The sequence below is a fragment of the Mercurialis annua genome, linkage group LG1-X (genome assembly GCF_937616625.2).
Source record: "Mercurialis annua linkage group LG1-X, ddMerAnnu1.2, whole genome shotgun sequence".
In the NCBI taxonomy this organism is placed as follows: Eukaryota; Viridiplantae; Streptophyta; class Magnoliopsida; order Malpighiales; family Euphorbiaceae; genus Mercurialis; species Mercurialis annua.
Genome location: NC_065570.1, coordinates 50,371,110 through 50,443,198, shown reverse-complemented (window position 1 = coordinate 50,443,198; position 72,089 = coordinate 50,371,110). Strand labels below are relative to the sequence as shown.

At 36.2% G+C, this 72,089-nt stretch overlaps 4 protein-coding genes and 1 non-coding gene across 23 annotated transcripts; 2 read left to right on the top strand and 3 right to left on the bottom strand.

The window, feature by feature from the left end:
• Positions 1 to 14,822: 14,822 nt before the first annotated feature.
• Positions 14,823 to 14,929, top strand: LOC126666363 (small nucleolar RNA R71). The gene has a single exon (XR_007637867.1). It is a non-coding gene; the product is annotated as a small nucleolar RNA R71 (small nucleolar RNA).
• Positions 14,930 to 23,410: 8,481 nt separating this feature from the next.
• Positions 23,411 to 35,856, bottom strand: LOC126665690 (DNA repair protein RAD51 homolog 2). Of its 13 annotated transcripts, XR_007637683.2 has the most exons (14): positions 35,700 to 35,856; positions 35,475 to 35,588; positions 35,203 to 35,355; positions 33,951 to 34,054; positions 33,761 to 33,824; positions 33,617 to 33,672; positions 31,427 to 31,507; positions 30,721 to 30,780; positions 30,536 to 30,627; positions 30,348 to 30,467; positions 29,625 to 29,828; positions 29,301 to 29,360; positions 25,378 to 25,447; positions 23,411 to 23,531 (listed from the first exon to the last, which is right to left on the bottom strand). XR_007637683.2 is itself a non-coding variant. In XM_050358560.2 (13 exons), the coding sequence occupies exons 1-12, from the start codon at positions 35,781 to 35,783 to the stop codon at positions 29,323 to 29,325; spliced, it is 1,170 nt and encodes a 389-aa protein (XP_050214517.1). In that variant the 5' UTR covers positions 35,784 to 35,856; the 3' UTR covers positions 25,320 to 25,471; positions 29,301 to 29,322. The 13 variants fall into 13 exon arrangements, 10 of the variants coding, with proteins under 10 accessions (XP_050214517.1, XP_050214514.1, XP_050214523.1 ...); XR_007637684.2 differs by lacking the exon at positions 23,411 to 23,531 and having other exon boundaries at positions 25,320 to 25,447; positions 29,615 to 29,828; XM_050358560.2 differs by lacking the exon at positions 23,411 to 23,531 and having other exon boundaries at positions 25,320 to 25,471.
• Positions 35,857 to 36,499: 643 nt separating this feature from the next.
• Positions 36,500 to 39,746, top strand: LOC126669307 (probable protein phosphatase 2C 55). Of its 7 annotated transcripts, none has more exons than XR_007638457.2 (8): positions 36,501 to 36,667; positions 36,892 to 37,197; positions 37,604 to 37,961; positions 38,064 to 38,213; positions 38,657 to 38,980; positions 39,308 to 39,367; positions 39,446 to 39,502; positions 39,587 to 39,746. XR_007638457.2 is itself a non-coding variant. In XM_050362781.2 (8 exons), exons 2-7 carry the CDS (start codon positions 36,917 to 36,919, stop codon positions 39,449 to 39,451), a joined length of 1,179 nt encoding a protein of 392 aa, XP_050218738.1. In that variant the 5' UTR covers positions 36,501 to 36,667; positions 36,892 to 36,916; the 3' UTR covers positions 39,452 to 39,485; positions 39,587 to 39,746. The 7 variants fall into 7 exon arrangements, 6 of the variants coding, with proteins under 6 accessions (XP_050218745.1, XP_050218738.1, XP_050218724.1 ...); XM_050362781.2 differs by having other exon boundaries at positions 39,446 to 39,485; XM_050362788.2 differs by having other exon boundaries at positions 36,500 to 36,667; positions 37,634 to 37,961; positions 39,446 to 39,746.
• Positions 39,747 to 43,129: 3,383 nt separating this feature from the next.
• On the bottom strand, positions 43,130 to 43,820 carry LOC126665798 (uncharacterized). Its single transcript, XM_050358716.2, has 2 exons — positions 43,736 to 43,820; positions 43,130 to 43,603 (listed from the first exon to the last, which is right to left on the bottom strand). The coding sequence occupies exon 2, from the start codon at positions 43,601 to 43,603 to the stop codon at positions 43,274 to 43,276; it is 330 nt and encodes a 109-aa protein (XP_050214673.1). The 5' UTR covers positions 43,736 to 43,820; the 3' UTR covers positions 43,130 to 43,273.
• Positions 43,821 to 59,417: 15,597 nt separating this feature from the next.
• On the bottom strand, positions 59,418 to 61,090 carry LOC126677871 (uncharacterized). The gene is made up of 2 exons (XM_050372689.2): positions 60,305 to 61,090; positions 59,418 to 60,226 (listed from the first exon to the last, which is right to left on the bottom strand). The coding sequence occupies exons 1-2, from the start codon at positions 61,085 to 61,087 to the stop codon at positions 59,570 to 59,572; spliced, it is 1,440 nt and encodes a 479-aa protein (XP_050228646.1). The 5' UTR covers positions 61,088 to 61,090; the 3' UTR covers positions 59,418 to 59,569.
• Positions 61,091 to 72,089: the final 10,999 nt, after the last annotated feature.

Genomic DNA, 72,089 nt, shown 5'->3' with positions numbered 1-72,089 from the left:
TGCTCTAAATTAGTTTAGTTACAAACGAGTAAATTTTTTATTGTGTTTGAAACATAAGATAAAATATAAAATTTATATGAATAAATCTTTATTATCTTTTAAGTTAAAGAGAAAGAAAAAAAATATACAAAACAGAACAATGCATCCAGTTTTTTGTTTAACTTGATAATAAAATTATTAAAATTTATATTATTTTTAGAAAATTAAAAAAGCAGATAATAAAAAATAAATAAAACTTGATTTGGTTCGATTTGGTTCGATTTACTTTTTAATTTAATTAAAATTTAAAAATATTTTTACTTTTATAAAATTTTTAAGATGAAAAAGTTAAGAATTAAATTTCAAAATTAGATTCAAGCTAAAGAATAATATAATTCATATTTTAATTATTTTGAAACATATAATTTATATTTTAGTAATTTAAAAATATCGTAATAAATAAATTAAACCGAATCAATCTTGGTTCGATTAGTTTAAATCAGCGTACACCCTAATGGTGGGTATCTTGTCGGCAAGTCCGTACGAGGTTTACACATAGGGAGACGTGGATGCTTTAAGTCCATTCATGGAAAGTTTTAATATTAATATTTTAATCTTGTCTTTTAGTTAAATTTTCTATTTTTATATTGAATTCTACTTTTCTATAACAATTTTTATTAGTATTATCATTAATTACAAAAGATATTAAATTATTAGATGATCTTTTATTTTTTTTATAATTTTTTTCTGCTTCTTCAACTGCAGCAATTATTGATTAGTTTGAAATGATAGAAAAAAGGCTTCTTCTTATATGAAAATAATAATTGTTTATAATATGTTCTTAAGTGACAAAAATGCCCTCTAATCCCATGATGGATTTGGGATTGGCTTCTTTGCCTTTTCTATATTTATAAATATTTCTATATGATAGGCTAAGGTGTGGTCTATATCAATCTATCAATTATAAATTCGAGAATTTCTTATCTAAAGTCGATCGATATATACATACATATATCCGACGAATTAAATATTATAAAATTTTATACATTTATTTTCACTTTTATTTATGATATTTGATTGTTTGAGTTTATGCATTTTTTCATTTATGGATTCGGTTTAGATAAAAAAATTTAAATAAATAAATTTACTTTTTTATTTAATTTTAGAAATTATAAGTCATATGTTTCAGTTTCATTCTTATTACATACAAACTGTAATCAGTTTAATTGTAGTATTGTAGAGATTTGAGCTTAAAAATTTGATAGAAATAGATCATTAATACAAACTTTGGTCTCTCTTAGAGGCCTTGATTGGAAAAATATTTACTTTTTTAGCACTTGTTGGTGCCAATAGCAAGAAACTAGAGATGTCGAAGGGAAGGAGATTCCATTTTTTATGCGGACCCGCCCCTAATGGGACGGAAAATCCCCATTAATTATCTCCATGGAGACGGAGATGGGAGAAATTCATTTCCTATTCACGGGAATGAAGAGGGGACGGGGAGTATAGTTCCGCCATGGAAATTCCCATCTCAGTTCCCATGGGGCTCGGTGTTTATACATATAAAATTATTAAATTTTAAATGTAATTTGTATTTTTATTCAATTTACTATTTATTAGTATTAATTAATTAATAAAAATATAATATCGTATATATTTACATAGTTATCAAAAGACTAAAAAATATAAATATGCATGTTAATTTAGTTTTAGTTGTTGATTTTTTAAATTTGAAGGAAAAAAATTGCATTTCATGTATTAAAATAAGAAAACAATATTTTTTTATAAGTAACAATACGCTATTTGTTTTCAGATAGTTAGGGTCGTATTTATTATCAAAACACTCTAAATTTTTAACTTAAAAACAAAAAAACATCATCATATTTAAAAATTAAACGGGGATGGGGATCCCCGTAAATCAGAAGAACCTATGGAGTGGGGACGGGGATGGATCCATCCCCATCAATTAAATAGGAAAGGGGACGAGGATGGGAATGCATATTTCCCATTAGCTATCCCCATCCTCATCTCGGCCTATTGCCATCTTTATATGATACATATCCAAAAAAGGCTAGTCTTTATTGTTATTGTTACTAGATTTATTATGATGATTAACATTGGAAAGATAAAAATCAATCACAAAGATGGAATATGTTAAGTAGGAGAAACATAAACTGTTAGATAATACCGATGACCTCGTAAGTCAATTGGTTAGGAGGAAGGTCTAAGACCTAGAGGTCTTGATACCTATCCACAATGAAGACACATATTTATGAAGATTTATGGTGAAGTCTTCAAATTTGTAAGAGAAGGCTACAAGCGTCAGAAGCGTCGGCTACAGCACCGTATCATCATGATGACGAGATTATATGTGATACATTCAAGGCTTAAATGCTCCTAAAATTACGAACTATCGCGTGTTTTTGGTGTTTTTGGTAATGTCCCGAATGAGGCGGACCGTGATAGCCTTGAGTCCCTTATTTCTAATGAGGAAATCAAAGCTGGTATTTTCTTTATCAAGGAAGACAAGCCCCTGGTCCAAATGACTATAACATTGTGTTTTTTTTAGAAAAACTGAAGTATTATGGGTCATTGACATCTCCCAAACCATCTCAGATTTCTTTAAAACTAGTCTTGTTTTGAAGCAGACTACTGCCACAACTATTATCTTGATCCCTGAAAGAATACAAAAAAAGGATAAATCTCTATAAAGCCTTAATGGCATTGTCTTTTTTCCTAAATTCAATGGTGATTATAGGCATATTGCTTACTACAGTGTGATCTATAAAGAGATCTAAAAATTCTCAGCTCCCCCGGCGCAGGCCTACCACGCTTCGCGCCTGTTGAGACACCAATAGAAGGTTCAAAGAAGGAGACATTCATAAGGATTTTCTCGCTCCATTTTTTCACGAATTACTGAAAATAAAAAGGTTTTCTTTTTTATTTCATTTCAAATAAAAACCGTAAATAGTGGGGGATTATGGGACAAAAAATAAATTCACTCACTAATAGGCTAAAATATGTTGTCAACAATCTAGTCAACCCTTGTTAGTTTGCTTTCATTCCAGGTAGGAGCATTGCTGATAACATTTAATTAGCTAATACGATGGTCAGGAATTATCACAAAGTAAAGAACAACTTTTGTGTTATTACGATTGACATCCAAAAAGCTTATGACTTAGTGAATTTGGATTTTATTGAAGAGGTGCTTTTCGGGCTCAGTCTGCCTAGAAAAACTATTTTGCTAATTATGAATTGCATTTGATCTGTTAGATTTTCCATCATGATCAATGGTAAATCAACATGATATTTTCTTGGTGGAAAACGTTTGAGACAAAAGGACCCTATATCCCTTAATCTTTATATTGTGTACAAAATACATCTCACGACTCATATCTCATAACACAGATTTGGCTCAAGTTTTATAAATCACAGAGGTTGTAATAAGTTGAAGATAAACCAATTTTCCTTTGTAAATGATCTATTTTTTTGTTTTTGCAATTGCAATAAAATTTATGTCATTATTCTTAAAAACACCTTCTCCACTTTTTTAAAGTTTTATCTCATTAGTGAAGTCTTCTTTAACAACTCCTCCCAAGTTGATAATATTGAGATTTAGATATCTTGGTTTTCAAGGAGGGAATTCTGCCTATCAAATACTTAGACTTTCTTATGGTTTCTTTAAATCTATTAAAGGAGAAATGCAATAGCCTTAATCAGAGAATTAATGCCAAAATGTCTCATCGGACCTCAAGGAGTTGGTCATATGCAATAAAACTGCAATTGATCTATTTAGTGATCTTAAGTATGCACATATAATAGTGTTCTATTTTCATGCTCCCTAAATTAGTGATTAAAGAATTGGAATCTAGTTGCAGAACTTTTCTCTGGCATGATTTTAACAGTATTAAAACAGGTGGCCTTATAAGTTGGGATAAAGTTTGTAACGGCAAGAGCTTTGGTGGTTTGGGGATTAAGTCAATCTATTTATGGAATATTGTTGCTCTTAGTAAACATGTTTGGAGCATAGTTACTTGCAAGCCCTCCTTATGGGCAAGATGGATCAATAGTAATAAGGTGACAAAGCTTAGCTTACATGGGATCACTGAACCCATGACTGTTGTTCGAGCGTCGGAAAAACTATTTCTCCCTCCTTTGAAACATTTTGGGGAATGACAGTAAAGTTTCCTTCTGGTTTGACCTTTGATCAGATGGAAAAGCTCCGATTGACATATTTCTAGAGATTATGAACATCTCTAACTCATAATTTCTTTAGAATTGCTAGGTCAAGGATGTTTGGAGGAACAACATATAAGATTATGCCTGATCCTGTGGATGATTACTCTCTCCAAGCCTGGGATTATATTAGAAGTAACTTTTTTGTCAACAAGTTCTTGGATGATAAAGTAAACTTGAAAGCTAACAGGAACAGTGTGTTTGCTGTAAACAGCATTTGAAAAAATTTGTACCCAAACAAAGCCAAAGTGTCTTGGACTTCTCTAATCTGGTCCCCAGTAACATCCATAGACATTCCTTCATTTATTGGCTATCTTTGAGGAATAGGCTTTGTTGGGAAAAAATCCCAACTTGTAATAGAGTGGACCTAAGTCCGAGTTATCGATCCCACAAGGAGTGAATTCAAGAGTGATTATCGATGAGAATGAACTTAGTTGCGATTCAATTCGTTTAGCAAGAGAATAAGTGTTTTTGCTTAATAACTAATCAACCAACTACTAACAACTTACGCTAGTCTAGGAATTAACAATTTACTAATTTAAAGAAACGAATAAACACTATAATAATTAACGAAATTCAAGTGATAAAGAGGTTTGGGAGCTAATAATCCTCTTAGGTCATGCAATCAAGGGTATCGGGTTTAGGGTTCTAAACGAGGACCGAGTGTTCTAGACCGCAACTCCCGCTCTCTCGAGCCTCAAGGAGCTACAAAACCGCAACTAATCGAGCTTAACCTACTCTCGTAGCACCAAACGCAAATAGAGGCAATTAACAAATAAATCACAACTCATAGGCCACCTAATTACTAACCCACTCTCATGGTGTTATTAATTAAGTCTCTAATTAATCAAATCCAACTAATAAACCCTCTCTCAAGGTGAGAATTAATTTAAGAACAATACTTAGGTAGCTAATCTAAGCAAGCTTTAGGTTCCTTAATTAGAACAATCAACACAACCCCAAAACCCTAACCCAATCATACACAACTAAGATTCAAATTAACCCCCAAACATGGGGTTTAGCCAACCATGGCTAAAACAACAAACATCAAGCAAATAGAATAATAAATCATTGAGAGATAGATCTAGTTACCTTTGTAGAAACCCAAGCCAATAACATTCAAGAAGATAATACTTCAATAATAAAATGAGAATAAATCTTCAATAGAAAAAGCTTAAGTATTCAACAATGGAGGGAAATATGAAAATCTGGAAATTCTATTGAAGAAGGTAAGGACTACAATTGGGGATTTCTAAAATTAGGAGAAGATTCAAAAGTACAAAATAGAATAATGTCTAGCAAAATCTTCTATACCTAAAATAAAGATAAGGCCCCATATATATAGTACTTACAAAAGAAGGAAAAAGACAAACATTCAATTACACATGTGTTGGGCCCAAAATAGCAAATTAATAAAGCCTTAATGCATCTTGAATTAAGATTTCCCCATTCCAGCAAGCCCAAGTTCGAATAGAGCTCCTTGGGCTAAATGAGAAGCCCGATTCGAGCTGCCATTTTCTGCTCCAAATCTCGATCTTCAAACCTTCGTAACTCGGTGTAGAAATGTCCGATTCAGTCGATTCTTGAACCGTTGGAAAGCTCAGGACGTCTACTTTAACTTTCATGAAGATCACGAGTTCATTTGAGGCTTCGAGCTAGTCCAAATTGGTCAATTAGTGCCCCGGGGTCAGCTTTTCAGATTTGCAAATGAGCTTCCGCATCGCTTTTGTCGTCTTTTCCAACTTTTGCACTAAAATGCTTCCGCAATGCTCCTAAGTACCTGAAATACTAAAACACGTAATAAGGCATACGAAATATCATAAAACCGTGATAAAACGTTAATAAAGCATGCGGAAACGACGCTAAAGATAGGAGTAAAAATACTCCTATCAAACCTCCTCACACTAAAGCTTTGCTTGTCCCCAAGCAAGAAATGAACTTAGGCAAATCAATCGGAAACTAACCATGGCGATCTTGAACAAGCATCAACAAATGAACTCCTATTCAACAATGGCTCAAATGATCTCGCCTAAAGTCAATAACCGCTAATGATGCACACAAGAGATGAATGCACTTTTAATGACAAAATGAGATGACAATTAGACTACACTTGCATTGGCTTAAGGTTTTTGTTGAACAAATCAAGTCATTAAGGTCATCTAAGGGACATGCATTACTTGGTCAAGTGATAAGAAGGCAATCAAGGCATAGCAAACATAGGCATCAATTTAAAAGCATATTAATTCTCACAAGATTCACTCTAACACACAAGTGTTTGGGGGTGCACACAATTAAGCTCAAGAAAAATGCTAATTCACCATAGGCTTGCTTTTAGTCCGATTCTCCCCTACTTAGTTCGGTAATCAATTGCTATCATATGGTCTTTTGATTGGGTTGTAACTTGGCTAGGGGTTAGGGGGTAGGTAAAGAAGGATAATTTTGGCTACAAAAAATTTGACTTGACAACTAGATATTTATTCACAATTATTTGTCTCACTTGGAATTTTCTTGCACATTTGAACTTCAATTTGATTTTCATGCCTTTTATTCAACTTTTCTTTTTACTCTCTTTTTTTTTTTTTTTTAATTTTATTTTATTTATTTTTCTTGATCTTTCTTTATTCTTTCTTTCTTTTGCTTTTCTTTCTTTTCTTTAGGCACATAATTACTTCTTTGCTCATGCCTTTCCTATTCTTCAAGTTAGACAAACTTCTTAATAGTTAAAAGTCATTCAAGTCAATTTTTAGGGTATTTTCAAAGGGTAATTTGTTGAAGGGATGGTGTGTTAACATGTGTTGCAATTTGAAAGAAATGGCTTAAGGCTCAAAGGGGTGACCTAGTGGTAAGGGTAGGCTTTTTAAGTGGTTTTAAACAAAATGGTGATCCTAATGCCATAATCATTTAGCAATTGACACTCAACTATATAGTCTTAAATGGACACTAAGCAAGTTCTAGGAATATAGCTACACAACACACAAGAATTATAATCAAGGCTCAACATTTTAGAAAAGAATGTGGTGTTATGCACTAATTTAATTCCTATGTTCTCATGCCAATCATGCCCAATTTTATTCACAAATGACCCAAGATTTTCAAAAATTTGCACATCATGCATCCATATCCCAAAACAACTATCATGCTCACAATTGTTTTCACCAAAGAACATTTTTCACCCAATTTCCATCACAATTTGTCACATAAAGGTATTTTCATCAATCAATCATCCTTGGAAATTGCTCAAATTAGACAAAAATACATTCATGCCATTAAAGATCGGGAGATGTCATAAGTTGATAAATTTCCAAATTCCGCCACAATCACAATGTACAAAGCATTCAATATCATGCTTAGAGCAAAGATTTAGTGGAGGTGACTCAATAACTAGACTACTAACACAAACTAAAACAACAAAGTAAAATAAAACACAATAAAGCATAAAACAAGATAAATTTCAACTAACGACATACAATTGACTAACCCTCCTCACACTATTTCGAACTTAGTCCCTAAGTAAGAAATATAAAGCAAAATTGTATGAGTTGAGTTAGAGAAATGCAAATCTCGTTTTAGTCGAATTCCGGTGGTTCGGGCGATGGAGTTGGAGATGGATAGGCCGGCCCTCCTTGGGCATTGAAATAGTCACGTAATTTCTCTTCGTGACGCCTTTGTCGATCATGAAGCCTCTTTTGGCGATATTCCATACGTGCCCACATCTTGCGTTGATCCTCCATGAATCGGAGTTGGGCGGCTTCAAAGTCATTCCTTGTATCCACATTAGGAGCGGGAGGCTCCCATTGCACGCCCTCCGGTATTGCTCCTCCTTCGGCGCTTGTTCCGGCCGCATATTTGTCTTTCCGTCGCACCGGCTCTACTTCTTGTCTTGGTGATGCGCGCAAACCACGCGGAATTGGCATGCCGGGATGTGTTTCCACCCAATTATCGTGTAAGTATTTCCCCACTATTTTCTCCTTCCTCACATATCCTCCTATACCCAAATGATCCATATCAATCATTCGTGGTGATTGAATCCGATATTTGCTTTCATCAAAATCCGGGTCTTGTCTTGCCAAGAACAACACTAACCATCCGAATCCTAGCTTCTTTGGAACTTTTGGAATCTCCCGGAGCAATGCCATCAAACGATACCCCATACTTAATTGCAATTCTTTTTCCGTTGGATGGTCTAAAGCTCGCAAAAGGAACAAATCCGACTTTGATACTTTGTTATGCTCATGGCGACCATGGAAAGTGTGACCATACCACTTAAGCAAGATTATGGTGACAAAATCCCGAACCTCTTTCAATTTGGCGATGTGTGAGTTGTAACTCGGCTTCCCCGATGCTTTATTCCAAATCACGTTTGCCTCCATATCGTCTAAACCCGGCAACTCTTTAAATCCGAACTCATTCAATTCAAGGCCTTGGATCAAACTTTCCATGGAGTATTCCCGCTCTTTGCCATCTAACCGAAATGTAATAGAAGTGTTGTCGGATGACGCAAGAGTGGTGAAGAATTCAAATGTGAGTTCCTCACATTGATCATGTGGTATCTTAGTTATTTTATCAAGGTAGAGGAAGTGAAGACTTTCTTCTAGCGCGTCATCAACTTTCAACTTCTTCATGGTTTCCCAACATATGGCATAAGCATCGGTGATACCCCATTTCTTAAGCTTCTCGTAGCGTTCACCCTCACTATCCGAGCGGATTTCGAAGGGTGCCTTGTATTTCCGTGAAAGAGCCCCGAAATTGGTTGTCTTTCTTGAAGAACGGATAGGTTGTGGTGGTAGCTCCTCTTGAAATTCTTGCTCATTAGGAGGTATGGATTTTTTCTTGGAGGCTCGGCTTGCTCTTGTATTCCGAGACATTGTAGAGGAAGGAAAAGGGTGTTTGAAAGTGTATTTAATTTTGAGTTTGGCTTAAAAATGGTGGAGATAGAGCTTGGAGAATTTTGCTAGAAGAAAGAGAATGGAGGTCTTGGCTATGGAGTTTTTGATAAATGGGGAAAAGAATTTGGAGAAGAAGAAGTGTTGGAGTTCTTTTTGGGGTAAGATTTGAAAAATAGGAGAAGAGGGGTGGAGATCTTGCCATGTCATGAATCTTTGTGAAATGCTTTTCTAATTTGAAGGCCAAGATTAAAACACCTCATCAATCCAACTCCCCTCAACACCAACCAATAGGAACATTCCAAAAATTCAACCAATAGGAGCAATTTTAAAAAAAAATCACCCCCCCCCCCTTTAAATGAGGTGAGCTCGAATCGAGCTCACCTCTTTGAAAGCCAAGCTCGATTCGAGCTTGGCAATCTGGTTGCCCAGATTGCCAAGCTCGAATCGAGCTTCCCTTTTAAAAGGCCAAGCTCGATTCGAGCTTGGCAATCTGGTTGCCCAGATTGCCTAGCTCGAATCGAGCTTCCCTTTTACAAGGGGAAGCTCGATTCGAGCTTGACAATCTGGGTAACCAGATTGTCAAGCTCGAATCGAGCTCTCCTTTTTCATGGGGAGCTCGATTCGAGCTCCCTATTAAGAAGGGAAGACTTGATTCGTTTCTTGGTCTCTTCTTCTTTTTTTTTTTTTTTTTCATTTTTCGCCACACCTACGCACCAAAACCAAACACACCGGCGTTATCTTGAACAAAAAGACATAAAACTAACAAAAAAAAAACAACATCTAAACAATCTAAAGAAGGTAAAACAACAACAAAAACATTAAATCGAACCTCTTGGGAATGCCTCCCAAGTGCGCTTGTTTAGAGTCGAAAGCTCGACCGTCTCACGGTGGACTCATGTAGGATTTGTGAAAGATATCTCATCTTCCACCCGATTCGTCAAGGGTCCAAGATATGGTTTGCACCGGTGGCCATTAACCTTGAAAGTTTCACCCTTGGAATTCTCCAATTCCACCGCACCGTGATTCGCCACATTCCGGATTTTGAATGGGCCACTCCAACGAGATTTCAATTTTCCCGGAAACAACCGCAAGCGTGAATTGTAAAGAAGTACAAACGAACCAACCTCTAAGACCTTTGGGGAGATGTGAGCATCATGCCATTGCTTCGTTTTCTCTTTATAGAGCTTGGCATTCTCATATGCCATGAATCGGAATTCATCTAACTCATTCAATTGAAGCAATCTCTTTTCCCCCGCCTTCTTGAAGTCAAAGTTCAACTTCTTAATAGCCCAATACGCTCTATGCTCAAGCTCTAGAGGAAGATGACACGCCTTCCCATAAACAATACGGAATGGTGACATACCAAGTGGAGTTTTGTAGGCCGTCCTATACGCCCACAATGCATCATCCAATTTCAAAGACCAATCTTTCCGGGATCCATTCACCGTCTTCTCGAGAATTCTTTTCAATTCACGGTTCGAAACCTCAACTTGGCCACTCGTTTGGGGGTGATAAGGTGTGGCGACCCGGTGATGCACATTATACTTCCTCATAAGAGCTTGAAATTGCCGATTGCAAAAATGCGAACCACCATCACTAATAACCACTCTAGGAGTCCCAAACCGATTCACTAGCCGCTTAAGAAAACTCAACACCACTTTAGCATCATTAGTGGGCAAAGCCTCCGCTTCTACCCATTTCGAAACATAATCCACACATACCAAAATGTATTGGTTTTTGAATGAAACCGGGAAAGGCCCCATGAAATCTATACCCCATACATCAAATATTTCCACTTCTTGAACCGAAGTCAAAGGCATCTCATCTCTCTTCGAGATGTTGCCTACACGTTGGCACCGATCACAATGGCCAACAAACTCTTTGGCATCACGAAACAAAGTTGGCCAAAAGAACCCGCTCTCAAGCACTCTAGCGGCGGTTCTAGCCGAACCATAATGTCCGGTCTCATGACATGAACTCAAAATGGGCATCATTTCTCCCAAGGACACACATCGTCTCAACATTCCATCACCACATATTTTAAACAAGAAAGGTTCGTCCCACAAGTACCTTTTAACATCGGATAAGAACTTCTTCCTTTTGTGGGATGTCGAGTCCGGAGGCATGACTCCCGATGAGAGGTAATTTGCAAAATCGGCATACCATGGTGTCTCCACTTCCCGAATCATCATAAGCGTTTCGTCCGGAAACCGCTCATTAATCTCCTCACCAATAGGAATTGGTTCCGGATTCTCAAATCTCGAAAGGTGATCCGCCACCACATTCTCCGTACCCTTCTTATCTCGGATTTCTACATCGAACTCTTGCATGAGAAGAATCCACCGAATAAACCTAGGCTTTGCATCTTGCTTAGTGAATAGATACCGTAAAGCGGCATGATCGGTGTATATGATGCATTTCGACCCAAGCAAGTATTGTCTAAACTTATCGAGAGCAAAGACAACCGCCAACATCTCCTTTTCGGTAGTGGTATAGTTGAGTTGTGCTCCCGCCATAGTTCTACTAGCGTAATAGATCACATGCACCCGCTTGTCCTTTCTTTGCCCCAACACGCAACCCAATGCTTGGTCACTAGCATCACACATTAACTCAAAAGGCAAACTCCAATCCGGAGATGAAATAATGGGAGCGGTCACAAGTGCCGACTTTAGCTTCTCAAAAGCATCTTGACAATCCCTTGTGAAGTCAAACGACGCATCTTTTACTAGCAAACTTGTCAAAGGTCGAGCAATCGACGAAAAATCTTTAATGAAGCGCCGGTAAAAACCCGCGTGGCCCAAAAATGCCCGAACTCCTTTGACCGTAGTTGGAGCGACTAATTTTTCAATAACCGCCGTTTTTGCCCTATCCACTTCAATTCCCGCCTCCGATATCCTATGCCCGAGTACAATGCCTTCATCCACCATGAAGTGGCACTTTTCCCAATTTAGCACTAAATTTGTCTCCACACATCGTGCTAAAACCCGCCTTAGATTCGCTAAACAACCATCGAACGAATCGCCAAACACGGAGAAGTCATCCATGAACACCTCCATAATATCTTCAATCATATCGTTGAAGATTGAGGTCATACACCTTTGAAATGTGGCGGGTGCGTTGCATAGTCCGAAGGGCATTCGCCGGTATGCAAAGGTACCGTAGGGGCATGTGAAGGTCGTCTTCTCTTGATCTTCCGGGAGGATTAAGATTTGATTGTAATCCGAGTACCCATCAAGGAAACAATAAAACTTGTGTCCCGCTACCCTTTCTAACATTTGATCGATAAATGGTAGCGGAAAGTGATCTTTTCGGGTTACCTCATTGAGCTTCCGATAATCGATGCATACACGCCAACCGGTTACCGTCCTCGTGGAGATTTGCTCTCCTTTTTCACTCTCCACCATCGTCATACCGCCCTTTTTAGGAACACATTGAATGGGACTAACCCACTCACTATCCGAAATCGGGTAGATTATTCCGGCGTCAAGGAGCTTGACGATCTCTTTGTGCACTACCTCCTTCATATTCGGATTCAATCTTCGTTGCCTTTGAGCCGACTTCTTTGACTCGTCTTCGAGATTAATCTTATGCATCACAATTTGAGGACTTATTCCTCGAATGTCTGAGATTTGCCAACCCATTGCTAACATGTGCTCTTTCACCACTTGCACAACCTTCCTTTCTTGATCCTTAGAGAGCTTGTTCGAGATGATTATCGGCAAGGTTTCATTCTCCCCAACAAAAGTATACCGAAGGTGTGGCGGAAGCGGCTTCATTTCAACTTTCGGGGGCAACTCCGAAGATGGTGGAGTCACACCATTGCTCTTATCTAAACTTTCCGGCTTCGGTTCATCCTTTCTAGTATACTCATCATCCCCCGACTCGGAATGAAACGAAACTTGAGATATTTGTTGAGGACAAATTTCTACCCTCTTTGCTTCATTCAACAATTGCACATTCTCCCGGAGTTGCTCTTCCACAATCTCATCAATCACATCAATTCTCATGCAATCCTCCTCCTCGATGGCATTCCGCATCACTCTCTTCATATCAAATTCCACACTTTCCTCATCAATTCTCAAGGTGAGCTTGCCGGCATGAACATCAATGAGAGCACGCCCGGTGTTCATAAAAGGGCGACCAAGAATCATAGGACATTCTTTATCTACCGCATAGTCTAGGATCACAAAATCCACCGGAAAGATGAATTTATCCACTTTAACGAGCACGTCTTCCACTATCCCATATGGCTTTTTGAGAGAGTGATCGGCAAGTTGCAATACCATCGAGGTGCGCTTTACCGGTTGATCACCAAACAAAGACCTAAAAAGAAACAATGGCATCAAGTTAATACTTGCCCCAAGATCACACAAGCAATTTATAGCATTCATATTTCCTATAGTACAAGGTATAGAAAAACTCCCTGGATCCTTAAGCTTTATTGGTAAGTTGCTTTGGATTATGGAACTACAATGCTCCGTGAGCGGTATTGTCCCATCTTGCTCCCAACTACGTTTGTTCATAATTATGTCTTTCAAGAACTTTGCATATTGGGGCATCTCCCGAAGTGCATCCGCCAAGCTTAGATTGATTTGCAATTTCTTGAAAATCTCAAGGAACTTGTGAAATTTTTCGTTCCCTTGAGCTTTCCTTAACCGGCTTGGGAATGGAACCGGTGGCACAAACGGTGGCGGCGGTGGTGGCCTCACATAGGGCTCTTCAACCTCGATAACCACTTCCTCACATTCCTTTGGTAGTTCTTGGCTTGAGCTTGCTACATCAACAACCACTTGAGGCTCATCCTCCTCAACAACATGCTTCTTCCCATTGGCTTTCTCAAGGTTTCTCCCGCTTCGGAGCTCTACCGCCTTAACTTGCTCTCTAGGGTTGTTTTCCGTAGTGGATGGCAACCCTCCTTGAGGTCTTCCTTGAAGCGAAATTGCCATTTGAGAAATTTGAGTTTCCAAATGATGGATAGTAGAAGCTTGATTCTTCTCCCTTTGCTCCATTTTTTCTAACTTCTCTAGCACTTTGGAAAGCACATTTCCCTCATCCGTATTCTTTTGTGGTTGGAATCCCGGAGGGTGTTGAGGTCTACCACCATAGTTGTTTCCTTGCCCTTGATGGTTATGATAAGGGCCTTGATAAGGACCTTGTTGTTGGGGCCTATTTCCTCCTTGGAAACTAGGACCCGCTTGTTGATTTGCTTGCACATTGCCTTGGCCCTCTTGATTCCTCCATCCGAAGTTAGGATGGTTTCTCCACCCCGGATTATAGGTATTCGAGTAAGGATCATTCCCTTGACGTTGACCTCCCACATAATTCACTTGTTCGCTCCAAGTTTGACCCATGGCATAGCACTCATTACTTCCATGATTGAAATCTCCGCAATGCTCACAACCTACTTGGACATATGCAACCGGAGCATTCCGTGGACCCACTTGCTTCTTCAAGGCATCAACTTGACTTTGTAAAGAGGCATTCATGGCTTTCATCGCTTCAAACTCCTTGGATTGGTCAAGTGTCATTAATGCCTTTTGAGCCGGTGGTCTTCTCCTTTCCGAGGACCAAGTGCTACTCACCATAGCCAATTTTTCAATCAACTCATTAGCCTCATCAAGCGTCTTTTGCATCAAAGAACCTCCCGCGGCCGAATCAATGGTAGATCTTGTGATCTCACCCAAACCATTATAGAATATTTGAAGCACATGTTCCCTTACAAGCCGATGATGAGGTACGTGCCTTTGGAGATCCTTGAACCTCTCCCAAGTTTCATAGAGAGATTCCCCCTCATATTGGTAATAATCAATGATGTCCTTTGTCAACTTCGCGGTTCTCCCCATCGGAAAGTACTTGTGAAGGAAAGCTTGAGCAAGATCCCGCCAATTGTGGATAGATGCATTAGGAAGTGATCGAAGCCACAAGCTAGCCTTGTCTCTTAGTGAGAACGGAAACATTCGAAGCTTGATTTGATCGGAGGTGACATTATGGAGCTTGAATGTGTCCAACACTCCCAAGAACTTGGCTATGTGTTCATTCGGATCCTCACTTGGTAACCCAAAGAATTGGCACCGATTCTCTAGGAGTTGAATCGTGCTAGGCTTGATCTCAAAAGTAGCCGCGGTGACCGGCCTTGCAAAACACCCATAGGTAGCATTATCCACATCCGGGAGGAAGAAATCCCCCAAAGTTTGTCTTTGTGCTTGATGGCCTTGAACTTGAGGGTGATTGTCCCCTTGTTGCTCTTCCTCATAGTTATCATCCCCACGTTCCATGATAACGGGTATACAATTTTCCCTTCTCACACTTCTTTCAAATCTCCCGAGGTTGTCTTGAAACGGTTCTAGTGGAAGATTGGCCCTTCGTGTATTGTGCATACACTATAGTTGATCTCCTACACAAACAACAACAAGCAAACCACGCGTAAATCCGGAAAGAAGCAAAAACAATAAAAGTGATAAAAAACAGAAAATAAAGCTAACTCGACCGAACAATAACTAATTTCAATCAATCAATAAACACTCGTCACTCCCCGGCAACGGCGCCAAAAACTTGTTGGGAAAAAACCCCAACTTGTAATAGAGTGGACCTAAGTCCGAGTTATCGATCCCACAAGGAGTGAATTCAAGAGTGATTATCGATGAGAATGAACTTAGTTGCGATTCAATTCGTTTAGCAAGAGAATAAGTGTTTTTGCTTAATAACTAATCAACCAACTACTAACAACTTACGCTAGTCTAGGAATTAACAATTTACTAATTTAAAGAAACGAATAAACACTATAATAATTAACGAAATTCAAGTGATAAAGAGGTTTGGGAGCTAATAATCCTCTTAGGTCATGCAATCAAGGGTATCGGGTTTAGGGTTCTAAACGAGGACCGAGTGTTCTAGACCGCAACTCCCGCTCTCTCGAGCCTCAAGGAGCTACAAAACCGCAACTAATCGAGCTTAACCTACTCTCGTAGCACCAAACGCAAATAGAGGCAATTAACAAATAAATCACAACTCATAGGCCACCTAATTACTAACCCACTCTCATGGTGTTATTAATTAAGTCTCTAATTAATCAAATCCAACTAATAAACCCTCTCTCAAGGTGAGAATTAATTTAAGAACAATACTTAGGTAGCTAATCTAAGCAAGCTTTAGGTTCCTTAATTAGAACAATCAACACAACCCCAAAACCCTAACCCAATCATACACAACTAAGATTCAAATTAACCCCCAAACATGGGGTTTAGCCAACCATGGCTAAAACAACAAACATCAAGCAAATAGAATAATAAATCATTGAGAGATAGATCTAGTTACCTTTGTAGAAACCCAAGCCAATAACATTCAAGAAGATAATACTTCAATAATAAAATGAGAATAAATCTTCAATAGAAAAAGCTTAAGTATTCAACAATGGAGGGAAATATGAAAATCTGGAAATTCTATTGAAGAAGGTAAGGACTACACTTGGGGATTTCTAAAATTAGGAGAAGATTCAAAAGTACAAAATAGAATAATGTCTAGCAAAATCTTCTATACCTAAAATAAAGATAAGGCCCCATATATATAGTACTTACAAAAGAAGGAAAAAGACAAACATTCAATTACACATGTGTTGGGCCCAAAATAGCAAATTAATAAAGCCTTAATGCATCTTGAATTAAGATTTCCCCATTCCAGCAAGCCCAAGTTCGAATAGAGCTCCTTGGGCTAAATGAGAAGCCCGATTCGAGCTGCCATTTTCTGCTCCAAATCTCGATCTTCAAACCTTCGTAACTCGGTGTAGAAATGTCCGATTCAGTCGATTCTTGAACCGTTGGAAAGCTCAGGACGTCTACTTTAACTTTCATGAAGATCACGAGTTCATTTGAGGCTTCGAGCTAGTCCAAATTGGTCAATTAGTGCCCCGGGGTCAGCTTTTCAGATTTGCAAATGAGCTTCCGCATCGCTTTTGTCGTCTTTTCCAACTTTTGCACTAAAATGCTTCTGCAATGCTCCTAAGTACCTGAAATACTAAAACACGTAATAAGGCATACGAAATACCATAAAACCGTGATAAAACGTTAATAAAGCATGCGGAAACGACGCTAAAGATAGGAGTAAAAATACTCCTATCAGGCTTCTAACCAGGAACAATATATTCAAGTGGGAAGTTATTCCAACAAATGATTGTTGTTTTGCAATTGCAATATTAAGTTGTGAATCATTTGTTCTTTGATTGCCTTTACTCTCAGGCTACCTAGAACACATTATTAACTTTTCTAAACATTAACAAACACGGTTGAGTTGGAGAAGAGAAATGAGCTTCTTTATAAAAAGAGCAAAAGGAAAATTCATATTAGCTCGAATGAGAAAGCTTGCTTTTATGTGCCTCTATTTACTATATCTTGCTGTCTATAAATGATGTGATGTTCAATCAGAAGAAGATAGAAGAGAAGTATATTGTCTACAAGATTAAATTTTGTTAGTTTGTGTGGAGTTAGGATGTCTTTCATTTGTATATACAATAGTTTTGACCTTCTTCAAGTTTAGGATGTATCTCAATTCTTTGACAATAAATTTGCTCTCTTTTGGTGATTGACAAAAAAAATTAAAAGTTATAATTGACATCAATATATATGTTTTATATTTACTTAATGTACCAAATTCATGTTGAGTTTAATTTTATTAACAATAAAGGTTTTCATATATTACATCTACTTTTAAATAACCTTTCACTTAAAAATATCATCTTATTCATTCTAAAAATTGTTCAAAAAAAATTCTTTTTTAGAGTTAGTTATTTTGGACTGAAAAATTTACTTCTTCCTCCGCCATCTCTATATATAAATCTAAATCTAAATTTTTATTTTATTGTTTCACCAATAAAAAATTTGCTATCAAATTTTTTTATATATTTTTGGTACAAATGTTTTTATTTGTTTGTTGATTTATCGATTAACATGTATTGATCCATAGTTCAATCAAGAAAATAAAATTATTTTGCGAACTTACATATTATAGAATATTAGTTGGTCAAAATTTTTACAGTTTAATTGAAAATCGAATATGTTAAAAATCAACGAAAATTGTGGTTGATTGTCAGATAAATAATGTGTTCTATGTCTAGTAACGTGTTCCTGACAATATTTATATTGCGTTTAAGCTTGATCTAACATAATATTAGGATTGATAATCTGTTTCACTGTGTCATAAACGTATTGTGTATCCATGTAATATATAGATATTTTCCTAACTCAATTCCGTCAAGTAACTAATAGTGTCAAAATTTAAACGTAATACATTTATTTAACAGGTTAACATATGTCACATTGTCTAATTTATTTTCTTAAAAAAAATTATAATACATCGCTATATACACAAAAGAAGGCCTAATCACTCAAAAATCCCTCACCTTTAAACTTTTTTTCAATTCCACCCCGACGTTGAAAATTTGTCAATTTTACCCACTTTTGAATTTTCCGTTTTCAATTGTACCCTAATATTTTAATTTTTGTTAATTTTTTTACTTAAATGATGAAATCATTCAATTAATTAAGTTTAAACATGAAATTAATTTTTTTTTTATTAAAAAAAGTACAAATAAGTCCTTTATTTTTAAAAACTAACTAAAAACCATAATCAAATTAACACTAATTTAAATTCTTAATTAATTTAACTAAATTTAAATAAATTTTAAAAATATACAGTTAATATATGCGAGACATGAAGAATGTTTTAAACAAATTTCCAAACGCAAAAGACGTTAATTTAATTTTTTAAGGTACAATTGAAACACAAAAATGCAAAATAGGGTAAAATTGACAAAATTTCAACGTCAGGGTATGATTGAAAAGGGGCTAAAAGGTCGGGGTTTTTTAAGACATTAAGCTCACAAAAGAAATCCATTTAATCTATTTAGTAATAAAAATATATTTAACATGTTTATTCATAACATGTTTAACATATTTTTTTAATAAAATAAATATAATCAAACAACAAAACCTCCTAAAAATCACATACCTTCATACGACATACAATAAACTATAAATCCGTCAATTAATAAATAATTTTCACTATTCTAAAATTTAATAATAAATATTAAATAAATAAAAATGCAGTCTAATTATAAAATTTCCATTATCTAAACAACTACATTCATTATATGTTAGGGTTAAATGTTTTTTGATAATTTGAGGAGGGGAAAGCTCTTGTGGAAGGAATCGAACACACGACCTAGTAGTTTATTGCTCAGTGCTTATACTATTTGAGATATAGCTCATTGATATATTAGGGTTAATTATTATTATCCCATGAATTTAGATTCGAATTTCCTCTCAGTTTTAAAAAATCACTATTCCCCCTCTTTTTTATTTTTTAGTTTGCTAAAACCTCCTTTAAACCTCAAATGTGAGAGAGGGAGTAGCATTTTTTAAAAACTCATAAAGAAACCAATATTTAATATGCTATTTAATTGTGCCATAAATATGTTGACTTGCTCATGATCGAACATTATATAAATTCAACTCGAATCCGCTTAATTTCATATCGTATATGATAACAAATTGTGTGAGAAATTATCAGCCCTCTATTATAGGCTTAATACATAGTTTGACCCCTGAACTTGTACCCTTTTACCCATCTAACCTCTAAACTTAACGTCTCACCTATCGAACCTCTGAACTTGTTAAATAATCCGATTTGACCTCTGAACTTGATAAATATGTAAATATTGAACCCTTCGTGTCCACCTGTCACTTGAAACATTACAGAAGAAATTGTGTACGGAGGGGTTCAATGTTTACGTATTTATCAAGTTCGGACGTCAAATCGGGTTATTTAACAAGTTCAGGGGTTCGATAGGTGAGACGTTAAGTTTGGGGGTTAGATGGGTAAAAGGGTACAAGTTTAGGGGTCAAACTATGTATTAAGCACTCTATAATATATCTATTTAAAGAAACAATAATAACTTTCTAAATCATTAAACTAATTAATAATTTATTATAATATGATAACAATGGAAGTAAAAAAAAATACAAGTTTCATATCAATTATGCAGTTGGACTATAATCGGAATACAATCGTTCAAATCAGACTAAACTTAAAAAAAGTTAAAAAATCTTAAAAAAATTAATTTTTTAAGAATCATCAAGTCTTCTAGTTGATGTCGAGAAACATATGCTGATAAATTATTTACTCGTAAATCGCACCAAAAACGTTAACATCGAAAGAAATGCATACGACCACACATAGGTGACCCCACTGCAAAGTATTTTAACATAAAAAATCACAATCATTATGTATCAAAGAAGAAATCCACACATGAAAATATCTTCAGGTTCAAAGATATATGTATCCAAGGGGAAATCAAAATTATTAAACGTTTTATTTTCCTTTATACAATGACAAGTAACAACTCAATTTGCCAAAAATCAAATTATTCTAAACGTGCTTTAGATAATTAACTAATGTCACCTCCCTTATGGCCTTTTTATACAGTTAGGAATGAAAAACCTAAGATATGCTATATCCTAATGTTAATTACTATAAAATTTTAATTTTTTTGCTAATCTTTATGTTTTAATATTACATTTAAACCTTCATGATGTTTGCAAAAATTAATTATTGTCTCCCACTGCTAAATAAATGAATTAGGATTTGATTAAAAAAGAATTTGTAACTTCATCATTACCGGTGATTTTTAGTAAAATTAACTAATTTTATTTCTAAAACGATACTAATAGAAAGTATTATTTTCTTATGTTAAAATATAAGCCTGCTTCAAAAAAATCCAAATACTTTCACTTTTTTTGCAAATCTAACTAGAACTTTTAGTTTCAACAATTTTAGTTTGATTTCAAAAAAAATTAAATTAATTTAGCTGATTTCAGTAACTGTTCAATTTAACGTGAATTTTTAATAATTTAAATGATGAATTAAAGAAATTCATGAATATATTAATTTAGCGTTATTTTTACATATGTAACATCTAATAATTAATTTTCAAAATCTAATGTAACATGTTAAATGTTTAAAACAGGGCTACAATTGCTGTCAATTTTTAGAAGCTGGACTAAAATTATCAAAATTAAAATTCTGGTTAAATTTAAAAGGCTGAAGGTACAAAAAAATCCCTGAAATTTTTCAGAAAGTATAAAACAGCCCTTCAACTATTTTTGGTACAAAACGACCCTCAAACTTTTAAAATTGAACAAAAAAACCCTTCCGTCCAAAATTTCAGTTAACTGACCAATTTTATATTTATGATTTTTTTAACTATTCCCACCCTCTTCTTCATTTAAATATCAATAATTAAATAATATTTAAAATAAAATATTTATTAAAATAAATCGAAATACAATTAAACGAATCGAAACCTAATTAAACACTTCGAAACCCGATTAAATCAACCGAAATCTAATTAAACACTTAGAAAAATATTGAAATCCAATCGAAATTATTATTTTTTAATTTTTTTTTAAATCTCAGCCGGAGGAGAAATCTCTGGTCGCCTGCCGGAGAAATCTCCTCCGGCGGTCTGTTCCTCAAGAACAGACGAGATTTCTTTTACTTGATGTCTGCTCTGAGTTATGTAAGTTGGGAATTTGCTTCAAAATTGAAAGAGTCGAAATCAAGATTTGATGCTGCTGGTGTAAAACTTATTGCAATTGGCGTTGGTACTCCTAATAAAGCTCAAATCCTGGCTGACAGGGTAATTCTTAATTCATTCATCAATGTTTGCTTCCTTTTGATTTTATGTGTTCTCTTGTTTAGTTATTTAATGAAGCTAAAAAATTCCGCTTCCTACTCGCAAGATTATATTTTATTTGGAAAATATTAGAAATTGTAGGTGTATTCAGTTTAATTCGATGTGTCTTTTTCTCCGACCGGCTACCAGAGATTTCTCCTCCGGGTGTGGTTTTAGAAAAAAAATTAAAAAATAATAATTTAATTTTGATTTATGTTTGATGTATTTAATTAGATTTTGATTTGTTTAATTGTGTTTCGATATGTTTAATTATTTTAAACACATCGAATTCCAATTAAACTAATACAAATTTAATTTTTTTAATTGTGTTTCGAAGTGTTTAATTAGGTTTTGATTGATTTAATCGGATTTCGATTGTTTTAATTTAATTTTAATTGGTTTAAATTTATAAATTTATTTAATAATAGATATTTAAATGAAGAAGATGGTGGGAATGGTTAAAAAAATTCATAAATATAAAATTGGTAAGTATTTTAAATATTAAGACTGATTTTTAACTTTTTCCCTACGTGCCACGTCATCGGCTAACTGAGATTTTGGACGGAAGGGTTTTTTTGTTCAATTTTAAAAGTTTGAGGGTCGATTTGTGCCAAAAATAAGTTAAAGGGCTGTCTTGTACTTTCTGAAAAAGTTCAAGGGTTTTTTTGTACCTTCGGCCAATTTAAAAGATTTGAATTTGTCCATGCATTAAGCCATAAATATATTAATATGAATGTTCAATGTGTTAAATTATGATAAACGTTTATTATGTAATTAAATGTTTAATTTTATTATAAAATATAATTAATCAAAACTAAATTCATAAGAGTAAAACACAATTACAAGTAAAGAACAAAAGTTTAAAACTTACATTTTTTAAAGTATTGAAAAATGGCATCCCATTCCAAATTTGAAGTGTGTTGGAGGTGCTCTTTCTAAGTTAAGGTACTAGTTTCAAACTTTCAATTAATTAGAATTTAAAAGTTTCAGGTTGAGCTTTATAATCATAATTGTAGAGGTTGACATTTGAGAATATTAGTTTAATGCATTTCACATATAAATTAGTAACAATTGAAATGATGCTAAGCCAAGATACCTTGAAACTACCTAAAATACTAAAATGACTAAAGTATAGTCCAAATTATGATAACCTACAATATTTAGACCATAATTATTATAATAAAAGCTGAATTCCATGCTCCTAATATACCACTAAGTAAAAGGACCATCAATATGATTATAAAGACCCAGTAATTCTTTTTAATGAACAAAAGGTAGAAAAATAAATAAATTCTTACATAGATTTTATCCATCATGTCAATGCCGATAAGATTATAATAGATAATTGAATGTCTGAACATTTTTGTTAATTAAATTACATTGCTGTCATTATTTTAATTTAAAATGTTGTATTATAGTTTTATTAATTATGTCTATAGATAACGTAGCGGAAATAGTTGTTTCAAGTATTTTTCGTATAAATTTAATCGACGGCAAAACTAACTTAACGACAAAATAGACTTCACCCCAGACTAGCGTCGGAATTTTTAAGAAAAACAAATAAGATTCATAACGAATTCAAAACTAGAAGAAGATTAAATCCGGACTATCGAAAGAACAAAAATGGATTATAAAGTACAGATTGAAATAAAATCCTGAATCCGCCGTTTAATGTAATCAAATTTGGTTTCCAGCTCCTGTCATCGCTGATGCATATGTATAGATATTATATGATTAATTAATCAAACACCAACAAAAACTAATTGTTAATGGTGTCCAGTGGACCGATGCCACTAATTGATGTATTAAAAAAACATAAATGGGGTAAATATCGTGATCCAAATAAAGCAACTGTACATAAAAATTTCGAGGAGATTAAGATGCTAATCCATTAATAAACTAAAAAAACATGACAATTCATTGGATTAGAATCAAAGCAAAATCACGAATAGTTTAATATAACATAAACATAAATGTATCTGGACCTAAAACCAAGAATTATCCATGGACACTTCAGCTAGCTAAGGTTTTACGAATATTTAATTGGAATTATCTACTATATAAAAGTCAGGCTCATGAGTAGGTTGATGTTCACATTTCATATGACTTAATACCATAGCTTTAATTGGAAATTGGAATGTTAAGACAATTATATAAAAAAGAATCACTAATCAGTCATTGTAATTGTTAACAAAATTTTAGCTTCAAACTAGTTGGTTAATGAGTATAAAATTTAACCAACAGTTTTTGTATAATTTTTATTAAATCATAATAGAAGAAAATAATAGAACATAAAATAAAAATAATATTTAAAATTGTGCAATTTTGATCAACCTGGGCAGTTCCACATATTTATAGAAATACATTGATAGATATTCAGTTGTGTAACTATACCCTAAGCTCAAATTAATAATTTGCATTAAATTAGAAGAAAATTCAATTTAATTTTAAATGAGATTTTATCAATACTTTAAATCAAATAATACAAAACTAAATTAAAAAAGATAACTAATTATAATAATTGTGATTTTATAGATAAAATGATATGGAGAAAAAGACATTTATACAATATTATATTATAATAGATTTTAAATTTCGATTGGAATTCGAAATTTAGAACCGTATCCAACAAAATTTCAGCATGATACAGTTCAGAAAAAATCAAACAATCAACTAAAACATTAGCGGGCGAAATTTGATAGAGAGCCGATAGTTCAGAGACGGTTTCAATTCAAGTTGTCGAATGGAAACATACTATATTCAAAACCTAAGTGAGAAAAGGAAAGAAACCTTAAAAATAAAGCCTAATCTTTGGCTTCTTCCCCATACACTTTTTTCTCTTGTTTTTAGAAACCAATGCCATAAGGTTGTATAGTACTACATGTTTTGTCCAAGGAAAACAGAAACTTTAATGTATTTTTGGATCCCTGTATTTGTTCGGTCTTTAATATATGATCCCTTCATTTTTATTTGTCAACATTGAATCCTTACGCTTTTAATCTTGTAAACATTGAATCCATCCATTACAAAAAGTGTTAACGTTGTCAATTCAAACAAGAAAAAGAAATCAATTTAGGAACTGAAATGTCAAAATAAAATAAAAAACCATTGACCAACTTTTCACTAAAGTTAAAGTAAAAAATGAATAAAAAACTTATTCCAATCGCACTAATGGCGTGTGAAATTACGTATCTCATTTTCGTGACGGATGGACATAATGTCTACAAAATTAAAAGTACATGGACTCAAGGTTGACAAATAAAAGTATAGGGATTTAATGCTAAAAAGTGGACAAGTACAGGAACCCAAAAATGCCTTTTACCATAAAGAACACATGATCCACCTTTAGTTTAAAAATTAACAATGCCAAATTGCCAATGCATGAGATGTAACCAAAATGTTAAAATATCAAGCCTAGAGAGGTCCTCTGATTTTGGATTTTAAAATATCCGTGGGGCAAATTTAAAAGAACCCACAAACAGATATGCATAATATATCAAATTGTATTTCTTTCATATATTTCCAAAGCACATAGTAGTGTGGACCTCTTACCTAATAATATTGTAAGGAAAACCCATCAGCTGTCTTTACTTTGGATCTTCCATGTTCCAATAAGCCCCGGCTATTAAACAAACAACTGTAGTTACTAACAAGCCACAAACAAAAGGGTACAAGTTGTTTCAAATTTCAATACGGAGATAATAAAGGGAGGAGCAATGACAAAAAAAGCACTATATTATTAGCATATAGAATATCTCTGAAACGATCTAAGCACAAAACAAATAGTTATTTCCAATTTCTGACCCTTCTAAGTTCAGCTATTGCACTTCCCCAAGTCCTTAAAGCCTTTGCAGAATAAGCAAGAAAAACACACACAAGAGTATATGAACCAAGGGCCAGCGCGGTTTTTGAGCTTGTGCATCAGGATTAATTAACTCGCACTTAGTCATTTTAATTAGTTAGGGATAACACTCTCTATTTTTCCGTCAATTTGGGATACTTTATTTTTAGGCCAATTAGCTCCCAAATTGTGTCATTGCGGTTCAAAAACGCATTTATTTTGTATACTATTAGGGTTAATTGACGTAAAAATAGAGAACATTGTCCTCAACAGATTAATTGGTTAATTGTGAGTTGATTGATCATTATGCACAATTTCAAACACCGCGATGACCCTTTGCTCGTTTATTATTTCTATTGCCTAGATCAGCAATACTTGCTTATAACAATGGACTAGCTCCTACTCTTAAGGATACAAAAAGTTCTCACTATAAATTTTTAAGAGAATGAGAATTGGCTAATCTTAATCTCACATTCCAGCATAGAATAAATATGCATAAGCTACTTAGTACCTCGATTATTGAAAATATGTATAGTCTGAAATAAAAATAAAGGAGAAGTGGACAGTAATTTCAGGACTTCGACATTCAAAAGTAACGGCATCCGATAGCTACTTAGTTGTCATTGTATCTTTGTTTTTGCAAGAGTATTATATTGAAAGTTTAAAACAGAACCAATAGAAATTTCAAGCATCTAACTTTATCATTCTCTTTGAGAAAGAAAACATCATATGCATACCCTAACTTGACTACATGAGTACTCCAGAGGATTGAACATTACCCATGGACAAAGGCCCAAGTTGGAAATCCCTCGTGTACACGCAAATATGACTTCATATGAGTTCAAATGATTGAACATTACACCCGAGCAAAGGCCAAAAGCCTTTGCAAATAATGACAAAAGAGTGGGCAATTTCATGCTTTAACAGGGGGGAAAAAGTGAAACCCACAAAAAGGGCTTAAAGAGGCCAACATTTTCAAAAATATGTTTTTCTCAAAAACATTCACTCAGCAGTCAGCACCAAAAAAATTCTCACTTGGTCTATTCCCAGAGATCAGAGATGTACAATGAAGCATCGATACGGATACAGATATGGGTACCAAATAGAACAGAGGTATGGTGGAGACACGGACAATTTATTCTTTTAAAAAAATATGAATTTACTCATAAAATTAAAATATTTTTGATGCATTATCATTTCAAGCTTCGGCATTTAAAAAAGAAAAATCCATGAAAAGAAATGAGTTAAGGCTGTTGTTTTGTGTTGTAAGAAGTTGTGTTTGTGACTTCTGTTTTAAATTGAGGCAGTTGCTAGTTTCTTTTTCAAATTAGAAATAGGGTGTAGTTTAACTTATTATCCAATTGTATTTGGGTTTGAACCCAATTACTTAAGGTTCTTATAAAAAAGAGAACATACTAAAAAAAAGACTGTTAAATTAACTAAAATGTAACTTGGAGTGTCCCCGGTATATCCCCGCCGTGTCCCATCTCCTTCAACAAGAAAAAAAGTATCGGGGCACATATTTTTCCGTGTCAGGTACGTATCCTAGTGTCCCCCTATATATAGCACCCTGAAAAAGAGTCGATGTTTCACAGGCGATGTATATTTGAGATATCAAATATGAATCTGCATTGTAATTTTTATAGGCAAATAAAAGCTTAAAAAGTGAAGATTTTCATTTTCTAGGTAAAAATGAAATTTTGGATTTAGACCCTATTTTTTGAAAATTAAGTATTTTTTTTTTTGTATTTTGTGGTTAACCTAGGAAAAAAATGTTCTTCAGTAGTAGAATCTAATAAGTTTACAGTAAAAATGTGCAACACATTGATTTTTTTTTTGAGAAATAAGATTGCTTTATAAATCAACCAATAGAGTTTACAAGCTCATTAACCGGATAGGGAATCTCCCCGGTAAATAAGCAAGCACGCCCGAAAAACACACCCCATTTGGCGAGGGCATGAGCGACTTGATTACAAACTCTACTAACAAACTGAAAACAAAAGGATCGATCGCCAGCAAGAACTAGGCAATCATCGACTATGGACTGGATTGGATTGATAGCTTCTCCAGGATGAAGCAACCGGAACGCATTGATTTGAAAAACAATATAAGGAGCTTAAGTAAACAATCTGCTCCATATTTATCTGCTCAGACCTTTTACCTAGCGGGATCACAAGAAGCAATAAGGATCCTACAATTTCGGGAATAGTGGTTCATATACAACTATAAACCAGACATACATGGCATATGGTGTCTTGATTCAGCAAGAGACAAAAAGAAGTGCAAAATCATGTCTTAACCAGGCATATCATGAACAAGCCAGCATGTAATACAGCATAATTCATATATTCATACTTTAAATTTTCAACTGTGTGCCCGAAAAATATGCAAGGAGTTGGTTTATGGAACCTGTCCAATCCAAAGTTTTTCCAACTCGAAGTGCATTTCATTCTTGGCAGTTGACACAAACTAGGATTGTATGATGGGAAAAAGGCAAGAAGAAAGAGAGGAAAAAAGTTGTATTTAAGCTCATTCAACCGAATCTATTGTTCAAATTTTGAACCTATGATTGAAGAACTGGACTGGCCAGTTCAACCGGTTGAATTTGGAACCGGCCAGCCGTCTGGTCCAACTAACCTAAGAACTGGAAATCCACTCCAACCGGATTGGACAGGCAGAATCAGACTGAACTGGCGTTTGAACCAATGGAATCGGCGGTTGAACTAGTTGAACCGGAGGTTGGCCCATACCCATACAAGCTAGGTCAAATTTGTTTTTACAATTTTACTCAACCGGGAACTGGTGGCCATACCTGTTTGGCCTGTGGTTTAAACCATTAGTACAAAGGCATTATATGGAGTATGTAATAACATAGGCTCGCCATTAGCAAAACCCATCGGCATGAAGTCCAAAGACCATCATCCATAGCCAGCTTAGATCTGGATATGTTCCCTAAGCTTTAGAAGTATAGCATTAAATGTTACTCAGAAGGATTAAACCTTAAGAAATGGTTTTGCAGCTCAAAATTTTGCTACTGCTTCAAACAATGGCTTCCTACACAACACATCTCATCTTGGTGCTTCTAATCTTTTTGATCTTATCACTATTGAGAAGTCTCGGAAATATATGGCTTAAGAAAAACGCTTAATTGTTGTCAATTTTATCACTTAAGCTGAAGGTAGAAGATGGCTTTTGCTAGCTCAAAATGAAATTAGGACTTCCCCCACTCTTTGGATCCCAAATCAACTCTTTTAGCATTGTTAAAAGATCCAAGCATTTAAAATGAGATCTGACTGCACAATACTAACTATGTTTTACCCAGAATTATCTATCGCCTAAACTATCATGTTATATACTATAATGTCCAGGTGACAAAATATATAGCTAGAACTTTGATTTAGTAGATTCTGGCTCACACATAAAAAGAATCACTAAACATACAAGATAACATCAGCTTTCAATTTCCAAGGGAATAATATATGTTGTCATGTAATCCTAGTTCACTTTTCCATCTACTAATATTATATAAGGTAGTTTCAGATTCAGGTAATGATAGTCATAATGTCCAACACTGGTTAATATCTCTTCGATAAAACAGATAAATGAGGAAATAAATGAAGTTTTGAAAATTCACCTTCATTCTCATTTCTCACTGATCATGGCATCACTTCCCCATGAAAAATGTCATTGTGGCCTGCATTTGTCAAAATATCAGATTTTAATGCTATTATATGGTTAAAAAAACAAAAACTTAACACAGTATAGAAATGCTGAAGACTGCAAGGAGTGCTGTTCATAGAAAGGTTTGAAATTGACAGCAAATATTGACATCAATGGGGGTACACTGCTAGGGCCACCATATTTTGTCACGTTAACAGATAGTATCTATCAATTTATAATGAGAAAAATTTATTTCTAATCAATCATGTAGCGGATATTTTTCTACACCATTGACCGCCTTGATGGTTATTAAGAGCAGTTTCACAGATCCAGTTATGGAGAAGTCCCAGCGACAAACCTTGACAGTGAATTGAGCTTATTTCCTGCCCTCTTAGTTCCATTCCATCATCATCCAATAGGGTGATCCCTGACGATGTTATGTTAAAGGGGAAGGCCATGGGTGGCGATATCGGAGATTTTGCCACCTTAATATATCTCTGACCTGAAACCCAAGGTATAATCTGAACTTCATATGCAGCAATAACCAAGTAAATATTTTCAGATTTTCATTTAACATGCTTTAGATTGAAGCTAAGAACTAGTGCATAAAATTTCATCATTTGTGGAAGCTTGCTACTATGTCGATAATATTATGAAAGTTTAATATGGTTTCAGAAGATAGCTGGCTTTCGAATGATAAAAAAAGGAGACTCAGTACTCGGGATCCCACCTCTCGACCTGATTACTGGTACTACTTCTATAAAATTCTCAAAGTCTCAAATCCCACTCTGTTCTAATTTTATTGTAGTCATTGAATAAACAATTACTTTCTAACTAAATATTATTATCCTTTTTGTATTTGTTTTCATAAAAAAAGTACAGAACTTCATTATTACAGTTAAAACATTAATCTGACTATTGCTTCCATCCAAAGAAATCACATTCTAATATTTTCTTAAAAGCAGCACTTTCATCATGCCAGATCAAGCTCATTAATAGGTACAGCAAGTGTTACGCAAACCTGATTTAGCTTCAAGCACAAGACGGATGGTCACAGCATGAGCCCAGTGAATACCCAAGGCAGCAACAAGATGAGAATCATATTTTTCAGTTCCATCTTGAGACTCGGCATTTCTTTGCACTGCACAAGAGAAAAACATGCTGTTAACGAATCATTAAAGTTTTCACAGGTAGAGCATGCTCACATACCTTGGAATGAGTAATGGCCGATTTGATCACGTCTTTGAGATCGAACTTGGTTTGTCACGACAACAGGAATTCGTGAAAATTCAGCAAGTGACCTAGATGGATCAAAAATATTTATATATATGTCCCGACCTTAACACGGAGTAAATTACATAAGATAGATCTTGTTGAAAGGATAAGAATCTCACTTAATAAATGAAATATGCCATCCCAATGAGTGTTGTCTAGGATCTCTTTGATCATATTCCCTGAAACACGGTAGCACTTCCTTTTTAAAGCATGAGCCAAATAGAAGAACAGGTCAGATTAAGGGTTGGTTTTCATACATATGGCCCGAAAAGGAAATCAAGTATGAAAAAAAATTCCCCCGACACTACACAAAATCCAAATACTCTTAATGTTCTGTAGCCTCATGAGGAACCTTATGGAAACTACTCCATATAAATCATATTAGCATAGTAAGCTATTATGCAGACCGCATCCATGCACAGTTTGAGCACATGACCTACAAAGCTTACTGAAACTTCATCCATCATGCTAATCCAGAAAATATAAATATTAGTTGTAAGAATGGCAAACTAGTTTTTTCTTTTTTCATTTTTTTAACAAGGGCAATATAAAGTTACTTAACTAGATATTACTCAAGGTCAAACGACAAGTTTAAGACAATGCCAGAAGGGTTATTCTACTCAGACATAATTCTGATGTCAGTGATCACCACATTAAGCTTCTCTATATTATGTAAAATCATAATTATTTAAATGACAAAATCCTGAATAGCTTTGTGTTTAGAAGCAAGTAATTCAAAAGTATTCCTAATTCTAAGACATTGTAATTCAACTTGGAGATGTTCTAGTAAACAAGTTGATGTTTGTACAGACAATTGAAGCATACCCTGAAACTAGAGCAGCAATGCTATCCACAATGAGTAGCTTCACTTGTTGCTGAAGGAGCAAAACCTTGATTTGCTGCAAACTGTTAGACAGTATGATGTTTATATATATCTTATGTAAGCTTCAAACGCACCATAAGTTGCAATAGTATAATTAAAACAAAAACAGAAAATAAACTAACAGAAAATAAATTGTTCAGGCAGGATGAATAAGCATGTTAAAGTGGTGCTATTAATATGAATGTGACATGCTTTCCAGTTTCAGTTTCCACTACGCATCAAGTTACCAACTGACTATTAAATAAAGCTTGCATCTATAAGAGTATAAAAAGGGACACACATATAGAGTGCTACAATTGAGCAATTAAAAATTCAATATTCATCACCTAACTCGTCATGGAACAGCCCAAACAAAACCTTGTCAGCTGAAAATAACTATGCAAGACTACTACATGCATTGGAAAGTCAAAACCTAGTGATAACAATCATAATGATAAGATATAGTCATGTTTGGAGACAATCACAATGGTTCAGTATCTACAACTCAAAAACAAAATTTATCATGTGCATTTTGCTAAAATGCACGTTAAGACTACAGATTGAGGTTTTGAGGTTCACTAATTGGCAGAAAAGTAAAGACCATACTTAAGTGGCTGGTTGCCCATTAGAGTTTGCATGTTATATCAACAATGATAAGTTAAGGGTTGCACAAAGCTTGTAATTTTTTAGAGATACTTGTCAACTGTTAAATCACAATGAAGCACTACTTCACTAAGAAGTTGAAGCACACATGCTACACCTTTAATGTCTACTGACTGGTCAACTATCTCTTTCACTTCATGCTAGTTGTTCATCAAGTACATTTAAGTTTAATGTTGTCGGTAATTGTTTTGGGGCTGTGTTTATGACCAAGGTAATTCTCTAGTACTGGGGGGATTATGAATACTTTTTCCCCTGCTAATCGCATCAGTTTCCTGAATTTATAAGAATTCCAAAATAATCAAGCTCCTAGATTTTGCCCAAGAAGAAACATTAATATTCAAATCATACCCTCCAATAGGTGTTGTTTTTAAAACTAAGCAATTAATGCAAATATTTCAAAACTAGATGGAGTTTTGTAATACCAAACACCTCAAAATGTGTGAATGTACTGATATCAAAGTCGTAGGATTTGCGATTCGATTTGATTCACCCCCAAATCGATTTGAATCTCTAAGTGAATCGCAAATTACAGGAATCTGTGCCGAATCTACCAAATCTATAGTGAATCGTAATGAATCTATGAATCGTGCGATTCACCACGATTCATTAAGTTTAACAAAAAAATAAAAGATTAGGAAAGAATAAGATAGTAAAAAATTATTCAATAATGTCTTTTCATATATCATAAATTACAAGAGAAAACGAGAAGAGTATAATAAATGGAAAGAATCTGAAAGTGACTTATCAGTTACCTTCTTAATCCAAATAACCCTTTCAAACAAAAACATCAGACCTAGAGCTTTTAAATATATAATTTAGAATAAGAAAAAAAAGGACAACACAGAAACAATAGTTAGTTTGTTAAACACTTCTTCTCAAATTACTCTAATTTTATGTGTTAAGACTTAAGACTTTTATGTGTAAATAATTATATAGTTCAAATTTTTAGAAATATAAAAAATTTACATATAATATATGTGCATATATTTTTTTTAATAATATTAAAAACATAAACCAAATCTCACGATTCGAGTCTCGAGATCAAACATTTTGATTCCTGATTCGAATCTCGATTTGACAGCTACAACTACTGACAATTGGGTGCCGTCACCTTAAATTTGAAACTTTTTTTAAAAGCTTTCAACCACTTTCTTGCCGTGATAATAATTGATTCCATTACTAGACTTCTTATATAGTTTATTGCCGTAAGGAAGTAAGTCTTAGTTTCTTCGATTCACAGGTCGTAAAGTGATGTTGATACCCCTAAACATGTACCTTATTATGATTGTTTACGAGTGCTATGTCATAGTGTACTTCAATAAATCTAAATTCTAAAACCACAGAACTAATTAAAGTTATTGTGCAAGACTAGATAGTCAGATGAAAGTTCTTATCTCTTGCCTGCAATGCTAATATTGAATCCATTACTAGAGTACTCCTATGAAATGATAATCTTTCCCTCTGAAAGTGAACTTTTCTTTGTTTCACACCTCTCTGTGAATTCTGAAAGGGATGTTGGCCGCAAAACAAGGATCCTACCAGCCATCTGCAGTTAAATGGAAAACCAGTACTCAAACTCATGTTATGATAAGACAAATAATAATAAAAGTTTATTTTAAAGAGATATTTTATACCTCCTGCGCCATTCCTTTCATGTGAAATATTTCAGGAAAGCTTGCTGTTCCAATTTCAATTATCCTAAGAAAATCACATTTCAAAATTCGAAAAAGCTTTCTTTCATTTAAGATTTTAAAAAGGAAAAACAAAACAAAAAAAAAATCACAAACCTTAAGTAAATGCTATCAATAGGTGAACTTCAATTACCTTCTAGAACTAAATTTGGATTCCACATCAATATATATTACACGGCCATCTAAACCTCCATAGCTCGCTGGCAGAGAGGCCAACAATGAAATCTTCAGGCAAAACTATCCAAGTAAAAAAACACCATTCAGATTCATCCTTGCGTAAAATCTTACTCATAAAGTATAGAAATGTATACATGTCCCGTCAAGCTGCAACCACAAGATATTTTTCTTTAATGAAAGACTCTCTTCTCATCTTCTAATTTTAATAATCTGATACATGTCTCAAGAAATTAAACAGGAGAATTTTTGCTTGATTCTTTATAGAACCCTCGAAAACAAAACAATGCTGAAAGCAAATATGCCAATCATAATACGCAAGAAAAAAATCAAAAATTCGTTATTTTCACATTGTATAGTCTCCAATTATATTTTTAAAATCAATTGTGAAAACAAAACAATGGAAAAAGATCAGGTTCAAACATGCTGGGCCAATCACATTATGGTGAGACAACGTATGGCCTTTCATGTAAGCATATGCGCAAAGTCATATATCTTTCATCAAGGCCCCGAAGATTCTCTTAAAACCTATTATCCTATGTCTTAATAAGCATCAATGGCGAGTAGTAAAACCAATTCAATTCATCTTATTGTTGAATCTCCATGATACATAATGCTTCAGAATTTAATTCCAAAATGTCTAGGATGGAATTTTAGTTATGTCAATTAACCAACATTTCATTTCCAATTCAGCTAGGCCAAATTTGTTTCAGAATTCCCATCTTTTCCCAAGAAATTTTACCTGAAAAAACCGGGGTGCATCCTAATCGATTCATTGCAGTTATTGCAAATAACCTGTTAATGTATTCACACTATCTTTTTCATCAGTTTAAACTGTCACCTGATTTTTGGTATCACCTGATTTTTGGTATCACACTATCTTAGGCTAATTGAAAATAATTGTCAACAGTTATCAAAGCCTATGGGTGAGGAGCAATACAAGCACGGACTTGAGCACAAATTCTCGAAGTAAATTGATGATATTTAAAATGACTAAAATTTAGAACATTTAATTTAACAGAAAGGCTGAAATTTCAATATCTTAAGTGCGAGATGTTAATAATGAACACACATTTCAAAAAAGATGAGGTAGGAATCTTAACTACACCACAAAGTAAACCATTCCTTATATCACTCACTCAAATTGAAAGTAACACTGAATAAATTACGCTAAAATGAATAATAAAATTAAAACGTGATACATAACATACTTGCGTTTTACCGATTCCAGGAGGACCGACAACCTCAGTCAAAACACCAAACGGTAATCCACCACACAATGCCTCATCTAATCCCTTGAGATAGGTTGGGAGATGCCCGGCAAATCGCTCATTTTGTAATCTCTGCTCCATCAAAGATAACGCCTAACAAAACCAATCAACCAAGCATACAGAGTGATTTTTTTCTTCAGAATATGCAACAAAGTAAAACAAACAATCAATTATAAAGTGATTAGATCACAAAAATAAAATAAAATGCTCACGGTTATATAAGGAGGTGAAACGATTGCACTAATGTGCGAAACTGCAGACCTAACTTCTGATAATCCAATATCTAGTAGCTCCATCAACTCGAATTCGGTAAGCGATAATGCATCCTTTAGAAAGCAAACAAAAATTATTAAACTATTAAATTTAAAAGAAAAGATTATCTAAATCGAAATTGAAATGAAACGAAATAGTTTTTTGCGACGTTGTTCGTTTGTTACCTTAGCAGTGTGGAGGTTGCGAGCTGCAAATATGCTTGCGATTGATTTCGGGAGTCCGATTTGGCTTATCAGCTTGTTCGCCATTACTACACAGTACTGATCTTGAATTTTTCATTTTTGAATTTACTTCATTTCTTATATATATAAATCTTCCCGCCAATCATAAACCCTAAATCGAATCACCGACACGTCGTTTATTGATGACGAGTGAAAACAATTTTTTTAATTTAAATATCAAGTAATAGACAATTAAATATATAAATTAATTTTAGAGTTGGTGGTTATACTTATATAATTAATCACCCTTACTTTTATAAGTTATTTTAGAATTAAAGAGACAAATTTTTAATTTATGGGGAAATTATCTTATAGGTTGAGGATAAATTTTAAAAATAGAATGAATTTAGAAGAAAAACTAACTGCCACTGCTCTTATAAATTTTTCAAAAATTCAAAATTGATATATTTTTTTAAAATATAGTCATTAAATTTTTATTTTTATATAATTGTCTTTTCTAATTTCTTTTTGATATCTTAAAAATATATAATTTTTATAAATTTTTAACAAATATGCTAATTACTCAGTCGAATATACATGTACATTATAGTTTGATAGTATGTTATTTTTTTTATGTATGTTTTTAGATGTCAATATATTTTATACGATAATTTTTTTACTCAGTTATTTTAAATTATCCAGTTCTACCCCTAAATGAATTAACCATAACTATCATAAAATGTGCTAATTATTCGTTATTTAGGTCAAATTAGCTTGTAAGCCCATTTTATAAAAAAAAAAAAAAAGCTTGTAAGCCAAGGCAGCAGCAGTGAAGCAATCGAAAAAATAGCGCACATAAACGACGCCGCATTGATTTCTCTATAAATAATCCCAATTTTATTTAGAATTGCCGTCTTAATCGACTGCTTCCTCCTCCTCCTCCTCCTCCTCCTCCGTTTCACAGTACGCAAGTAAGTTCCCTCTCTCTCTCTCTTATGCTCTTCATTGTATAATGTATAGAGATTTTAATTAGTTATAGGATTGAAAGAAATAATATATTTTATATTTTGGATGTATAACAGTAGTTGAATTGCCATAAGAAAATAATACTAATCTTCCATGGAATTTTCTTATTGAGTTTGGTAAGTTCTTTAATTTTGTAAAAACTCAAATCTCTAATTAGATGACTATTTAGTTTCAGATTGTAGCTAGAAGCAAAAATGGCTGGTTGTGCATTCAAACAAGTTATAGTTGGCAACTTGTACGGAAGTAGAAGTTGCCTTCGTTACAGAAACATTAGTACAGTCATTTTGGGTTTGAAAACCCAAGGACAACCCACCTTCCATTCTCCAATTTATGGTTATGTTGCTGCCCATGGAAATTTCTTGAACAAGAGATTTTCTTCACCCGTACTGTTGGGATCTAAATGCTTTCGTAGTTCATTGCCTTCTCCATGTTCGTCGGCTTTATCAACTGCTCCTTCAGTTTCCTTGTCTAAAGAGTAAGTTTTTCTATGTTTTTATTATAGGTGTATGGATCCACAATAACTCAATTGTTTACGTTTTTATCAATCCTAATTTACTTTTGTCAATTATAGTTTGATATGAAAGTGTTTATTTCAATTGTGGTAAAGACCACTCTTAATTGAATAAATTGAGTTTGATTTTGCTCACGTGACAGCCGTTTCATGGTTATATTTTTTTTGTATTTATCTGGATTTGTCTCCAATAGACCACTATTCGATGACCGCCATATGAGTAAAATCATGCTTAATTTATGTAATTACAAAGACTTGACTATCATTGATGAAATTAAAAACGCTTGGATTTTTTCGAGTCTTGTCAAGTTTGGTTTAGGAGATATGTAGAATTGTAATATAACTGCTCAAAATTGACTTCGATATTCAGGAACTGCTCAAAATTGACTTCAATATTCAGGAATATTTCTGTTGAAAAAACGCTGAAGCTGATATCAGGATCTTGCTACTTACCACATCCTGATAAGGTAGAAACTGGAGGAGAGGATGCTCATTTTATTTGTAAACATGAACAAGCAATCGGTGTAGCTGATGGCGTAGGTGGTTGGGCAGGTGTTGGCGTTGATGCAGGGCATTATTCCCGTAAACTCATGCTTAGTTCAGCTTCTGCAATTCAATGTGACCACAAGAATGGTTCAATCGACCTAGTTAGAGCCTTGAAGAAAGCTCACGCTGAGACGAAAGTTAAGGGTTCATCTACAGCATGTATTGTAGCACTTATAAATGAGGTGTTAAATAATTTATAATCCACTTTCATGTTTGATGTTGTTGAAAGATCAAATTGTTTCTGTTGGCTTATTATTGACACAGTTATGTTGTCATTTGATTAGGGTCTCTGTGCAATTAATCTAGGAGACAGTGGCTTTACTGTGGTTCGAGATGGACATAAATTATTCAGCTCTCCTGTGCAGCTTCATGGTTTTAATTTTCCTTATCAACTTGCGAATGGAAAGCATAGTGATCTACCTAGCTCTGGTCAGGTTAGTTTTTTTGCATTTTTTCGTTGTGATCTCTCTGCTGTATGATGGAATTTGCTATATGTTAGACTTTGATAAGGTTTAAGATTTATTTTTGTGTTTACCAAGCTATAGTATTTTTTAGAATGGTTATCAATTTTCAAATTCTTACAACCAGGTAGATCACTAAATAATTTCTCGTAAATTTCTGCTTACTCGAACAATTATAAAATTAAAAGGTTTAGTTGTAATTGATAAAGTTTTCAAAGGTTTGAATTTAAAAAGTGATTTTACTAACTTTTCTAGCAGCAACGAAAATAACTTTTTTATCTAAATTTATTTAGCGACTTCTGGTTGTTGTAAGAGTTTGAAAGTTGGCAATATAGTTTGATAACTGCAAATTTTTTAACCCGGCTTTGATATTTATGATATGATTTAACAACTTGATGTAGGTTTAATTGGTTCAGGTGTTCAAACTCAATGTTGCTCCTGGTGATGTTATAGTTGTTGGGACAGATGGGTTGTTCGACAACTTGTTCAACAATGAAATTATTGAACTAGTGGTTGATGCCTTGCGAGATGGCTTATCTCCGAACAAGACTGCTCAGAGAATAGCTGCATCCGCACAACAAGTAGCACAAGACAAACATCATCCGGAGACCCCCTTTTCCATTGCTGCTCGCGAAGCTGGATTTCACTGGCCTACTGCTGGCAAGCTTGACGACATCACTGTTGTTGTTTCATATGTTACTAATGCTTCTTATGCATGTTCAAAACCGGAGCTTGGGAAGGTTCGATTTAGTTCCAGCTAGAATTGACTCTTTTAAATGCAAGTCTAAATTTTGTCCGGTTTAATTCTGGTTTCATATTACTATTAAAATCTGACCTATATTTTTAAATTTATGCGAATTCGAACAACGGTTTTTCTAGAATTACTTTGAGATTAATCAATTATAAAAGTACATACTCACACATAAGGACGGGTTAATACGGGTTCGCGCTCATGCTCGAACACGGATTCGGGCCGGATTTGATGAAAAATAAATGTCTAAATTTGGTCGAAGCGAGTCGGAAATTCTAGTTGCATGAGTGTTTTTCTGATTTAATGTATTGTGCAGAGTACACACCTGAGTGGGTTTCTCGACAGAATAAAATCCGTATTGAAGCTCTTCATAGCTGTAAGTTTTTCACTCATGTCCCTAGTATGTTGCGCTTATTTTTTCAGATGACACTTACTTGTTTTTCACTGCTTGCAGCGATGAAGCACACTGTATCAAGGAATGTTTGGCTATACATGTACAAGCTTCTGTCAAGTAATCGATTTTCAAAATTTTATGATTGCTTTCAGCCACAATTGTAAGCCTGATATGACGACTTTAATCTGCAATATGTTACAGGTCCGTAAACTTGAAGAAATGGGATGTTGTTTGGGAACTTGAACAATCTGTTCTTTTTTTTTTTCAATATATATATTTTATTTTTTGTTTTAAATTTAGAGTGTAAATTAATTTTCATTTACTCATCTAACATAAATAAAAACATACATTTATCTTGAAACTTTTCAAAATTCAGGATGTCGGTAATAGTAGTTTTCTTTAGTTATCACAAAATTTTATTAATTAGAATAAAGTAAAAAATAAAATACAACCATGTAAAATTAATTATAGATTTTTTTTTTTTTGGGGGGGGGGAAGGTACATTGCTATAAGCAATGAAAATTCTTAAGATTATGAATGGTAGGGCTGAGCACGGTTCGGTTCGGTTCGGTGTTCAAAAACCTCAAACCAAACCAAACCAACCCTATAAATATAAAAACCAAATTACACTGCTTCGGTTGACGGTTTTTTCGGTTTGGTTAACTGAAATGTCGGTTTATTTCGGTCTGGTTCGGTCTGGTTCGGTCGGTTCTCATTTAAAAAAAGATAGAGAAAAATTTATAAAAATATGAAAAAAAATGGTCCATATTAACCAATTTGTAGGACCTATAAATTTACAGACTAAGAATATAACATAATAACCTGTTTACAAACTAAACATCAAAATAAAGCAAGTTTACAAATTATAGGACCTATAAATTTACAGTCTTTTAATTACAAAACAAATACATATAATTCAGGCCAAAAAATAGCATATAGAGGACCAATATAAACAAAAACAGGTCCAAAAAATGAGCTTAGCTCCCAAAAAATTAGCTAGCTTCAAAAATGCAATATAGACAGCCTTGCTCCAAAAAATTAGTCCCCACAAAAAGTGCATCTGCAACTGCAAGCCTGAAAAACAGAAATAAAAAGAATGAAATAAGTTTTCATAGTAAAACAACAAAGCAAAATTAAAAATTGAATTCACAACTATCTAAATAATCATAAGTTTGGCTCAGCATCTTAGTTTTTAAGTCAACAGTAACTCAACTCTTAAAAGGCAACAAAAAACTAATGTCGCACAATTAAAAATCAAGTAATTCTAGACTTAAATGTGGAAGTTTCATCATAGCCAACAAAAATGAAAAAAAAAAGCAGACATAATCATATAGTCAAGGCTCATCATCTTAGTTTTTAAGTCAAACATTAACTCAACTCTTAAAAGGCAACAAGAAAAAAAATGGATGTCGCACAATTAAAAATCAAGTAACTCTAGACTTAAAGGTGGAAGCTTTATCATAGCCAACAGAAATTGTAAATTAGCATAAGACAGAGAAATCCATCCAATTGCAGTCACTACATACAATTGCAGCAAACTATACAAAGACAGATCTCAGCATTGTGAAATGCTAAATCAGGCTCAGTTCAAGTGCATCTATCAAGTATGAAATACATAAGATTATAAAAGAGGTGGCAGCAAACAATGTAGTGCCTCAACAATTCACAACCTTAAGCAATCTAACTTGGATGTCAAATCATCATAGCCATATATTAAACAAAGCATAATAAGACAGAGAAATCATGGCAGAACATAAAAAGCAACCAAGATCTCTACTATGTCTAAACTAAGCTATCAGAAAGGGACTATCAGAAAGGGACTATCAGAAAGATACTATCATAAAGGGACTATCGGAAAGGGACTATATCAGAAAGGGACCACAAATGTAAGCAACATCAAACTTCCACCAGATTAGGTAATCAAAATAGCAAATAGTCAATAAGTAAATGACAGAAGATTAAATAGTTATAGACAAACTATTAATCATTTGCTGGATCTTGATATCCTGCAAAAAAAAAAAGTTAAACAACTAGAAGAAAAACATAAGTAAATTAAAACACAAAATTAAAATATAAAGTTACCTTCTTCTACCTCCTCCAACTCTTCCAAAGCCTGTTAAACAGAAACAGGCTTTGATGGGTCTCTAAACCAATCTTGAGTGCAAATCAAGGCCTCAACAATCTTAGGAGTAAGACGGCTCCTGAAGTCATCAAGGACTCTACCACCAGTGCTAAAAGCAGATTCTGAAGCAACTGTGGAGACTGGTACAGCTAGCACATCACGAGCAATCCTTGAGAGGACTGGAAACCTCTGAGAATTGAACTTCCACCAGTTCAGAATATCAAAACCACTATCATTGGGAACCACTGCCTCACTTAAATAGACATCTAGTTCAGATTTTTTGCTTCCACCCACACCACCAGTCTCCAACATTTGTTGCATGAACCTCTCTTTCAACACTGAATTGGCTTGAGATAACTGGCCAGAATTTTCATTTGAGGGGCTACTCTGGCCAGCAGTAGCCAATTATTTTTTGTATTGCACATCATAATCATTAAACAGAGAAGCAAAGTCCTCCATCAAACAAGCAAACAAGAATTTTCCCTTTTGAGACCCATACATCCCACAAAGTGTGTACTCCATAAACACAATTCTATCCCTAGGATCCAAAATATTAGCAAAGAAAATAATCTTATTCATCACTAACGGTTCACCCCAATACTTGTCAAATTTTGCTTTCATTTTAGTTCCCATTAATCTCAAAGATAGATCACTAGAAGCAATCCAATCTTGCAAAATTGTACACAAGTCAGAAATTTCATTCAAATGGTTGTTTGCAGTCACATAAAGAGAACCAGAAATTCTCAAAGTCATTTTGTAAAAGCACTCTAACATACCACATAATTCCCTAACATTTTCCCAATCACTGAAAGTAGGCACATTTTCACCCAAATCTGCTTTAAAACTAGACTCAACTTCCTCATACTCTTCAAAGACTTTCTGATAAAGTAAGGCAGTACTCAACATAAGATATGTAGAATTCCACCTAGTTGGGACATCCAAACATAAAGAGCGCTTACACACAGTTTCAGTTGACAGTTTACAAGCTTTAAACTTACTTAACCTAAGTGGTGAATTCTTAATGTATCTTACTGCCCCTCTAACCTTCTCATAAGAGGAACCAGACTCCTTCAATCCATCAGAAACAACTAGATTAAGTATGTGAGAAATGCATCTCATGTGTGCATACTTGCATCTCTCAGGTGTAGTGCCCCAACTTAACATTTTTTTCATGAAAAAACCCATTGCAGTACTATTATTTTCTGCATTATCAAGAGTCACAGAAAAAATGTTTTTTACCCCCCACTCTTGCAAACAAGATTCTAATGCCTTAGACAAGTATTCACCCTTATGCTTAGAACAAGGGACAAAAGATATAATCTTTTTATTGAGCTTCCAATCATTGTCAATGTAGTGGGCAGTGATACACATATAATTAAGTCTTTGATTAGATGTCCATGTATCACTAGTTAGACTCACTCTCTGTGTACATGTTTTCAAAAAAAAATTCAGTTTTAATTTCTCTTCCACAAACATGCTATAGCAGTCTCTATTCACAATGAATCTAGAAGGAATTTTAAACATAGGACAAGCAACACTCATTAACTTCCTAAACCCCTGTTTCTCAACAAATCTAAAAGGCAATTCATCAACAACTATCATATATGCAACAACCTGCCTAATTACATCCTGATCAAATTTCCATGCAGCAACATTAAACATACCACCAACATCAGGACCAGCATTAGAAACAGGTTGAAAAGAGAGAAGAGCTTGCCTGGTTTCAACAGTGGAGGGGTGTTTAGTACACCTAATCATATGACTCCTCAATGTAGATGTGCCATTTTTTTGGCGTTGCAGTTATACATACGAGCACAGTACTTGCGCTTTGCTTGCATTATAACACCTTTTCCATCTCTTATGGAATCAAAATGATCCCACACCACTGATCTTTGCAGGGACTCTTTTCTTTTTCTTGGATTTGCTTCCACATTAGCAGTTTGTCCAGCAACAGTAGGGTCATTTCCAGCATTGGCTTCCATTTGCACATTAGCATTTTGGCCATCACTATCAGAGTCATGTACAGGCACGGCTTCCACACCAGCTACTTGGCCAATTTGTGGCTCAAGTTGGTTAGCTGTCAGATTTGTTTCCATCTACAAAAAACCATCCAAGGACAATAAAAAACTCATCAGAGATGCAATAAAAACAGAGCATCAAACTTTCACAATCACAACCATATAAACACAAGAAAATCAAGCATCAGAGGCAGACCAAAGTCATATTACCTTTTAATTTGCCTTTCAAAGCTTCCACCAAGTATTTTTTCCCAGATAACCTTCGAGATAATTGTTCATGAAAGAAAATAAACAAACAGGAACACACTTAATAAGCAAACAGAACCTCATATATACCCAGATTAGATATAACAAAGTAAAAGAAGATTGACCTCAGATATACCTCAAAATCTAGTTATTTTGTTAAGAAATTCAAGATCTGCAACAAGAAACAACGAAACACAAAAAAAAGTTAGATCCAGAAGATTAAAACAAATTTTAATAAACAAGAATTTTTAAAAACCTTTGAACCGAGTTTATTTACCTTAAAGTTCAGGTATATCTTCACAAAATCAACACAGATTTTGTTGATTCAAACATTTAGAATCAGAAACTTAACATGCGAGAACGATGTTTAGTACAAGAACGATGCCTGACCAGTGAGCAGATGATGAATCCATTACGAACAAAGAGAGATTAGGGTTTGTTACAGAGAGGAGTTGAATCGATTGAATCCATTAGTAACGATTAGGGTTTGTTACAGAGAGGAGTTGAATCGATTGAATCGATTGATAAAATAACTAGACTAGGGTTTGTTACAGAGAATGAGAGAAATTAAAGAGTGAAGTGAGAAATTGAGAAAGATTAGGTTTGAATCTGCAAACCAAGAGAGAAGAAGATGAAGAGAGATTAGAGAGACTGAGAGAGAGATTAGGGTTTTTGTTTCAGAGAATGAGAGAAATGAAAGAGTGAAGTGAGAAAATGAGAGAGGCGGCGAGGTTTGGGGGGTAGAATAAAATTAGGGCTTCATTTTTTAAGGGTGAAAATTACAAAGCAACCCCTCCCCTCTATAGATAAAACGACGTCGTTTTATCTTTCTCGGTTTTCGGTTCGGTGCGGTTAACCGACCCCTAAATCCAAACCGTAACCGAAAACCGGGAATTTTAAAATTCCTAAACCAAACCACACCGTTTTAACCATTATAACCACACCACAATTATTTTCGGTTCGGTTTGGTCCGGTTTACCGGTTTGGTCCGGTTTTTGCTCAGTCCTAATGAATGGTATCAGAATGAAAATAGAAATGAGAATGAATAATTGTTTTGCATATGTTGTTTGATTTAATAAATTACTATAGATATGCAATTGAGAATGAGTGTGCGAAAATTGAATCAAATTTGGCCCAATTTGATATTATAATATAAGAAGAATTTGCAAAAAAAAAACTTCATTTTCTAACTTATTAGCGATGGGTGTCTCAGTTCTGATATGTGCACATATTTTCTTCTTTTTTTCCTCCTTTTTCTCTTTTTTTTTCTTCTCTCTTTTCGTCTTCCTCCTCTTCTTCTTTTTTCTTTCTTTGTGATTATTCATTCTTCTTTTATTTCATTTTAATGGTGTTTCTTAGCAAATTCAGTCTAATTTTTCGATCTTCCATCTAATAAGTCCGATATATAACACTAACTATAACCAATACGAAGCAAATAAGATCACCAATGAAAAAGTTTGTTCGCGTTCGTCTCAAAAAAATCGACCATTCCGCAATCGCCATTAGTGTATCCTCTTATTCTGGATCTTCTTCTTTCTCTTTCTATCTTTTTATATGTTAATTTTCAATATTTATTGACAACATTGTTCATATATTTGAAACCGTTGTAAACTGTTTGAAATTGTTATTTTTTTTTTCAACTGTTTGAAACCTTCATAAACTGTTTGAAACATTTGTAAACTATTTGAAATCTTTGTAATAATTTTGAAATCTCTATAAGCTATTTGAAACTTTTTTTTTTTGAAATTGTCGAAAATCTTTATAAACTGTTTGAAACCGTTTTAAACTTTTTTTATAAACTATCTTCAAAAAATTGTTGAAAAGTATGTTTTGAAATCGTTTTAAACTCTTTTATAAATTGTCTTTGAAAAATGGTTGTCAAAGTATGTTTTGAAACTATTTTAAACCCTTTTATAAACTGAATTTGAAAAATGGTTGTTAAAGTATATATTTGAAACTGTTTTAAAACGTTTTAAACTCTTTTATAAATCGTCTTTGAAAATGGCTGTCAAAGTATGTTTTTGAAACCGTTTTATAGACTGTCTTTGAAAATGGTTGTCAAAGTATGTTTTTGAAACTGTTTTAAACCCTTTTATAAATTGTCTTTGAAAATGCTGTCAAAATATGTTTTTAAAACCGTGTTAAGCTGTTTTAAACCCTTATAAACTATCTTTTAAAAATGGCCATCAAAGTACGTTTATGAAACCGTTTAAACCCTTATAAACTATTTTTGAAAAAAGGTCGTTAAAGGATGTCAAAATTAGTTTTACAAAACAGGATACTAAGTGAAAATTACAAGAATAGGCCAAAATTGCTATAATTAAGTTGGAAAAGTAGAATATTATATAAATAATCCTGATTTTAAATGGTTGACTGCTTAATTAATTAAATTCCTTGATCTATTGAAGGATATTAAAATCTTTAGATCACTGGACTTTGGTCAGATTATAGAAAGGTCATTGAACGAACTTTTATTACAAAAGTGTCATTGAATTGAACTAATTGTTTCAACAAATGTCACCCTCACTAAACGCATTATTTTGCCTCTTCAACGATGTCATTTTGTGCTCACTTGGCACGCTAGAATTGGGCAACAAATCTCTCACTTCCATGTTAGCAATGGAATAGCCACATCACCCATACGTGGAATGGTAATAAAAAAAATCCACTACGGTAAACTCACATATTCACTAATTACTTTATTTCCCCTAAATAAAAAATTGAAAACATCGAATTGTGTTTGCACTCTTTCAAATTATAAACCCTAAAATGACTCTTCACTCCGCGTTTCTTTCAATTCTTCGCTTAGAAACCCTAATTAAATTCATAAGTTTATCATATATTTGTCATAAATAGACAAAATTTACTTATTCTAAAGTTGAAACCCTAATTTCAAACCCTATAAACTGTTAAAACCCTAAATTGAAATCAAAAAGAGGATGAACCGTGATTGAAGACCCTGCTAGCTTGGAGACCCTATATCAAATTATTGTAACTCTCATGCTATATCGATTTTGTTAAATTTTTGTAATTTTGTTAATTTTTTTATTAATCGTTGCATGCATGAGCACTAGTAGAGACACAGTGTTAACTATGTTATATTTTATTATTAATTTTTGGCATGAACAGTGTTTGAGTAAAAAAAAATCGCAGCTTTGAGTCTTCCTACTACACTATGCGAATGCAAAAAATCTTAGTTGGACATGTAATTGGGTATGATCATCAAATATTATGGTATATTGATTATTGTAGTGCTATGAACTTAACAATGCCCGAGTTGGTTTGTATGGCTGTGAGTTTAGGTTTAGGTGTGGATGCAGACATGTTTAAATTCTTTCATGTTTGTGATGAACAATATGTTAAATTAAACCCACTCCGTAATGAAAGAGATGTTCTCAAGATGGCACTCGATGTAGATTATAAAAAAAATGATAGATGTTCATGCATGTATGCATGTTGGTGTGAATTTATTTGAGGGCAGTGCTGCAGGGGAGAATCAGATAGATGCTCATGATGACTGTTGGTGTGAATTTATTTGAGGGCAGTGTTGCAGGGGAGAATCAGATAGATGCTCATGATGACTTCATTTATCCTGATCCTGGTGGCAATGATGGTGTGGGTGAGGATCCTGATGACAATACTGGTGTGGGTGAAAGTCAAGCTGCAGATGCTCTTGGTCAGTGTGGGAGTGAAGCTTATTTAGAAGGTGCTGCTCATTGCAATGAAGACAATCGATTTGAGGAAAGTGATCTAGAAGATTTAGACTACAGTGATCACCATAGTCTGGATCAAGATGGGGATATGGAATAAGAGGATCTTGAAGTTGTTGACATAGAAACTAATGCAAATACTGAGCGTGAGGCCAATGCTAATACTGGAGATGGAGATTCATTTCTTATAGAGTCAAATGAGCTCTATTCATGTTCAGGGGGTGATACTGATGATGATTCAAAGAAACTTAGGTACTATGAGTTCAATGAGGAGAACATGGATGACCCTGAATTTAGCATAGGTATGAAATTTAGAAGTTTTGCACAATTTAAGAAAGCAGTGAGAAACTATGGGATTAAGCATCAATATGTAATGAAGTTTAGGCCTAATGACAAGTTAAGACGCAAAGCCTATTGCAAAAATAGATGCCCCTTCAAAATATGGGCATCTAAGATGGACAAGGACAGTCTGACAGCGCATATCAAATTTGGAGTCTTAAAGCATAAATGTAGCAGGGATCATAATATTAGTCATGTTAATCCCGAGTGGATTATACAGAAATATACCGAGCAATTCGTTGATCCAAATTGGTGTTTAAGTGGAATAATTCAGGCAGTAAAGTCAAACTAGAAAGCTAGTATAGGAAGAGTAGCAGCTCTTAGGGCAAAACATATAGCTCCCCTTAAGCTAAATGTGGATGAGGCTAAACAAATGATGATGTTGAATAATTACAGGCTTGAACTAGTGAGGACACATCCTAATTCAACTATAATGTTCAAGAGGTGTGGGGGTGTGTTCGAGGGAATGTATATGTGTTTGGTACCTCTCAGGGATTGATGAGAATGATTGCACATACCCGATAGCTTGGTGTGTAGTGGATAGGGAGACAAAGGAAAATTGGATGTGGTTCCTTTCCCTATTAGCTGATGATTTACCTATCAACAATAGCTATGGATGGTGCTTTATGAGCGACAGACAAAAGGTAAAGTTTAAGTTTTATGCATTGTAATTATTAAAAAATGTTGTATGCATTGTAAGTGTAAGTGTAAGTGTAAGTGTAACTGTTAATTGTATGTTAAAAACTGCTAACTTGACATGCCTGGTATGCATATAGTTTATTAAGTGTAACTGTTAATGGCATGCATTGTAATTATTAAAAACTATTGTATGCATTGTAATTATTAAGTCTCTTTTATAGTATGCCTTGTAACTCTTAAATGTATGAAAAATGTCGTATAAACTCAAACTGTTGTATGCAATGTATTAAGTTGGCATGACAGATACGCATATAGTTTATATCTTAAAATATACTAAGTTAAATCTAGTTTAATGTATGTAAAAAAGTGTTAAGTTGGCATGACAAAATTGTAATTTTTTTTCCTGTATATGGGGACTTATACCTGCTATTGAGACCTTGTTTCTTCATGCTGAGCATAGGTTTGTTAAACACATATTATGCAATTTTATGAAAAGTTATAAGAGTAAGGCCCTTAAGGACCATCTTTGGGTATGTGCTAGAGCTCCTTATACTCAGGGTTTTGACAAATGTATGGAGGCTGTTAGAGCTATCTCCACATGTGCCCATAGTTACCAAAAGAGGATTACTTAAGGGAAGTGGACTTGGTCAACATTCGACCCCCGGTTCAAGTATGATATATTGTTAAACAATTTATGTGAGATTTTTAATCATATCTTTTTGGAAGCTAAAACTAAAGGGATTATAATTGTGAATGAAATGATTAGAACTAAGTTAATGGTCAGAATTCACAAAAAGAGGGATGCCATGCGTAGGTTGGATAGTATATTTTGCCCTAAAGTAAATGAGTTGGTTCTATAAGGCTGAATGGTCAGGAGGGAAAACATATCAAGTATTTAGGTTTGATGGTCAATTTGTGGTTGATAAAGGGGAGCTTACATGTACATGTAGGAGGTGGAAACTGACAGGCATACCCTAGCATCATGCAATTGCTATAATGCATGACAATAATGAGGACCCTCAAAATTTTATGTATGACTGCTATAGGATTTCCGCTTATGTTGAGACATATAGATATCTACTCAATCTAACAAATGGCAAAGACCTATGGCCTAAAAGTAATGATCCACCAATTATACCCCTTAAGCATGTCAATTCAGAAGGGGCAGAAAACAATTATTGAGAAGAAAGAAAGATGATGATATAGGCAATGGGAAAGTCATAAGAAAAGGTACCATCTTAAAGTGTTCCCACTGTGGTAAGAGAGGGCACAATAAAAAAGTACATGAAAAGGAAAATGGTGCTACTCCTATAAATATGATTTAAATGATTTGTAAATGATTTAAATTTCATAGTTAACCTTATTTAACTTACATTTGTATAGGGCACCAGTAGAATGCCTCTTGGACCTACAGATTCTACCTTGACTCCACCTGCTTCTACTCAAGATGAGCAAGAAGCTACTGGTCTGAGTGATCTCATGCCTCAAGAAGCTGTTGGTCTGAGTGATGAGATGCCTCCACTAGTTGGTACTCAAGAAGAGATGCCTCCACCAGTTTCTACATAGGAAGACCAAGAATATTATTATGGTCCCCAGGATGAACATGTTCCTCCACCTGCAAATTCTACACAAAATCATATGTCGAAGGTAAACATTGTCATTCTATGATGCATAATTATATAGTGAATCATGCTAGCATAAATGTGCTTTAGAATGATGCATAATTATATAGTTATTGTTGCTATGATGTTTGTAAAGTTGTTATTGCTTTAGCATTGTAAATGTTGTTTTATTTCAGAAACACACACCAAGTGAGGATTTGGTGGGTCAGAAGACAAGGAGGCCGGTGGACATTACCAGACCTCCAGCTAAGGGGATGGAGAAAGGAAAGCAAAAAGTTAATGCTAAGACTTGTGCAGCTCCAACTAGATCTGGAAGATCCAAATCTACAGCTCCAACTTCAACCAGCCTCCCAAAATCAATAAGTGTGAACAAAGTGAGCAAAGTAAAGCTTGGAAGACCAACTACTTCTGCAAGAGCCATATCTTGAGCTAAATGGACTCAGACAACTATGCAGCCAACTCCAACTACTCTTGGGAAACTCAAATTTGAAGCTAAAAGGACTCAAACAACATGCATCCTAAAACTCCAACTACATCCACAGCCTCCAGTGCTCACAAAGTCCCAAAGTACCACATCTATTATCCTCTCAACAACAAAGAAGAGAACGATATGGGTTCCATGGGGCATATCTCAAAGAAAGAGCTTTAAAGTTAATAATAGGGACAATTTTTGGTGGAAGCGTGTGACATCAGTACTTTTAATTTTTTATGTTATTTTGTTACAATGGGGGGGACCATTGTTAGGATTTTTTTTGGGAGAATATTAAACTCTTGCTTTTGTCAAGTTAGCGGTGCATTATTGCATTGCATCTACCTCACCACTTCCTTTTTTACAATGTGTTGTTAAGTTGGTGTATTTAGGTTGAATAATTAACTCTTGTTCTGTACTTTCAGTGGTGTAAATTTTTGAATTTAATAAATGCAGCAGCTCATGCCAAATTATGACTCATATTTCAATCTCTTCTCTTTTTCTCTATGTCTGTATTCAATATTTTAATATCCAGCTTCTGCAAATAACTTATGCCAAATTGTACTACTAAGTTACATTCAAGGTTATTTGAATCAGAATTCAACACTTAACTTCCATTACTAACATAATTGAGTTACATTCAATCATACTAACAACAAACTATCACACCATAATCAGACATAGCAAAGCTGGATTAGAGGAACATCACAACTACAACCGTTGCATTCAACCTAAACTAATTGCAGCTCCATTTTTTTAGAAAAAAATACAAAAACTATAACCACTACATATTTCACATAAGTCTATTTCGATGTCTTATTATAATTTTCCATTTCTGGTGTATCCACCTTTTCCAGCAGTCCAAACAGAAGAGATCCTGTTCTATTAGGCATAGTCTGATCAAATCAGTAGAAGTAATCACAACCACCTCCAGACTGTTTATTCAGAATTGAAAAATTTTAGTTTCAAAATCAGAAAGCTAAACAAAAAAAAAATCAAGTTTACTAAATAAAATTACTAGATAATGTGGCAACCAAAGAGTCGCCATCCTGGGTTCGCTTGAGTCCAAAATGTCTTTAGCACTGCAGGTTCAAATCAAAGCAAAAAATAAAACTTGGATATTCCATTTCAATGGAAAAGAATTTACGTTTCGGGTTGAGAAAATAGAGAAATTAGAGTTCAGAGATATTTAGTGATCGAAGAAATGAGGGAACATTAGGGTACAAAGAAATTGGGGAAGTGATAACGTAGCACATCTAGTAGGGGCGAAGCAACCTCGCCAGGAACGAATATCACTAAGTCAAGCATTTCACCGACCTGGTAACAATGTCCGACCTTCTTGAAACCACAGAACGCATGACTTGGGGGGTCACCGGATCGATGGGAATTCAAACATCATCCGAGACAATCATGCCTGATAAGGTCGGACCAAGAATCTTACCCGAGCTCTGACGTATGTTCAACTCAGACCTGAGCCGAGCTCCGAGCTCCTAAGCCCGAAAGATTGGACCATCTGGTTCGAGCTCGGGGCTGCTCCAGATACGGGAATTATGATAACTTGACTCCCAAGTTATCCGGGCTCCGAGGTTCCGTCCAAAGAGCGCTCACTCGTGTACCAGATCCTGGGACCACAGAAGATCTTCTGACAGGTACGTGAGGAATGTTCCCTCTGACACACCTAACAACCCGTGCCTCCCGCAGGGATATTCTACCACGTCAGCATAACTGATTTCTGGGACCACTGGGCTCACAGCCTGCCAGCAAGGCAGGTTTGTCCTTAAACCCTAACTATAAATAGAGGGTTTAAGGACAAACCCTAGGTAATTTCTTTTTCTCTACTCAAAACACCCTCTTTTCTCTTCTTCTTCTTCCTCTACCTAAAATCTTACTTGAGCGTCGGAGTGAACGTCCGGTGACCCCCACCGGAGTTCTTTCTGACCTCTGTCTGCTTGTGGTGTGCAGGTCGCTACAGCTCGGATTCAGTTTGGTGATTTATCACTTGGCGCCGTCTGTGGGAAACGTTTTGTATTCCCTTGTTCTACTCTGGTTCTCTTGACGTTGCTAATCAGATCTTGACAAGAAACAATGGCTGATGATCCTGTTTTGGACAGGGTAGATCCTCTGGGAACTACGGTTACCGACGCTAACTTGGTTGGGGGAGTCTCTGCTAGTGGTCGGACCTCTGTGATCACTGGCTTAACTCCTCCGGCGAATGCTCAGGTGGGAGGATCCAGAGCCTCCGGCAGTGGAGCTGGATTTGTGCCTTTATATGGGTTGGAAAACTATCCAAGGGCAAACCCTCTTGCTTCAGATCCAAGTCACACCCACTTATCAACACCAGGAACCACCGTGCCTCAGAGTTTCCTCCACAATAACTTGTCTCCCACTCAACTCAACTTTCCGGTAGACGCTACACTGGTGGCTACGGGAACAGGAACAACTCCTGGGCAGGATATACCTCCGGCGGTCTTACAAGCTCAAGAATATTTGGAATACATGGCTCGACAACTGCACCAGGCCCAGCAGATGCATTTTGCAGTCATGTCCCAGTATTACCCCAATTACAATACCTCAGCCACCCCTGTGGCTCCACCGCCTCGAGCTGCTGAGTTTCAGGATGGTCGTCCTCCGAGAGAAGAAGGTCGGAGCGACCACCCACGACCCAGACCTAGGGGTCCTACAGAGCATCAAGCACCCAGAGGCGAAGATCATCGTGACACTAATCTGCCGAGAGACGAAGGTCGGCACGATCGCCCTTTTCCGAGAGACGAAGGTCGGAATGATCCTCCTCCTCCTCGAAGGGAGGGGGTGCAAGACGAGAATCTACCACCGGGGACACAGCGCGGAGACGCTGGTTTGGGGAGGGGAGACCCAGACCCGGAGGCAGATCCTCTGCGGACCGCGAGAGCAGGAGCTCCACCGGTCAGGAGAAACGGGGCCGAGAGTGTTCACAGTTCGGGGGCAGCATCTCAGCATCAGAAAACTTTGCATGACGAAGTTACTCGTCTAGTCCAGGCCGAGCTGGATAGGCATAAAGGGCACAAGGCAGAATCTCGACCTTTTACTACCTGTGGCATTGCTAGCCCTTTGTCAAAGGCTATATGGGATGACCCATTTCCAGATAAGTTTAAATATCCGCCCATTGACAGATATAACGGTAAATCCGACCCGATGACTCATTTAAGTTGCTTTCAGGTTGCCATGGGAGTTCAAAGTGTCTCGGACGCCACGGTGTGCAAAGTTTTCCCTTCAACATTAAGTGATGCAGCGCAAAAATGGTACCAGAACCTCAAAGAGGGCTCTATTACCAGCTTCAGGGAGCTCGCCATGGCTTTCAAAACTCATTTTGCCCCGAGCATCGAACGAAAGAAAAGATCCAGTGATTTGAAGAAGTGCTTTCAGAAGCCTGGAGAAAGTTTAAAAGCTTACATTGCTCGGTTCAATGCCGAGGCGATCATGATAGAAGATTTGAACGATGATACCGCCATCGATGCTATGAAAGATAACACCAGCATGCAAGTCTTCCGAGACAGCCTGATCACCAACCCGGTTGACACTTACACCGAGTTGATGGACAGGGCTTGGAATTATATCAATCTTGACGAGGAAAGGCAGAGGAAGTCTTATGGGACGGCTAGCCCAGTTCCCAGTAAAACGCAGAATACTCAGGGATCTAACCGTAACCAAGATCGGTACCGACCTCTGAACGAGACTTCGGGGTACAGAGGTAACAAGCCATTCAATGCTCAGACCAGTCCGCCAAGTACGGGGCCTGGTACTAAGCCAAGTTTCAGTATTGGAGGGGGAACGGAAGGATATGTAGATCGAGCAGGAGTGCCGAGACAGTATGTACCACTCAATACTCCGAGGGAACAAATTCTATCATGGATCAAGCACAACAACGAAGAAATTCGTTACCCGCCGAGGCTAGTGAAAGATGGAGACCGATCCAAGTTCTGTGATTTTCATGATGGTTACGGCCACGAAACAGAGGAGTGTGGACGTTTGCGAAGTGAATTAGACAAATTGGTCTGCCAGGGGCGATTACAACATTTTGTTGTGGCCAAGGAGGGCCAAGATCGAGGAAATACGAGGGTCAACTCGGTCAGGTCGGAGCCCGGGGGGAGTAGGGAAGCCCAATCCCCATCAAAGAAAACACAAGTCACGGGGGTAATTAACACAATCTCGGGAGGAACCTCAGAGTCCGAATATGGTCGCAAGCGCAGAAAGAAAAAGCAAAAGATGGTCATGTCGGTATCTACTGGGTCGCCATGGCCTAACATTGTTTTCGGGCCAGAGGATGCGAAGGGAGTAGATTTTCCTCATGAAGACGCCTTGATCGTATCAGCCATCATTGGATCGAAATGGGTAAAACGATTGCTAGTGGACGATGGAAGCTCGGTTAACTTGTTGACTCTGTCAGTCTTTTTGACAATGGGAGGATCCAAGACGGACCTCAAGCCAGTGAACATTCCTCTCCTGGGGCTGGGGGGAGCTCCGGTCACCCCAGAGGGCATGGTCGAGCTAGATCTGGAGCTCGGCATCGAGGTACCTCAGGAGGACGGAACAGAGGGAATCCTGGCGGAACCAACACGGAAGGTACGTTCGCTGTTCATGATAGTTGACATGCCTCTTGCTTATAATGGTATTCTTGGTAGACCTATGTTGTATAGCACAGGTGCAGTGACTAGTATTCGTTACTTGATGATGAAAATCCCAGTGGAAAACGAGGTCATAACTATCAGGGGAAACCAAACCCTGTCCAGGCAATGTTACATGGCCACTATGGGCAGCACGGTGGAAACGATGAACATCGATACACCCGAGCTGCTCATCAGAGAGAAAAAAGCTCAGAAACCCCGAGAAAACTTAGAAACGATTGAACTTACAGAGGGATCCGAGATGTATGTAAAGATGGGGGTAGACTGGCCAGACGAGCACCGAGAAGCTATCATAGCTCGGATAAAACAGTATGTGGAGGAGTTTACCAACAAGCCAGAGGATATTGGAGGGGTAGACCCTAAGATCATCTCGCATAAGTTAAACGTGGATGCGAAATGCAAGCCTGTCAAGCAAAAGAAAAGAACTTTCTCTCTAGAGAAACAGATTGCCATCCGAGACGAAGTGGAGAAGCTCTTGAAAGCCGGGTTCATCAGGAAAGTAGACTACCCTGAATGGCTGGCTAACGTAGTCTTGATCAAAAAGTCCAACGGTAGATGGAGGCTTTGTATAGATTTCACTGATCTAAACAACGCCTGCCCAAAGGACAGTTTTCCTCTGCCAAACATTGACCAACTGGTGGACGCGACGTGCGGATTTGCGGTCTATGCATTTTTAGATGCTTCTCAGGGATATCACCAGATCCCGATGAGTAAAGATGACGAAGAAAAAACAGCTTTCACAACGGATCTGGGGACCTATTGTTACCAGAAGATGCCTTTTGGTTTGAAAAATGCTGGGGCAACTTATCAAAGACTCATGAATCATGTTTTTAAAGATCAACTGGGCAAAAATGTCGAGGTTTACGTGGATGACATAGTCGTGAAATCTAAAGGGATCGAGGAACATGCAGAAGATCTGGCAGAAACTTTTGAAAAGCTGAAAGGTTTTAACCTTAAGCTGAACCCGGAAAAATGCGTTTTCGCGGTACGCTCGGGGAAATTCCTAGGGCACCTCATCTCGGAGAAGGGCATTGAGGCCAACCCGGAGAAAATCGAGGCAGTATTGAGCATGAAAGCACCCAGCTCGGTGAAAGAGGTACAAAAGTTGAACGGGAGAGTAACGGCGTTGGGCAGATTCATGAGTTGCTCGGCCAAACGATGTTTGCCATTTTTCAAAATCCTGAAGAATACAAAGAATTTCAAGTGGACAGAGGAGTGTAACGCAGCTTTTGAAGAGCTGAAGGTTTACCTCAGCACACCCCCGGTGCTGGGTAGACCTGAGCCTGGGGAAATCTTATACTTGTATCTTTCGGTGAATGACGAGACAGCAGCAGCAGTCCTGGTGAAGGAGGATAAGGGTCTGCAAACCCCAGTTTACTATCTCAGCAGGGTCTTGAAAGGCCCGGAGGTCAGATACCCAAAAATCGAGAAATTTGCTTTGGCTTTGAAGGTGGCGGCTGAAAAGCTAAGGAGATATTTTGAGGCTCACATCATTGTAGTACGTACGAACCAACCTCTGAGAAAAGCATTGCAGAGGCCAGAGATGTCGGGACGGCTGGTCAGCTGGTCGGTCCAGCTGGGAGGATATGACATCCGGTATGAACCAAGACCGGCTCTGAAAGCACAAGTATTGGCAGATTTCATAGCTGAGACTACTGCAAGCGACCAACCCGAAGAACCTGATGAACAACTTCTACGGTGGGTCTTAGAAGTTGACGGGGCATCAAATCTAGATGGATCGGGGGCAGGCGTAGTCTTGAAAGGCCCTCACGGAGTCACACTCCGAAGCTCGGTAAAATTTGATTTCCCGGCATCCAACAATGCCGCGGAGTATGAGGCTCTGTTGATCGGATTGAGAATGGTAAACGTGGTCAAGGCCGAGCACGTAACAATAAGAAGTGATTCTCAGTTAGTTGTTTGTCAAACTCTGGGTACTTTTGAAGCTCGGGATTCGGAAATGAGGAGATATGTAGACAGAGTCAAGTTCTTCTTGAACAAGATTCAGGAGCTCGGAGGAAAATGGGTAATAGAGCAAGTTCCTCGTTTGGAAAACCAAGAGGCCGATGTATTGGCCAAAGCAGCAACAGTGAACGAAAAGATACCAGGAGTCCATTTCTCTGTTCAAAAGCATTCCAGTATCGACAACTATGAAACCATTTTTCTAACTCAGCCCTTGGAAAACTGGATGCAAGGTATAGCCCACTACCTGATGGATGGAACTCTGCCAGAAAACAGAGATAAAGCCTACAAAATCTTGCGACAAGCTCCGTACTACGCGTTCCTCGACGGAGTCTTGTACAGAAAGTCATTCACCCACCCGTGGTCGAGATGCTTGACAGCTGAGGAAGGAGAGTATGTGTTGAGAGAGATACATGAGGGTATTTGTGGGGCACACATAGCCCCTCGCATGTTGGCCAAGAAAGCAGTGTTGCAAGGCTACTACTGGCCCCTGATGGTCAAGCAAGCAGAGGAGATAGTAAAGAAGTGTGAAAACTGCCAGAGACACCAGAATATCCGACATGCTCCTACTGCAGAGCAGTGTCCTATTACCAGTCCTTGGCCATTTGCAACTTGGGGAATTGACATCCTAGGTCCTTTCACGCCAACCACGGGGCAGAAAAAATTCTTGATAGTGGCAGTAGATCACTTCACAAAATGGCTTGAGGTAGAGGCAGTGAGCACCATCACGGAAGCTCGGATCCGAGACTTCTTCTGGAGGCAAATTGTGTGTCGCTTCGGTATACCCAGAGCTTTGGTCACCGACAACGGAAAACAGTTCAACTGTCGAGCTTTCAAAGAATTTTGCAACGACTTGCACATCGACCTGCGTTTCACTTCAGTAGTTCACCCGCAGAGCAATGGGATGACCGAAGTAACCAACCGGACGATCCTAAAAGGGCTCAAGGCCAGGCTAGGGGAGTTCGACAGACAGTGGCTGGAAGAGCTACCGAAGGTCATATGGGCTTACAGAACCACGCCAAGGGCAGGCACAGGAGAAACCCCGTTTTCTCTAACATATGGGTGCGAGGCAATGATACCGGTGGAAATCGGGATGCCAACTCTAAGGGTCCAGTTCTTCGATGAGGCTAAGAACGAGGAAGAACAGAAATTATGCTTAGACCTGCTGGAAGAGCGAAGAGAACAGGCAGCGCTCAGAATCGAAGCATACAAGCAAAGAATGGCCAAGTATCATAACAAGAGAGTTAAACCCTTGAGTTTCCAAGTCGGCGATCTGGTCCTACGACGGGCAGATATTGCTAAGGGAAATGCTGGAGTGGGAAAGCTCGAACCTAACTGGGAAGGCCCCTATCGAGTCACTGAGGTCGGACGAGCAGGAGCTTATAAAATAGCACACATGTCGGGCAGAGTGCTCCCGAGAACTTGGAACTCCCAGGTTCTTCGGAAATACTATCAGTAGTTACTTGTTTTCATTTTCGAGGTACCTAGGGGTTTTTTCACTTATGTTTGAGTTAGGCTTTTGTAAAACTCAAACATAAGTTTTTCCCCTCAATGAATAAAAAAGATTAAAAAGAATTCATGTCTTTTTCAAAACCCGAGCACTTTACTCGGTAAAAAATCCACGGGCTATGTGCCATCTACGGGCTATGTGCCATCTACGGGCTATGTGCCATCCACGGGCTATGTGCCACCAGCGGGCTATGTGCCACCAGCGGGCTATGTGCCATCCACGGGCTATGTGCCATCTACGGGCTATGTGCCACCAGCGGGCTATGTGCCATCTACGGGCTATGTGCCATCTACGGGCTATGTGCCATCCACGGGCTATATGCCATCTACGGGCTGGGTGCCACCAACGGGCTGTATGCCGCCCGCGAGCTATGACAATCCCGGGCCACCCAGAGATAACAAGTTATCCACGCCGAGCAACTTGATCAAGCTCGACCTATGAACAACTAAGAACTTACCCTAGCATTTTTTATCCCAATTCTAAGTCAAGAGCCCACGTATAAAAACAACATAGAAACTAGAAAATTTTTACTACTAGAAGGAACTCGGAAACTAAGCTAAGTTAGCCATGAAAAAACTTCATTCAGAAAGATAACAGGCAAACCGGCAGGTAAAAAAAAAAAAAAAAAAAAAAACAAGATATATATACTAAGGTCAAAGTGACCAAACTTTGCAAAAATATGCCAAGCGTAACAAAGGAGCTCGGAGCTCAACATTACAAAAACAATGGAAAATTCATTCAGAAAAAACAAGTATACGAAAGGAAATATTCAAACTAGCAAAAAGAGCTCAAAGCTCAAACATCCCAAAAATTTACAAAGACAAGGAAAATTGTTCAAAACTATAAAACTAAAAACTAAATTGTTCAACAATTACAAAAACAAATTGCCTCAGTTTGGGCCCTCGCCCTGATCATCGGCCAGATAATCTTCAATATCTGCCGGTATGTCATAATCTTCGGGCAGCTCTTTAGCTCGGCGGTGCAGCTCCAGCACGTCCAGTTTGAAGTCCGAAACATCAACGTTAGCTCCAAACCGGCCCCTCACATACTCCCCGGCCTGGACCTCCCCGACATACAGCATTTTCCGGAAGTCTTCATACAGACCTTCTTCCCGAGCTGCAGACTCGGCGACTTTAGCCTCAGCATCTCCGACTCGCTTGGTGGCCTCCTCCAGCTTCTTTTTCTGGTCATCCACGGTGTCCCGGAGCCCTTTGCTCGCCAACTCATTCCGGCGCGTTAGGTCGGCCAGCTGCTTTGAAAAATCCTCTTTGTCAGCAGCCTTCTCGGTCTCCAACCGACCAACATCCTTCCGCAAAGACTCCAGGACTCCCAAGTCCTCGACACGCCGGTCCTCGGACTCCTTCAGCTGGTTTTCTAAACTTGCCACCAAGGAAGCCCCTTCCGAGGCCCTCCTCTCCGCCTCGACAGCTCGTTTCTCAGCATCCCGGAGACTAGACCTCGCAGACAGCAGAAGGTCCTTGGCAAGAAGGAGGTCAACCTCGTTCTTATTGGCGTTTTGGTCGGCCAAGTAAGACATCTGCGCAGCCTGCAATACAAACAAAGCATGATTCATGACTAGATAAAAGCAAACACTTAGAAAAATTTTAGCCAGACTAAAAAATACCTGAAGGCAGAGAGAGGAAACCGCAGCCAGCAAATTCTCGGGCTTGTGCGTCTTGTAGTGGGCCAGATCTATGGGCAGCGTGGTCACCCGGGCTACGTCCCCCGCAATGGGCAGCTCGGTCAATGTCGGGCGGGCCCCATCGTTATGACGGCTCACCCACTCGGCAAAGCTGGTCCTAGTTATCGTCTGAGGACCAGGGGCGGTGGTGCTTGTATCAGAGGAGATCTCCGGCAGATCCGGGATCTCGCGTCTAGGCCTGTGAGTGCTCGGGCCACCTCCCCCAGGAGCTCCTTCCTCGGGAACCTCCTCAGCTCGCCTTGGTCCCACCACGGTCTCGGCCGACCCTAGGTCCACGAACGGAATGTCCCCCACGGGTTCTGCAGTAGGGGGAACATCAATCCCTCCGGGCAGTTGAACCCGAAGCGGGATAACGTGAATGCCAGCAGTCGAGGTCCCTTGATCACCCGCAACCCGCGGAGCCGAGGTCGCATCCGCAGCAGCTTTTGGAACAGACGGGGGCGCCGGAGTGGCAGCTCGGGCTGCCGGTCTTTTGCGTTTCTTACTCGCGAGCTTGGCCACATCAATATTATTCACTACAGGAAACAACCAACAACAATCAAAATAAAAACAAGCAAGTTCATAAAAAAAAAAAAAAAAAAAAAAAACAAACAACAACAACAGCACAATGAAAACAAGCACCAGGATCCGAACTCTTCCAGAATTCAAAAAACTTCTTCGGACAAAGATCATCAGCATGAGCTTTGTCCGCCACGGGAGAAGCATCCCGGAGCTTAATAATATCGGCCCGTTCCAGAGGGGCAGGGGTATGGAACCATTTTTCTGGTTTATAACACTTGTCCTGCCAAGCAGTCACCATCCCCTCAAAGGCAGTCGGGTGGGTGATCTGGAAGTAATCCTCTTTGAAATCCCTTAAGGAGTCAGTTATCCCAGTAACTAAGCCTCCTACCACCTCTTTCCTCTCTCCTCGAAGCCGGATGTACGCGAAATGATTCCGATCTTTAAACGACAACAGGTACAAGCAGCAGAACAGTCGCATAGAATCTACCACCCCGGTCTGCCGACACAACTCCAGGAAGCAAGAATAATGCCGAACTCCGTTCGGATGAATCTGAGATAGCGGCACCTCGAAATAATTGCTTAAACGCTTGTACTGCTCCGAGATAGGGAAGCGGATCCCGGACTGGAGATGCTCCAGGGTCAGCATGATAGTGCCCTTCGGAGGCGCGTCGTTCAGCTTTTTCCCCTCCGGGATCACGGACAGTTGGTACTCTACCGGGATACCAAAAGTGGCCCTCACGGCCTCCAAAAACCCAGTCGTGCACCGAGACGCTTTAATATCACGATCATCAGGTCGGCCACTAGCATCCACGGTTGTGCTTTTCCCCTTTACTTTCTTCGGGACTTGAGGTTGGGAGGTCCCTACCTCCTCTGGCTCCGAGAAGTTAGCTCGACTAGAGCGAACAACGTGAAATTCAACAGACGCCTCAGCTGTCCCTTGATCATTATCATCATATCCCACCCCTTCCTCGCGATCTGATGGGTCACCCGACATACCTAAAGACACAGAAACCAGCTCGGATGAGACAAGCTTCACTAACAAAAATAAACTAGCTAAGACTCAAAGGTACGAATCAAAAGACAATTTTAGAGGGTGACACCATCAGAAACACGAAGACAACGAACTTGAATTTCCAGATTTTTGGAAATCCACACCCCAAACAAGAACATGAAAAACACGCATGAACCTCCAGATTTCTGGAAATCCATGTCTCACAACAAAATCACAGAGAAACAAAGGCATGAAACATGAAAATCCTAAACAGATACACTAACGCAAGGAAGAACTCAGTCAAAATATAAGAACATGCATCTAAACCAGAAAAACAAGAAACAAACAGCAAATCAGAAACACTCACTTGTGCAAAGGAACGAGGAATTCTGGAGAAGACGATCGTGAATACAGAGAGTATCTGGAAAACAGAGGCAAACACAGCAGATGAAGCTTCAGCAACCAGGAAACGAAGACTTGGAGAAGACAAAGAACAGAAATCTGGTGATTCGCAAGAACAGGTTTCTTTTTCTTCAAAGGCAGAGAGAGAACAGAAATGGAGAAAGGAAGCGAAAAGTCTCTCAGTTTGAAAAACCAAATTTATAACGGAAGAAAAGAGAGGGAAAACCAAAAGGCACCTCTTAAATTTTCTCTCTCTTCCCATTAAGCGTGACTCCTAGAAACCAGCACCAGCAATAACTGCTAGACACGTGGCTCAAATGTAAGAAGAAATACAACCGCCATCAAGGAAATCCATCCCACCAGCTGTCAGAAGAGACAACTCGACAGTCACGTCCTTTCACATAACCATATCAGCTCACCCATCTTCCTGACAAGAGGCTCGGTGTCAGAGATCACCCAAAAACAAAGCAAGCATGCCCAGACTCACGTGACCTAATAACTCGGATAACACTACCATCTCGGACATAAATATCCGACACACTGAGGGGGGACTAGTGATAACGTAGCACATCTAGTAGGGGCGAAGCAACCTCGCCAGGAACGAATATCACTAAGTCAAGCATTTCACCGACCTGGTAACAATGTCCGACCTTCTTGAAACCACAGAACGCATGACTTGGGGGGTCACCGGATCGATGGGAATTCAAACATCATCCGAGACAATCATGCCTGATAAGGTCGGACCAAGAATCTTACCCGAGCTCTGACGTATGTTCAACTCAGACCTGAGCCGAGCTCCGAGCTCCTAAGCCCGAAAGATTGGACCATCTGGTTCGAGCTCGGGGCTGCTCCAGATACGGGAATTATGATAACTTGACTCCCAAGTTATCCGGGCTCCGAGGTTCCGTCCAAAGAGCGCTCACTCGTGTACCAGATCCTGGGACCACAGAAGATCTTCTGACAGGTACGTGAGGAATGTTCCCTCTGACACACCTAACAACCCGTGCCTCCCGCAGGGATATTCTACCACGTCAGCATAACTGATTTCTGGGACCACTGGGCTTACAGCCTGCCAGCAAGGCAGGTTTGTCCTTAAACCCTAACTATAAATAGAGGGTTTAAGGACAAACCCTAGGTAATTTCTTTTTCTCTACTCAAAACACCCTCTTTTCTCTTCTTCTTCTTCCTCTACCTAAAATCTTACTTGAGCGTCGGAGTGAACGTCCGGTGACCCCCACCGGAGTTCTTTCTGACCTCTGTCTGCTTGTGGTGTGCAGGTCGCTACAGCTCGGATTCAGTTTGGTGATTTATCAGGAAGGTAACCAGAATTTAGGTTTTTTTTATGATTTGGGGATTTTTTGGTGCAAAAATATGAAGGGAATAAAAGAGAGTTTGGGGAAAATAAAGATTTATTACCGTAAGATTTAATATTTTTTTGTTGCCGTTGAGTGAATGTGACATCCCGTTGAGGTAGAAAATGATACTTGGGTGATGTGTAAATATGCTGAGTTGAACATATCAGGCCTCATTTAAGAGAAAACAATGCGTTTAGTGAGGGTGATATCATGTTAAAATAATTAGTTCAATTCAGTGTCATTTTTATAGTAAAACTTTGTTTAGTGACCGTTTTGTATTTAGTATTGATCCAGGAAATTCAATATCCATTTATGAACTTGTTTATGCTAAATTACAAAGAAAAGAAGGCGACGCTGATATGGTTGTACATTGCTTGTATGTTGTCCTTTCCTAGGAGACTAAATTTTGTGGGCGGTGGAAAAAGCGAAGCAATAAATAAAATATTATGACATGGCAAACTAAACAATAAAGTGGATGGTGTTTACCAATTTTTGTACTCTCTCCGCTTTAATAAAATTATACACTTTACCTTTATCACACAGTTTAAGAAAAATAATTATTATTTATAAATTTTATAAAAAAAAATTACTTTTTTTATCATATCCCTATTTAATATAGGGTACATTTGTAATTTATTTTTAATTGGGAAAAGGATCAATTATGCCCTTAACGTTTGCCTCAAGGATCAAGCAAGCCCTCAACGTTTAGAAAGGTTCAAATACGCCTCTAACATCAGGCCCCCATTTTTACTTACAAATGAAATGTTGGAGCCTGATTGTCAAAATTGGAGGGTCTGATTGTTCATTTTTCAAGATGTTGGGGGCATATTTGAACCTTTCCGGACGTTGAAGGCTTGCTTGATCCTGGAGGCAAATTTTAAGGCATAAATAACCCTTTTTCCTTTTTAATTTAATTAATAGTGAATTTTGAATAGGAGTAATATAGAAAAACTGAGTGTAAAGTTAGTTACTTTTTGAAAGAGATAAAAAAAATTCAAAGTGGACAAATCTATTGGGATGGAAGGAGTATAAATTTTGATAAAACCATCTTTGGCTTCCTATCAGTAATAATATTAAGTAAAACAATTTATCTTTTGTTAATAACTAATAATTTAAAACAATTTAAATTAATAGCCTTAAATTATTAATTAATAATTATTAACAAAAAAGATAAATTAATCAAATTAATTCTATTAAATTGGTCAAACCTATTAATATATAAAAAAAAGTATTAAATTAATAAATAAATTTTAAAATTATTAGTTATAATTAAAGCAAATTAAATTAACCAAACAATCTAAATCAACTTAATTTCATAAGATTCATCGAAGAAATATCTACTACTGCAATATATATAATAATGTACTTTTTATAAATCAAAACAAAAATATGAAAAGTAAAAATAAAATATATTTTTTAGATAAAGACGAAATTATGTTCGTATTTTTGGATAGTGTTGGTGTTATGCCACATTTTTTCAATCAAACTTAATCGGACTCCATTAATTGGGGTTAATGGACCAAATAATAACCCTTATCTAGAAGCATGTAGGCCAAACCCACAAGAGAAATTGCAAGGAAATCACTATTTAATTTCTCAAAGCCACCATCAAACTAATTAAGCACACACCGGTTTTGCTTAATAGCACACCAAAAACACCATCAAATCCAATCAAGCCATTCATTTCTAATCAAACAGTTGAAATTAAAACTTTATTTTTGTTTTGTGCAGACCAAGTAGTGCTCACATCACTTATGTTATGCTATAAATACAAGTCACTTATCAGCTCTATTCTTATCTTTCACCACCCCACTGGGGGCCTCATAGCCTACACACCAACTTTTTTAAAATTTCTAAATCTTTTTATTAGTAAACACAAACCTCTCCCTTCTTCTTAATTTGCTTCTCTACATAGTACCAAATTCAAACTGTTAGTGCTTAATTCATTACTCCCTTGTTTGAATATTTCTTTTTCTTGCATATTTTCTTGGATGAAAATTGGTTTTTTCTTTCTTTTTAGACATATTTTTTTTTCTTTCTTGATGTTTTTCCTTATGGATCAAAATTGATTTTTTTTCTTTTTCTTTAAACATTCTTTCTTGTTTTTGGCTTGTGAAATGATAATTCTTGTTTCTTTATTTCTTGCATCAAATTTGGTTATTTCTCACACAAATTTTCTTGGTTTTTGCTGTTTTACTTCAATATATCCATTCTTGAAATTCTCTTTTTCTTGAATTAAAATAGGTTTCATGCACAAACTTTCTTGGGTTTTGCTTTTTTTGCCTCAATATATCAGTTCTTGAAATTCTCTGTTTTCTTGAATCTAAATTGGTTCTTTCATGCACAAAATTTTCTTGGTTTTTGCTTTTTTTTGCCTCAAAATCTCCATTCTTGAAGTTTTATTCTTCTTGGATCAAAATTGGTTCTTCTATCCACAAATTTTCTGGATTTTTTTTTCACTTTTTCTTGTTTTCTTAAGGATTATGTATTGATTAATTATGTTTTTCTTGTTTCAGATAATTGATCAACTGAATGGTGGAGTTTCCATTAAAGAGCAAGAACACAGCATTCCCTCCAATTCCAAAGAGAGGAAGGGTCAAAGCTCAAATTTTCGAGAGCTTAGCCAGGACTGTCATCTCCGCCACCACCAAAGCAACTAGAAAACATGGCGGAGACCGCGACGGAGATAGCGGCAGCTCTTCCCCTGCAATTCCACCACCTAGTCCTCGCAATTCTGATGCCAACTCAGATATGAACTGAGTTCTGTTCTGGTTTGCTGGTCTATGTAATCAGCTTAAACATGCAAGGGTATTAAAATATGGGATCATTAAACTTTTGTGTTATTTTATTTTAGTCAGAAAATTTTAATTTATTTCGATTTGAACACTGAATTTTAAAATTATAAACATTAAAAAGTTTTTTTAGTAATTTTGGCCAAATGAAACTACATGGTACATGGCAATTGGCCTGAAATTATTAAGAAGGTTTATGTTGTTTGTAAGTTTGAAATTTAGTGTCTAAATCGAAACGAATTAAAGTTTTATAACAAAGATGAATTAACACAAAAGTTCAGGGGTTCTGAAAACTTAATACCGACAATCAACATGTGTCCCCTGCATAACTCATATTTGAGATAGTTTAATCAGGGGTAAATGTGTCTTTCAAACGCATTTGTTTCTTGATTTTGTGATTTAAAAGTTGTGTGTTGTTAGTTAATAGTTAATATGTTTTTTTGTGGATGTTTAATTAGTAGGGGCATCTCAGTAATCCCCTGTTTGTTGTAATATTATCATTTCTAATGTTTTTAGAGAAGAGATGATAATTATGGGTTTTCTTGGTATCCAAAAGTGTGTGCGCTTTTGTATTTTTTTTCTTTCAGTTGGGTCATGTTCAGTTGTAATTCTGTTTTGTGTTTTTATTAAATAAGGGCAATGAATTTTGTGTTTGCTTTTGGAATATTCTCTTTTTCTTTGTCTTTTATTCTGATGATTATTAGCATGGCTTTCTTTTATTTTTTTATTTAAAAAAGAATCATTTATATACTTAATCTTTGATTTTATGGTCAAATAAGCTCTCAACGTTTAGAAAGACCAAATAATTCCACTGAATTTCAAAAAGTTAACAATCAACCTTCCGATATTGACTACTAGATTCTGAACGTCACATTTATGTGTCAAAATTGGGGTTTGATACCTTTTTGGTGAGGGCTTACTTGATCATGTAGTTAAATTTTTAGGGGTATAAATAATTCTTTTTCTTTTTATTTATTGAAGATTGAATGGGTATCTATTAACTATAAAGTTGAAAATATTTCATTAATTTATATAAATTCTTGGAATAATAAATTTTCATCAAAATAGATGAATATCATTACATAACTATATGAAAACTCAAATTCAAAATTTATATAATTCTCATAATTTAAAATATGAATCGGATTATTCCCTGGTGGTTCGTATTACCAGACTTCTTCAGTGAAGCTTTTAGGTTGACTAATGTAATAGGAATCAAGTTCATTTGCTGAAAATAAGATACATTTATATAAATTTGACCAAGAAAATTAAACTAAACCCCCAAAATTGTGTACCTTTTCCTTTCTTGTTAAAGTTAATAGTCCTCCTAAAACTAAAAACTTTTTTTCTTCTTCATCTTTTTAAGGGTGGGAGAAGAAGATTTTTCCGGTTAACCGGAAAATCATCTTCTCTCCGCCCATAATACTATTAATCGTAGATCTACTTTTCTTATTTCAATAAACCTTTTTTTAAGGTGTTTGTTTAAATTTTATTTTGATTGAATGTTGTTGTAGATCTAAGAGTTGGAAGATAACTTATGGATCTATGTTAAAGATGAGGTTTGAAAAGTTTGAAACTCCAAGAATCAAGCGATTTCAAAATCTTATTTTCAGTTTGATTCATTTATGTTTTGGGTAACCTTTTGATGGTTGAAAAAGCCCTAATCGATGACTGTATTAACAGTTCTGATCATTAATTTAGAATAGTTCGTTCAATATGTTGAAGAACCATTCATCTATGTAATTTTCATTCTCATCAATGAAAGTTTTAGCCTTTAATAAAAAAAAAATTGATAGTCCTCAATTATTTTTAACTAGATCAATTTAATAATGAATTGTTTTGATGTAAATAAATTTTATAGGAAAAGATCAATATGATTTAGTCAAAAATTTATATGTATAGTCATATTGATTTATGGTACTGTAATGGATCTCTAATTTAGTTTGTTAAAGAAGCAATGTAATCGCGTTCAAAATCAATAAATTCTAGTCTAAAATTAAGTGGCCATATTTCTATATCAACTTGTAATTATGTCGGAACAATATTCTATACTTTGATATATCATAATCAGTATATTTTCTTTTCTTCTAAAAATAATTTAAAACTACATTTTAGAAATGAACAAAGGGTCAACGTTCCTCCTAAACTTGTAACACGGGGTCATCTAACTCAATTTATACTTTTTTGAGCAACTAACTCCAAAACTCTTCAATTTTGGGTCAAATAACCTATAATTATATTTTTAAAATGTGTAAAATATAAATCGGAGGCGATGAATGCAAAAAGGTAATTAGATATTTCCCTAATTGTTGCAGTATAATTGTTCTAAATCTATTTTTTAAAATAAAAATATAAATTATGGGGTTATTTGACCCAAAAATGAAGAGTTTTGGGGTTAGTTGCTTAAAAAAATATAAATTGGATTAGATGATCCCGTGTCACAAATTTAGAGGGCGCGTTGACCTTTTGCTTTTTTGGAAATCATTTAAAAAAGTAGTAACGCCTCTTCTGATTTGATACATATACTGCCGGCCTACAACCACCCAATTCCATAACCCGTTCTTTCTTAGAATATTATAGAACTAATGACGTCTTGCCTTAATGGTCAAAAAATTATGTTTTCGATTCTAAGAAGTCTTTAGTTCAAAACTTGATAATGACAATTTAAAATTTATGAAGATTATCTTAAATAAAAATTTCTGAAGATAATCTTGAATAAAAAAAGGTAATTCAAAGAATCAAGTTTGCTTCTTTTACTTAAAATGTATTTGTATTAATTGGTGGTTTAAAAGCCAGACCGAACCGACCGGTTAGACCAGTCTAACGAGGATCTTTCTAGTAGTTCGGTTCAAAAAAATACAAAAATCGGAAATCCAGTTGAACTAATTTGGACTATTTTGGACCTTATTGAACCGGACGAACCAGTCATTGAACCGGTTATTGGAAAGGTTGGACCGCTGGCAAACCGGATGAAGAGAATTAGCAACGAAAAAGTTTGTCGCTAAAAACTTAAAATCCGTCGCTATTTTCATTGTTTTATTTTTCAAAAAATTCCATTGAATTAATTCAACCGGCAGTTGAATTGGGAACCGATCACTTTACTGGTTCAACCATCGGTTTGAACTTTAAAACATTAAATTACAACTGATGATCAACCAATACAATAGAATTGATTTCCGGAAAGACACATCCCAACCAAATCGAAAAATTATCTTGAACTTCAAAAGCAAAGTTTGCCTAAGAATTCGCAGCTTTGTTGGCTCTCCTACTTACATAAGAAAAACCACTACAATTATCATTACCTACATTCTCTTGCAATCTTCAGCTAATAAACTCAATTCGTTTCACAACATACCTCTGTTGTTGATAGTATCAACCACCACCTTCAAATTAGAGGCTTCTTCAGAGCTAACTTCCATCATGCTTTCATATCTTTTGTTTGCAGCTACTTGAACCAGACATGTGCTATTTCTGATTATAACTAAAATGATGAACCTTTTATTATTAACATCAAAGCCTGCATCTACATTAACTGAATATGTGCCCGGCTTCAGAGGGACACATTTACAATCTCCATTTTGAACCTATTAAGGCAGAATATTATGAGTAGACTGTCTACCCGCTTTTTGGAACTCCTCTATATAACTTACTGTTCAATTCAGAAGTTTATTAGGAGGCTTGATTTTATTCCCAAATACTACATCATTCTTGTTTTTTCAAATGATCCAAAGCAAAACTCCAAAGACAACAAAGTCTTGCTTTCCCAATTTGTTAAAATCATGATAAATCAAATCTTGGATATTTCCAATTTTTGTCCGGATGTAGCATCTCATATAAACACCAACCCTTCAATACTTGTTTAACATTTTTACATAATCATAAGCTATGAATATCAAACTCCCCGTCCTTATTGTAAACAGCGCAAAAATGAGATATGCACATACCTCTACTAATCAGGTTCAACCTAATAGACAGCAATTGTAAAAGCATTTTCACAGAATGGTCTTTATTTTTGCAGGATTAGTCAATTTCCACAAAAATTTCCATCAACGCATTATACATGAGGATTCTGAAGTAGAAGTTGATCTTTTGATATCCATAGCAACTCTATACCCGCTTCTAACAAAGTAAATTCTGATTTTTTCATGATGCCGCTGCAATTAATATATTTTAGCATAATTATATAAGAGAATTTTGTAATACAATGCACATCATATAGATTAAAATAGGCATTCAAAATATCTAAATTCCATTGCCTTAGCCTTCTAAAAAACTCAATAACTACCTCATCCTCTTCAAGAACTGGCTGACTGAGCACCTTGAATGTTTTTTCTAAGAAAGCCGTTTATCTCTATAAATGCTAATAGACCTTCCATCACCCATTCTCCATCTTGATCCCACCAAAATCACCTCATTACCTCAAATAATACTTTTTCAAGTATATGAGGCATTATTTGGTAGTCGGCTGGTAAAAATATTCCCCTTCTTAAAATACTTGTGCTTAAAAGGCTTTTCCAGTAAAACTGTCGGGCTTCTTTATTATCCTTCAACTCTGTTTCCCCAATAAGCTTTTGTTGAAGCTTTCCAAATCCTTAAACCTCATTCCTCCCTTACATTTTGCTTCACAGAGGATTTTCCACCTAGCCCAATGAACCTTGTTTGCCCTAACCTGTCTACCCCACTAGAATCTACTACACAACCTTTCAATTTCATAAATCAACCTTTTAAGAAGTTTAAAGCAGTTCATATAGTAATTAGGAATTGCTTGTATAACTGATTTTAATGCTTCCATTGTATGAGCAAGAAATGTAAAAACAAAATGGATATATGGCAATCAAACTTGATATGAGCAAAGCCTATAGCAAAGTGGAATGGACGTTTGTGCAAGTTGTTTTGGAGAAGATGGGTTTCCCTATGTTATTTATTAATTTGAGGGTTAATGTTATAAAACTTCACCAACTTTACACGTTTTCTCAATTTAATAACGTTCTTTGAAACTTCTCATAAAAATACACCAACTTTCATTTTTTTTCCCAAATTCATACACGGTGCTGACGTGTCATTCATTCATTGGTTAAAAATAACTTACACTTCAGAAAATTGCACCAATACATAAGAAAAACTACTATAATTATTAAATTACCTACATTCTCCTGGAACCTTCAGCTAATAAACTCAATTCATTACACAACATACCTCCGTTGTTGATAGTATCAACTACCACCTTCGAATTAGAGGCTTCTTCAGAGCTAACTTCCATCATGCTTTCATATCTTCTGTTTGCAGCTGCTCTAACCAGACTTGTGTTATCTATGATTATTATTAAAGTGATGAACCTTTTATTATGAACATCGAAGCCTGCGTCTACATTAACTAAATACGTGCCTGGCCTCAAAGGGACACATCTACAATTTCCATTTCGAACCTGTTAAGGCAGAATATTATGAACAGACTCTCTACCCGCTTTTTGGAACTCCTCTGTATAACTTATTGCTCAATCCAGAAATTGATTAGGAAGCTTGATTTTATTTCCAAATACTACATCATTCATGTTCTTTCAAATAAGCCGAAGCAAAACTCTAAAGACAAGAATGTCTTACTTTCCCAATTTGTTAAAAGCATGATAAATCAAATCTTGGGTATTCTAATTTCTGTTAGAATGTAGC

Coding starts and splice junctions, on each gene's coding strand:
- LOC126665690 (XM_050358560.2), bottom strand. CDS start 35,783: ATGGCGAACAAGCTGATAAGCCAAATCGGACTCCCGAAATCAATCGCA. Junction 31,508..33,616: donor CTTTCAGAATTCACAGAGAG/GTGTGAAACAAA, acceptor ACTGTCTAACAG/TTTGCAGCAAATCAAGGTTT. Junction 30,468..30,535: donor CGGCCATTACTCATTCCAAG/GTATGTGAGCAT, acceptor TCTCTTGTGCAG/TGCAAAGAAATGCCGAGTCT.
- LOC126669307 (XM_050362767.2), top strand. CDS start 36,917: ATGGCTGGTTGTGCATTCAAACAAGTTATAGTTGGCAACTTGTACGGA. Junction 37,962..38,063: donor TTGTAGCACTTATAAATGAG/GTGTTAAATAAT, acceptor TCATTTGATTAG/GGTCTCTGTGCAATTAATCT. Junction 38,981..39,307: donor CAAAACCGGAGCTTGGGAAG/GTTCGATTTAGT, acceptor TGTATTGTGCAG/AGTACACACCTGAGTGGGTT.
- LOC126665798 (XM_050358716.2), bottom strand. CDS start 43,603: ATGGAAACAAATCTGACAGCTAACCAACTTGAGCCACAAATTGGCCAA.
- LOC126677871 (XM_050372689.2), bottom strand. CDS start 61,087: ATGCTTCTCCCGTGGCGGACAAAGCTCATGCTGATGATCTTTGTCCGA. Junction 60,227..60,304: donor TTTCCTCTCTCTGCCTTCAG/GTATTTTTTAGT, acceptor TTTGTATTGCAG/GCTGCGCAGATGTCTTACTT.